The sequence below is a fragment of the Petaurus breviceps genome, unplaced genomic scaffold (assembly GCF_028583685.1).
Source record: "Petaurus breviceps papuanus isolate PSGF00001 unplaced genomic scaffold, PetGlider_PUasm1.0 171, whole genome shotgun sequence".
Taxonomy (NCBI): domain Eukaryota; kingdom Metazoa; phylum Chordata; class Mammalia; order Diprotodontia; family Petauridae; genus Petaurus; species Petaurus breviceps.
This window is the reverse complement of record NW_027185754.1, coordinates 17780351-17848942: the sequence shown is the minus strand read 5'-3', so window position 1 is coordinate 17848942 and position 68592 is coordinate 17780351. Positions and strand designations below refer to the sequence as shown.

Here is a 68592-nt window from a genome sequence, read left to right as displayed (position 1 = left end):
TCTCTCTCCCCCCCTCTCTCTCCCTTCACCCTATCCCTCCTCAAATGTGTTTTGCTTCTGACTATCCCCTCCTCCCAATCTACCCTCCCTATCTCTCCCATCTCTTATGCCCCTCCCCTCCTCCTTTCCTGTAGGGTAAGATAGATTTCTTTTTCTTTTTTTTTTAAGCAATTGAGGTTAAGTAACTTGCTCAAGGTTACACAGCCAGTTATTTCTGGGTGTGGTGCTAAGTATCAGAGCCCGGATTCGATCCCAGGTCATCCTGACACTGGAGCCAGTGCTCTTACTTGCTGAGCCACCTGGCCGCCCCTAAAACCAACTCTTTCTCATCCCTCAGTTTGTCTTTGAAGATATCATCCCATTATTGTCAACTCACACCCATACCCTCTATCTATGTAAACTCTTTCTAACTTCCCTAATGATGAGAAAGTTCTTAGGAGTTCACGTATCATCTTCCCATATAGGAATGTAAACAGTTTAACCTTATTGAATCCCTTATGATTTCTAATTCATGTTTACCTGTTTTATGCTTCTCTTGAGTCTTGTATCTGAAAGTCAAGTTTTCTGTTCAGCTTTGCTCTTTTCATCAGGAACCCTTGAAGGTCCTCCATTTCATTGAATATCCATCTTTCCCCTGAAAGATTAAACTCAGTTTTTCTGGGTAGGTAATTCTTGGTTGTTAAAGAATGAACTTTTTAAAAATGTATTTTTCTTTTTAAATTTATTTTTAGTTTTCACCATTAATTTCCTAAAGATTTTGATTTACAGATTTTCTTCCCATCTCTCCTCTACCCCCTACCCAAGATGGAAAACATACTGAATACCTCTTCTCCCAATCTGCCCTCTCTTGTATCCCCCCTCCAAATTCCCCCTTACTTTTCTGTAGGGCGAGATGGATTTCTATACCCCATTGCCTGTATATATTATTTCCCGGTTGCATGTAAAAAAACAATTTTTTTTAACATTTGTTTTTAAAACTCTCACTTCCAGATTCTCTCCCTTCTCCCCTCCTCACCCACCCCCACTGAGAAGACAAGCAATTCAATATAGGTTATACATGTGTAGTAATGCAAAATATTTCTGTAGTAGTCATATTGTGAAAGACTAACTATATTTCCCTCCATCCTATCCTGCCCACCCCCACCCCCCCATTTAAAGAATGCACTTTTAAAACAATCAGGGAAGTTTTATAATAGATGAAAGAAGCACAAAAGTAGATGAACTTTTTGGAAGTGAGAACTTGGTTCCAAAGAAGAGTGATCTATTTGAGTAGGTGCTGAAGAGAGTCTATTTTAGCCATGTCCAGTGTTGCAAGAACTAGAAATCAAGGGATGTGTTGGGAGCCAGCTTCCTCCACCTGATTGTGACTCCAAGAGTTCCATATTACAACCCAAAAGTTCAGGATTGCTTCTCTCAACTAATTTGATCCAGACCCTCTGAAAATTGCAGGGTAAAAACTGAACTCACCCAAATTCCCCTTTAAATAACCCTTCAAAGTGAATTCTGAAGTGGCAAAACCAACAAGAGAATGGGGTTAAATAATTTTCCATACAAGGTACCTTAGAAAGTTGGCAGGAAAGGTCTGTCTCACTGGAGTGAAATTAGAGCACAGTCAAGCATAGGCTACAACTGGCAAGCCAGCAGCAGGCCTTGGGGGCAATTGAATTGGCAGTAGCAGTTCCCAGAGCTTACAGCCCAAAGACCATAGTGGTGTGGGACAACTGGTCAAAAGGAGATTCCAGAGGACCCTTTGCTGGCTCTGGGTACAGGACTTTGTTGCATTGTCCATACTTGGTTCTGAGTAACACTGCCAGGGCAAGGAAGAGCACTAAGAGTGTGAGACTACAGGGAAGTAGGGACCCTGGTCACTGTTCCAGGGTGGAAAAGAAAGTGCTTATGGTTGCTCACAGACCAGAGCATAGGCCAGGAGAACAGTGACCATATCTCTCCTTAGATCATACCACCTTGGAAGAACCCCAAACCTACAGATCTACAGGGTTAGTTCACAGTAGCAAGAAAGTCCTGAAGCTTGGGACAGTACCCCCTTGACCCCATGAGAAGAATACAGCTTTAACATAAAGCTAAAATCAAGAATTAATCTGGAAAATAAGCAAACAACAACAACAAAACCTGACTATAATAAGTTATTATAGTGACAGGGAAGATCAAAACACAAACTCTGAAGAAGACAACAATGTTAAAACATCTGTGTCCAAAGCCTTAAAGAAAAAATGTAAATTGGTCTCAGGTCCAAAATGAATTTCTGGAAGAGCTCAAAAAAGAATATTAAAAATCAAGAGAAGTAGAGGGGAAAAAAAAATCAAAGTGATGAAAGAAAATCATGAAAAAAGTTCACAACTTAGTAAATGAGGCACAAAAAATTCTGAAGAAAATAATATTTAAAAAAACAGAATAGGGCCGGAGCCAAGATGGCAGAGTAGAAACAGGACTTCCGCAAAGCTCCTGCTTCTACCTCCTCCGATACATATTAAAAATTACTCTAAACAAACTTTAGAGATACAGAACCCACAAAGTGACAGAGAGAAACTAAACTCCTGCTCAAGACAGCCAGCAGGCTGGCAGGAAGGGGCCATTGCAGCACTCTGGGAGCTGAGCCCAGCCCTGCGTGAGCCCGAAGTTTTAGCCTCAGGGCACCCTAACCAGTCATGGCTAGAGGGATGTTGGGACAGTGGATCACCAGCAGCTGTGGCAATTTCCAGAATTACTAACCCATAATGCCAAAGACAAAGTGAGAGGTCAGTGGGCTTTGGGAACAGGGAGTCCAGGAGTGTGTCCTACCTCTTCCCCCTGAGGGAGAAGTGGCGGAGGCGCGGTGGCTGCTTTAGAGCTCCTCGCCTGCAGATTGTAGGGGGACCAAGCAAGCATTCTGAGGGGTAATATCTCTTGCTTTAACCTGGCTGGGTCTGGATGGCTGTCTAGGGTGGAGGTCCTAGGGTGTGTGACAAAGGAGCCAGAGTGTGTGGAGGCTTCAGAGAGGGCACCCAACCATTAAATAATTCTGGCAGCTGAGAAAACCCCAGCAATTTGGGACAAAGCATTCTTCTCTGGAATCAGAGTGTTACTGTGGCAAAAAGTTCAAAAGTCAAGTAATTGAGTGATAACATGAGCAAGCAAACAAAGCAAAGCAAGCTCAGCAATCCAACTTTAGACTCCTATTTCGGGGACAAAAAGGATCAAAGCATGGAAGAGGAGGAAGACAGTGAAGTCAGAACTCCTGCACCAAAAGCTTACGAGAAAAATATGAATTGGTTGCAGGTCATAGAGGAACTTAAGAAGGATTTTTTTTAAGAAGGATTTTGAAAACCAAAGAAGAGAAGTGGAGGAAAAATTGGGAAGAGAAATGAGAATGATGCAAGAAAATCGTAAAAGAGAATCAACAGCCTGACTGAAGAAAATAATACCTTAAAAAATAGACTAACTCAAATGGCAAAAGAGGCTCAAAAAGCCAATGAGGAGAAGAATGCCTTAAAGAGTCAAATTTGCCAGATGGAAAAAGAATCTCAAAAGCTCACTGAAGACAATCATTCCCTCAGAATTAGATTGGAGCAAATGGAAGCTAGTGACTTTATGAGAAATCATGATACTATTAAATAAATCCAAACAAATGAAAAAAATAGAAGGCAATGTGGAATATCTCATTGTGAAAACCACTGACCTGGAAAATAGATCCAGGAGAGATCATTTATTTGTTTGGATCTGTTTGACAGCATCTTGATTTCTCATAAAGTCATTAGCTTCCATTTGCTCCAATCTAATTCTGAAGCAATGATTCTCCTCAGTGAGCTTTTGAGATTCTTTTTCCATCTGGCAAATTTGACTCTTTAAGGCATTCTTCTCCTCATTGCCTTTTTGAGCCTCCTTTGTCATTTGAGTCAGTCTGTTTTTTAAGGTATTATTTTCTTCAGTCAGGCTGTTGACTCTCATTTCATAATTTTCTTGCATTGTTCTCATTTCTCTTCCCAATTTTTCCTCCACTTCTCTTATCTGCTTCTTAAGGTCCTCTATGGCCTGTAACCAGCTTGTATTTTCCTTTGAAGCTTTTGGTGCAGGAGTACTGACTTCATTGTTTTCCTCCTGTTCCATGCCTTGCTCCTTCTTATCCCCAAAATAGGAGTGTAATGTTGGAATCTTCTGTCTGCTTTGTTTCCTCTGCCTGCTCATTTTGCCACTCAATTATTTGACTTTTGGGCTTTTTGCCACAGTAGGACTCTGCCACCAGACAGGGGAGTTTTCGTCCCAAACGCTGGGGTTTTCTCAGCTGCTGGAGGTATTAGATGGGTGGCCTCTCTGAGGTCTCCACATGCTCTGGCAAGCTGGACACACACCCTAGGACCTCCACCCTAGACTGCAATCCAGATCCAAGCAGGTTAAAGCAAGAGCGATTACCCCTCAGACTGGTGCTTGGTCCCCCTACACTCTGCAGGCCAGGAGCTGAAGCCATCACATGACGCTGGCAGGCTGTGCTGGCGTCTCAGCGGTTTCTCGCCCCGGGGGTAAAAGCCATGCACTCCCACTTACTGGTCCCAAAGTCCAGACTGCACTGGCCTCTCACCTTGTCCTTCGCATCTATGTATTGATAAATCTGGAAACGGCCACAGCTGCTGCTGATCTGGAGTCCCTCTGGCTGGTGGCTGGTCAGGCCTGCCCTGGGGCTAAAGCCTCAGCGTGGGGCTGGGCTCGGCTCCCAGAGCGCTGCGCTGGCCGATTCCTGCCGGCCTGCCGGGCTGTCCTCAGCGGGAGGTTAGCTTCTCTGTGTCATTATGTGGGTTCTGCAGCTCCAAAGTTTGTTTAGAGTCCCCTTTTTACATGGATTGGGGAGGGTGGAAGCCAGAGCGGTGGGAAGGTCTTGCTTCTACTCCGCCATCTTGGCTCCGCCCCCCCCCCCAGGAGAGATCATTTAAAAATTAGTTGACTAGGGGCAGCTAGGTGGTGCAGTGAGTAAGATCGCTGGCCCCGGAGTTAGGAGACCTGGGATTGGTTCCAGCCTCAGATACTTAAAACACACACACACACACACACACACACACACACACACACACACACACAGTGTAACCTTGAGCAAGTTACTTAACCCCAATTGCTTAAAAAAAATTAATGGACTACCTGAAAGCCATGATCAAAAAAAGAACCTAGAAATCATCCTTCAAGAAATTCTCAAGGAAAATTGCCCTGATATTTTAGAATCAGAGGGCAAAATAGAGGTTGAAAGAATCCACTTATCACTTCCTGAAAAAGATCCCAAAAGAAAACTCCTAGGAATATTATAGCCAGGTTCTGGAATTCCCAGATCAAGGAGAGAATATTACAAACAGCCAGGAAGAAACAATTTGAATATTGTGGAAACACAGTCAGGATAACACAGGATCTGGCAGCTTCTACACTGAGGGATCTGGAATATGATATTCCAGAGGTCAATGGAGCTGGGATTAAGACCAAGAATCACCTACCCAGCAAAACTGAGTATCATGTTTCAGAGGAAAATATGGTCATTCAGTGGAATAGAGGACTTTCAAGCATTCATGATGAAAAAACCAGAGTTGAATAGAAAATTTGACATTTAGATTCAAGAAGCATGAGAAGGTAAACAGGGAAAAGAAATCATAAGGAACTTATCAAAGTTGGACTATTTACTTTCCTACATGGAAAAATGATAATTATAACTTATGAAACTTTTCTCAGTTTGAGAATAGTTGAAGGGAATATAAATGTGTATATGTGTGTATATACATATACACACACATATATAAATATATGTATACATACATATATATCTATGTAGGAGGGCATATGGGCATATAAATACATATGTGAGTGTGTGTATATATGTGTACAAGTATACATAGAGGGCATAGGACCAATTGAATAGGAAGGGATGATACTTGAAAGGTGAAATTGAGAGGTGAGAGAGGAATATAATGAGAGGAGATGGGGAGAGACAGAATGGGGTAAATTATCTCATATAGAAGAGGCAAGGGAAAACTGTTACAATGGAGGGGAAGAACAGGAAGGCAAAAGGGAATGTCAACCTTACTTGTTGAATTTGGCTTAGGGAGGGAATGACATATACACTAAATAGAGTATTCACCCTACAGGAGAGTAGGGGGGAAGGGGATGAGAGGAGGGATAATGGAGGGGAGGGCAGGTTGGCGGGGAGGGAAGCTGTAAGCATACACTTTTGAAAAGGGACAGGGTCAAAGTAGAGAATAGAACAGGGGGGGGGGGGGATAGGATGGAGGGAAATATAGTAAATCTTTCACAATATATCCACTATGGAAATGTTTTGCATAGCTACACATATACAACCTATATTGAATTGCTTATCTTCCCAGTAAGGGTGGGTGAGGAGGGAGGAAGGGAATGAATCTGGAATTCAAAGTTTTAAAATCAAATGTTTAAAAAAAAAAACCAACCAGAATAGGATAAATGGTAAAAGAGGAACAAAAATCCACTGAAGAACTCCTTAAAAAGTAGAATTGGCCAAATGGAAAAGAAGGCAAAAAAGCTCAGTGAAGAAAATAGTTCCTTAAAAATTAGAACTGGGGGGCGGCCAGGTAGCACAGCGAGTAAGAGCACCGGCTCCAGTGTTGAGAAGACTTGGAGATCGAATCCTGGGCTCAGACACTTAGCACCCACCCAGAAACACCTGGCCGTGTAACCTTGAGCAAGTTACTTAGGGGTGGCCAGGTGGCTCAGCGAGTAAGAGCACTGGCTCCAGTGTCGGGATGACCTGGATCAAATCTGGGCTCAGATACTTAGCACCACACCCAGAAATAATAACTGGCCGCGTAACCTTGAGCAAGTTACTTAACCCCAATTGCTTAAAAAAAAAAATTAGAACTGGGCAAGCGGAAGCTAATGACTCCATGAGACAACAATAAAACAAAGAAATAATAACAATATGTAATACAATATAATAATACATAATACTAATAATAAAAACAAATAAGAAAAAAACAAAATATCAAGAAACAATAAAATAAAATCAACAGAATGAAAGAAATAGAAGAAAACATGAAATATCTCATTGAAAAACAATTGATCTGGAAATCAGATTGAGGAGATATAATTTAAGAATTATTGGACATTGTGAAAGCCATGATAAAAAAGCCTAGATATCGTCTTTTGAAAAATGATCAAAGAAAACTTCCCTGATAGCTTAGAACCAGAGGGTACAATTATCTCCTTAAAGAGATCCCAAAATGAAAGTTCCCAGAAATATTATAACCAAATTCCTGAATTCCCAGGTCAAGGAGAAAAAGATTACAAGCAGCTAGATGGAAACAATTTAAATATCATGGAACCACAGTCAGGATAACACAAGTTTTAGCAGCTTCTACATTGAAAGGATCAGAGGGTTTGGAATATAATATTTTTGTGAGCAAAGTAGCTAGGATTACAACCAAGAATAATATGCCCAGCAAAACTTAGTATAGTCCTTTAAGGGAAAGATGGATATTCAATGAAATAGACTTTCAAGGGTTCCTGATGAAAAGAGCAAAGCTGAATAGAAAACTTGACTTTTAGATACAAGACTCAAGAGAAGCATAAGAAAGTAAACATGAATGAGAGATCATAAGGTTAAACTGTGTACATTCCCACATGGGAAGGTGATGCTTGAACTCCTAAGAACTTTCTCATCATTAGGGAAGTTAGAAGGAATTTACATAAAGAGTATGGGTGTGGGGTGGCTAGGTGGCGCAGTGAGTAAAAGCGCCAGCCCTGGAGTCAGGAGGACCTGGGATCAGTTCCGGCCTCAGATACTTAACACCCACACAAAAAAGAACTGGCCATGTAACCTTGGGCAAGTTACTTACCCCCAATTGCTTTAAAAAAAAAAAAGAGTATGGGTGTGAGTTGACAATAATGGGATGATATGTACAAAAACAAATTGAGGGATGAGAAAGAGGAATGTATTGGGAGAATGAGAAAAGGAGAGGTAGAATGGGGTAAATTATTTCACATAAAAGAGGTGTGAAAGAGCTTTTATAGTGGAAGGGAAAATGGGCTGGGGAGGTGGTGAACTACACTTGAACCTCACTCTCATCAGAATTGGCTCAAAGAGGGAATAACATACACACTCAGTTGGGTATAGAAATATATCTATTCCCCTACAGGGAAGTAGTAGGGAAAGGGGATAAGAGAAAGGAAGGGACTGATAGAAAGGAGGGTGGATTGGGAGAGGTGGTAGTCAAAAACAAAACACTTTTGAGGATGAAAAGGATGAAAGGATAGAGAGAGAAAGGGAAAGAGGAATATGCAGTGCCAACATGATATGCATAGTGCCTACAGCAGCTATGAATATGCCAGCATAATTCTGAATCACAAAACATAACAGACTTCCCACATAGAAGACAGAACCAAAACATTTATTCAAATGCCAGAATGTTGAAAGTCAAATCCATCATAACAACAAAGAAATCTATACACAATGGAAATTCAGATGGCACTGCCCACCCAAAGCCTTCCCTCTGCTAGGGCCTTCCCAGAAATGAACACTCACAGCTCACTGCCTCCTTCCTCTCTCTCCCTCAGCTCTGATGGCTTTGACCATCTTCCTCTCAGCTCTGGTCTGCCCTTCCTTTTCTTCTCACTCAGCAAACTCTTCCCACCACAGACTCATGTGACTCAGGCTTCCATGTGACTCAAGCAGGTCATGTGTGCCTATTAACAGATGGGAAAGATCTTCCCATTTAGCAAAAATACATGAACAATAAAGGGTGAAATAGGATGGGAATACACAGCAATCATAACTGAAAAAAATTTTCTAGCAAGTTTCTCTGATAAACATCTCATTTCTCAAATATATAGAGGATTGAGTCAAATTTATAAAAATAAGAGCCATTCCCCAATTGTTAGATAATCAAAGGACTGAACAGGTAGTTTTCAGAGGAAGTCATCAAAGCTATCTATAGGCATATAAAAAATGTTCTACTTCAGTATTGATTAGAAAAATGCAAACTAAAATAACTCTGAGATACCACCTCATACCTATTAGATTGGCTAATATGACAGAAAAGGAAAATGACAAATGTTGCAGGGTGTATGGGAAAATTGGGACACTAAAGCATTATTGGTGGAGTTGTGAACTGATCCAACCATACTGGAGAGCCATTTGGAACTATGTTCAAACGGTTATGCATACCCTTTGACCCAGAAATATCACTACTAGGTCTGTATTATGATAAGATTTTAAAAAAAGAAAGAAAAGAGGAGGACCTATATGGCCAAAAATATTTATAGCATCTCTTTTTGTGGTGGCAAAGAATTGGAAATTGAGAGGATGCTCATCAATTGGAGAATGGATAAACAAGTTGTGGTATTTGATTGTGCTGTAAGAAATGATGAGCAGGATTAAAAACTAGAAAACCTGAAAGGCTTAAATGGACTGATGCAAAGTGAAGTGAGCAGAGAACACTGCACCTAGTAACACCAATATTGTATGATGATCAATTGTGAACTAGTATCAGCAATACAATGAACCAAGACAGTTCTGAAGGACTTACAATGAAAAATACCAAACTCTCCTCTTGTTCTCTACAAAAGTTTAAATCAGTCTCCTTAGAAAGAGGTGGGTTAAATCCTAGATCAGATTCATGACTCATGAGTTATATTTATGTTAACCCACACCACCTATATTTTAAATATATATTACATATTTTGTTGTAAGGAATGATCAGAAAGCCAGTTTGGCTGGATCTTATAGTGCAAGGAGAATTCCATAATAAAGATAGAAAGATAGATTGGAAGCAGGTTGTGACATGCTTTAAATGCCAAACAGAAAATTATCTTTGATCCTAGGGTCAACAGGGAGACAATGCAGTTTATTGAGTAAGGCAATGGTATGGTCAGACCTTGCTTTAGAAAAATCACTTTGAATGAGGAGTGATTTGAGTAAAGAGGATCAAGTTAGGTCATTTGAATAATCCAGGTTAGAGGTGTTGAAGGTCTGAACTAGGATGGTGATGGTCTGGAGAGGATAGATGCCAGATGCAGATACAGACAACTGATTAGATATTGAGGTGAGGGAGAATAAGGGGTTAAGGATGACACAAGGGTTGGGAATCTGGGTGACTGGAAGGATGGTAGCACCTTTGGCAGAAATAAGGAAGTGGAAGATGAGAAGGTTGGGGTGAAAAGATAAAGTAATATCTCTAATGAAAATCACAACTGATCCGTGCTAGCTAATCCTGTGTGACTCTTTTCTACCCAAAATAGAAAAAAGGTTCTGGCTTATTTTTACTCACCACTGCCTAGGAATGCAGAGCCCACTTTCTGAAGGGCATCCCCCCTTCCCCACCCTCACAACCAGAAGGTGGTCTGGAAAGCAAAGTGTAGGTGTTCTGAAGTTAGGTTATTGTCCCAACCACATGTATGTAGCTACTGCTGGTCTCAGGTTATTTACTGACTGGTGGGACTTGAGCCTGGCTCAGAAAAGTTAGGAGACAGCATAGAAGTAGGGGGTAAAGTGGCACAGTTAAGTAATAATTAGTGACGGATAAGTGTGGTTATGTTAGAGACAAAGTCCATTATTGGTTATTGGGTTGCAGTGGGGCTAGATGCCTCTGATTGATCACACCCTCCCTTAAGATCAGGGGACTGGGAATACTCCCACTTCGGAGACTACTAGGATAGTGCCTTAATTAGGGATGATTTCAAGAATTGTGTTCTTGCAACAGACGTGATTAACTAACGTGTAATGAACTAGGTCAACACAGTTGTGCAACTTCCACTCTGTTCAGAAGCATGTAGCCATGGGGAAGGCAGATGTTGACAGCAATCCATTGTTAGATTTGGGTAAGGGATATTGAATTGAAAAAAGTGTTAATACTTAACTGGTTTGTTACAGGATTAAGAAGGGAGAAAATCAAAGCCAAAGGAATGTTTGCCTAGGACAGCCGTTCTCAAAGTATGATCTAGGGACTCCGGGGGTGCCCAAGACTCTTTCAGGTTATCTTGGAAGTCAAAATTATTTTTTATTATAAGAGAAATTTTAATTTAAAATTTAGTATATATTGATAGACTCTGGATAAAGAAAAGCTCTTTGGGAGACCAATAATTTTTTGAGTAAAAGGGTCCCGAGGCCAAAAAGTTTGGTAATTGCTGGGCTAGGGCAGTACTGAGATATGAAGTAGAGGTCATGGTAAGGATGAAAAATTTTGGGATTGAAGCATCAGATGTGTGAATGCTAGGGTCTTGGTAGAATAGATATTTCAGAGTTCTTAATCATGGAAAGGGAACATTTGTGACAGTAAGACCAAGAATATGACCTTTTCTTTTGTGTGGATGAGGTAAAGGAGTAGGTTATAGGAATTAAGTTTGGGTAACAAGGAAGCTAAGATGCTTAAGGAAACACACCCTGGGGCAGAGTTGCAGTGAGGAGGAATACTATAAGCTAATTTACTGTAATTCATTGAGAAAGATGGCCAAAGCCCTGAGCTCTAGTAGGTAAATGCTACCAGGAACTAGATAGTGAACTTTAAATGGGAGGTTACTAATCCATGGTTGTACTGGGAAAGTCTAAGTGTGGAGAATACCCTTTTGCAAAGTTAAAAAGCACTATAGAAATACCATGTAGGAAGTCAATTATTTGTGGAAGAAAAATTATAAAATTATGACTTGAAAAGCTGAAATGCTTTTTGTCAGGTGAATTCATATGTTCAGTATACTAGAGTTTAATATAGTTAGTTTAATGAATAGTGATGAGCCTCTGACCACTTAATCTTTATTAAGTGTTTCACAACTTTGTAAATAATGGTCCCAATTTAACATTTCCTAGTGAAGATTAACCCAATAAAGACAAGTATTTTTAACAAAAAATTTATTACCAAAATACAATATTAAAGTCAATACAAGACAAACTCCTGTAAAGCAAAATAAATTATTCTAACATCGTACAGTATTTCAGAAGGTAGTTAAGGAAGCATTGTTGAATTTGCTTCATTGTTCTGTTCCATCATGAACACAATCCTAGAATTTTAGGCTTTAAGGCATGCAGCTTAATGTGCTGGATAATTTTATAAAATGCAGTTCATCCTATTTTATAAGATACAGTGTTAAAATTAACTGTAGTCTTTACATGTCAGTTTTCTAAAGATTTTAATGCTTTGGCTATAAAAGCAGTGCCATAGTGTTATACAACGTTTATTTCTTAAAAAAATACATATATCCATGTCCATGAATATTAAACTCAAATTTCTATTAAATATATTTTACATAACATTACTTTGAGCACCTGCTGTACATTTTAAGGATTAATGATTAAATAAGTGCTTGTGAAAATTGAAAAAATCTATGAATCTTCAGACAGGAGTTTGCTCTTCCTTGTCAATCCAAGTACATCATAGGATGATGAAATGTAAACATAGGGACCCACTGTTTTGCTTCACTAGTACAGACAACTCTTAAGTGGTTTTGGAATGACTTTTTTTCTGTCTCAAACAGGATTAAAGTATCCAGAACAAAGGTTACAGTGAGTGTCACTAAATTAAATTGGCTGGCCAGAGAACTGAAAACATATAAGGCTCAAGTATAGTGTGGTATAGTAAGTAATTTTCTGGTTATTGATGCACTGACACAAGAGACTCTGAACCATCAGACAAATAACGTAACTGTTGTTTATAGAATTATCTCATCTCACTCAAGAAACTTTTTTTAAAAAAGTGGCTTTCAGGATCAATTCTGGAAATCTTAAATGTGTAAAGTTCTTAAAAGTTGTACTAATGAAATCACTAATCTCTTCCTTTGTTATAAAAGGGGTTTCCTACTTATGTTATTTTGATGTTTAATTCTGTTGAAATTACAGTCATTTGAATGTTTAGAATACTTTTTCATTTTTTAAAGTATTCTATTATTTGGTTTGACAGTGTTAACCTCAGATATATCACAAAATAATGTAAAAGTAAAACTCTGTGGATTCAAACCATAGGCCTTGATACAAGTTTAATGACGATTTTTGTGGCTTTCACTTTCTTTCCATTACCTGTAACAATTTTAAAATTCATGATTCCATGTGGAAAATGTAAGGAACAATCAATGAAACTGGTTTGAGGGCACCAAAAATAGGCAAAAAATATATTTTATATATACATACACATATACATATTTTTATAGAGAGGGGATAGAGGCATTACTAGGGTTTCCCCCCAAAAATAATTATATAAAATGGGAACCATGAAAATGAATTTCTATGTTGCATATTTAACACAGGAATTCCTCAAGGTTGTCCATTTTCAGCATTACTACTTTCTACACCTGAAAAAACTAAGCTCCATAGTCTCTAACTTTACAGAAGTGAAAATCTGGCCCACAATATCAGTGCTGACCGCTGTGATGACAATAGTAACCATTTAAAATGTGACTTTGATTCAAAATTTATTACGTTCCATTTTGATTCTGAAAAGATGAGACTATGAAAATGTAAAGTTCTCTTGTTATTCCACACACATTGGGTTCAGTGATATTTATTACATACAAATGTTTTGAAATTTGTTTAAAGAAATCTCATAAGTGGATTTAAATTCAACAAAAGGGTAAAAGGTAATTTTAATTAATGAGCTGTCTGACATTGCTGCAAAATCTTAATTTCATTTAACATACTTATGCATGTGTAACCTAAGTCACTGTCAAATTATAATGTAAGAAACAAATCAGACAGTGTTATAATTCAAAGTATTCCATAAGGATACCTTAAAAATTGAATTCTATTCTGTAGACTTTGGAGCTTATTCTGCTACCTCAAGTAAGAAGTGTATATACAACACCCCCAACAAACTCTAAGTTGCCTGGCATCACAGTCTTGATAAGGAGGATATTAGAAAATAAACTCAGAAATAGCACCATGAACATGGTGCACTGGGTGTACACCAGCCTTTCAGATCTGAAAAAAAAAAGCTGCAGTTACAGCTTATTTCTGCAACAGTAATTATGCATAAATACGTGATAATAAATACAGAAGAAACATTGTTCTTAGTATCACCCTTTGAAATACATTATAATAAAGTTTTTAACACAAAACTTGTAATATGTGAAAAACTAAAAGGGAGAATTGCACCTATGTGATAGGTTTCAAGGCAATTTCCTTTAAAAAAAATCTGCTCCTCATAGCACTCTTTCAGAACACCCTAAGCTTTTCTAGATTTTTCTTAGGCAAGACATCTCCTTGAAGACTATTAAACCCTGTTTGTTATTTAAATTTTTATAGGCAACCCGGATTTTTCAGGATACAGCACTGATGCTTATTATCCCACTTTTGCAGGTAAATATAAAAAAATCAGATTCATAAACTTTATAAATTAAAAAAAAGCCCTCATTTTAAGTGCCATCAATCTTCGCCTTCTGTCTTCTTAAATGATTTAAAGAGAAACCACTTATCAAGGAAAAACTATCACACACTTTCTCACTCAATTAAAGATGGTGACAGCTGTGAGAAATATGGTTTAGTGATCAATAAATGAAACTCTCCATATTTAAAGTTTTAGTAAGCCTCTGGTAGCTTGCTTGCTTTTACTTGGGAGATGGGGTTGAATGGTCTTCATTTTACTCAGAAAACTACAGTGCTCTGAATATCACTCAGAGATAAACTTTGAGTGGCAACATGAATATTGTACTTTTATAGTTACCATTTCCTTGAAATTGGATTTCTAATTTTTTTGTCGTTTTCCTGATAATGTCTCCCTTATACCCTTAAAAATGAAGCCCTACATGAAAAGATAATTTTAAAATGTCTATTTGCAACCCACACTTGAATACGGTGGCTGGTTTCATGTTTGTAAAAAACAGGGTCGAATCCTATTTATGCCAAGCCTGACTGGATGACTATTTCCTTTCCGTTCAGTATGGGATTCAAAATACACTCTCCAAAGAAAGTCACTAAGACTCTATGAAAACACTCTCTTGTCCCAAAGTCCACTTGTCCTTTGCTTCCCTTCTGATCCTGCCCTCCTTGTCAGTAATACTGAACAGACCTAGTTTTCTTAGGTAAAATTTCCTCTCCACCCCAAGATTTGTTATGCCATCAGTTGGAAAGGAGGACAAATAACCTTTACCTAAAATAAAGATTATTTTTACTATAATGGTTCTTGAAAACACTTTCTATTAACTCCTTTGTTAGGGTGTACAATAGGCATTTGGAAATGCAAATATTTGGCACAAGATGGCGGAACCCGGGATCGATATGAACTTCTTGGTTTCTTTACCATTTGCTCCCCCTAACTAGGACTGCTTATTCTTTATGGAGTATTGCCCATTAGAGTTCCCCCTCTTCCTGCAATAGGTAGGTATTTAGTTCACCAGAGTCACGCTTGCCGTCTAGGCAAACATCACACAAGTGATCTCCTCTTTGGGACCTGAGCTGCTGCCGGGAAGTTATTCCAACTGATCTGCGCCCAGAGCCGAGCTGTGGCCCTTATTTAGGATGATGTTTATGATTTCACCCTCATGCTCTTTCATATGATCTAAGAGGTTTTCCTTGCTAGTAGATTCAAAGCCACAAATGCAACAACAGAAGAGCAAAACATAGCATTCCATGTTGAGAGAGCTCTGTCTGGGGCTCCTTTCTGAACCTTGTGAGGGGTTATGCTTTGCTGGGCTAAGTTTTTTATTCTCACTGGGACCTGTAACTTCACTGGGAGTCTGGTTAACCGTTTCTGAAAACGACACCAAATTCTCTGAAATCCCCACAACAGAATTAGCTTTCTCATCAGTGCTGTCTGATACAATCTTTCCAGGGGACTGTCCTTGAACCCTAAAAACAAAAGCAAGAAATACATAAATTTTAAATAAAAAATAATTGGCTTGGAGACAATCTTACAATTCAAACATGTGAGATGACTGAGGAGAGGGAGGAAGGGTATAGGGTAGTTAGGATCACTCACCTGCCACTTTGTGAAATTGCATCATTGATAGCCTTATTTACTTGTTCATAGTTATAATTTTGGTCACTTGCATGTTTCCACATATGGGATTTCAAAGAAGGAGGATGGCTACATACATATCCACACAGAGAACATCTGAAAGATAGGTTGAGGAAAAATAAAAATGCCTTTTCAGTGTAATTTAAATAATAAAGAACTTAAAGTCTCTTAAAAGTCCAGATCTAGCTATAACTTTGAAGAATCGAGTTAACAATTTCCTACTACTCTAGCGAAACAAAACTATGTTTAGCATTTCTAAAGAGTTACCTATTCAGAATACTGACTGAGTCACTAATTAGAGGAAACATCCCTCTGCCCCTAAACAAAGGAAAGAAATGCTCCTCAAAAAGGATTTCAGTTAGATTTAAAATAGCCAAATACAACTAAAACAGCATCTAATCCTGTACACATTTTGAAAATTTTTTATTTCATAAAATTTGGCATTTAACAACCTAATATTCTAAAGTGTCAGTCCAAAACATTTTAGTCTCAGGACTTCTTTATACTCTTAAAAATTATGAAAAAAAAATTATATAGGACTCCAGAGAGCTTTTGTCTATGAGGTTATAGCTACCAATGTCTACTGTATTACAAAATAAAACTGATAATTTTAAAATGTTAATTTAAAGTAAATCTATTACATGTTAACATAAAATTTTTAAAAATTAAAAAGAACTATCAAAAAAACTTTAGTGAGAAGAGCGGCACTGTTTCATATGTTTATGCAAATCTCTTTAATATGGCTTAACTGAAGAAAGGATTCTTTTATCTGCTTCTGTATCAATCTGTTTCAGTACACTTTTGTTGAAATATGTGAAGAAAATCCATATGTAGCTGGAAAAGAGAGATGAGTATTTAAGTAAATAATGTTTCAGTATTATGAAAATGAATTTAAACTTGTGGACTCCCAGAAAGGGTCTTGGTGATCCCCAGTGGTCTCAAGAACTGCTGTTCTAAAGCTTTCTAAAAATTCATCTATTTTCTCTTTAGTGTTGCACAAATCAATAAGCCTTGAATTTACCACTAAATATTTGAGAAAGCTACTTTAATAATACTTTTCTATTCAGTACTTAATACAAATTTGTTTACTGATTGGTACTCATCCCTAAGTAACAATACAAACTGTCAGTAATAATGATGCAGAGAGAAATGTATGCAAAATAAAAAAATGAGGCAGGGAGGGGCAGAACTTATTTTCTTTTCAGCATTTACAACAGTATGCTAAAACTATAAGATGACATGGCTCTACATAGGTGGCTTCTATAATAACATCCAGTAACAGATACATTTCCAGGTCCAAACACTTCTAGTATTTGAGAAATATTATCCCATAGTTGTTTTTTTCTAAATGAACTACCCACTTTAAGTTTTCGTTAGCCTTAATAAGAAAAGTAAAATGTATAAAACTAATATTCTAAATTCTTGGCCCCCCAAACTCATTGTTGGCTCAAGAGACTGTGATCACCTTTATTTCTGTTAATTGTAAACAATTTTATTTTGAGATATAGTATTACACAGAGAGATCTAGCCAATAAATCTGTAGGCTAGTATGTTGTATGAAACACACTTCATTGTATTTATGGTAGGATTGAAATGCCCATGGCCTCATATACTAAGCCCCTGTATGTACCAAGTTTGGAAAATTACTGAATTCTTCCTGAACTTGTACGTGCTCAGCCAGGAGTCCCTCTCTTCTGAGAAACAGACCTGGCCGTACTTCCTGGTAAGATGTCAGAATGATCCTGGACATCTAGGTCTCACAATAAATCAGGGCAAAGACTATAGAACTGTCCAGATCAAGGCCTGGCTACAACAGATGTACTTATCTACCATTGTCAGACTAACTTTACTTCCCACAAGACTAACTTTGTTTCCCACACCTATTTTTGGCGGTTTTTGACTTTAAATAGTCCCCCTTTCCCTATGGTCGGGGCAGTTCTCCTAAGGTTTCCTTGGGAGACTGTTGCTGGCCAGCTCAATAAACTGATGCTCAGAATAATTGACTAGCCTTGGGTTTTTATCTCTACGTGTCCATTACACTGTCCATTACAGGATCACAGTAGTATATGCTGCTCGACTGAAATAAAAGTGCATTGTAAAATGCCCTTTTACCACCAAAAACTCTTTTGTAATTATAAGGTGGAGAGCTTTTAGAAATTAAATTCATTCATTCATCTATCATAATGGGAATCTGAAGATCTTCCTCTGCCCCCTGATACACTGAATGTAATCACATGGAGCCTGTGGTGGGAGGAGTTTGCTGAAAGGTGGAGCAGAACCCACAGAAAGCTGGGAGTGAGAGCAGCTAGATGGTGGGAGAGAGAGGACACTGGCAAGCAGGCAGCTAGGCTTGTGAATATTTGTTTGTGGGAAGGCTAAAGGATGGTGTGACTCCCTGCTGTGTTATGGTATATTAACTTCTTTATTGCTATGATGGATTTGACTTTCTGGTTTTGGGATTTGGTTTTCTGGTGTCTGAATAAATGTTTTACTTCTGTCTTCTATATGGAAAGTATGTTGTATTTTCAGATTTAGAACTGTGCTGGCATATTTGTAGTTTCCATTGATGCTGTGAATATTGTGTTGGCGCCATACTATATTAGTGCACAAAGAAAGCTGGCTTGAGAGAAGAGAGTCAGCATGCCCCTAGCAACTGGTGAGAGCAGCAGGAAACCATTAATAAATAGATAGGATGAATAACCAGATATTGATAGCCTTTTGTTCCTGTCTAAGAATTTCCATTCCATGCAGAAATGTACATATAAAAGCTAGACAGCACAACACTATAGTGGAATTAGAAGGCTTTCAGGCCTATGTCTCAGCACCATGAACTGGTTCTATGGCAATGTGGTAAAAATGTCGACATCAAGACACTTGGATTCTAGTCTCATTTCTCTTAATAATTCTCTATCTTAGGCAAATCACAATCTCTGAGGGTATTGGGCTATCTAAAGTTTATTCCAACCTCTGACTCTTTATTGCTGTGAGTTATGTTCTGAGAAGAATTACATACTAAGAAACCTACTTTTCAAAACAAAATGTTAGTTAGAAGAGGTATAAAATTAATATACAACACAAATATAATTGTTTAAAAATATTCTTTTTCTTAAATGCATTCAATAATGTTCATTCATTTACAAAATCTTTCTTTCGATTGTAACAAAAGAGTGTGAGAGGGTGTGTGTATTTATACACACACACACACACACACCCCCCTACCCACTGAGCTATTAAAACTGGAGCAAAGGGTTCTTCCTAAAAAGTACAAACCACACTTCTGGAAGGTGACAAATCAGTTAGTTGGTGGAAGTGGGTGTAGAGAAAATGCTGGGTATACCCAGAAGTGTGTCCACTACAGACTCAGGAATTGCCTTTTAAACTAGAGAAGGAAACCAACCATTTAGCTTATTGTTTTAGGTCTTATCAAAAAAAATGGAGTACTTTGCTTGCTATTCAGTTTGAGTAAAGCACTAATAAAGAAGACCTTTTCAGAAACCACAATACATTTTTAAAAGGAAAAGTAGAAGTTACTTGTTTAAAATACTTCATCACTCATAATAAATACTCTTTCCCAACATTCATTTATTCATCTGCCTTGAAGCAGATTGTTATAATGTACAGAGTACTGAATTTCTACTCAGAGAACCTTAGTTCAAATCATGGTTCTGCTACTTAAAACCTGAATGACCTTGAACAAATCATTTAACCTCTGAAGGTCTATTTCCTTCAGCATAAAAGGATGTTGGACAAGATGATAACACCAAAGGTCCCTTTCTAGCTCTAAATCTATGAGCCTCTGAAACCTCTAACAATATCCACATTTTAGGAATTACCCTATATATGAGTCAGACACTGCACTGAGTGCTAGGGATAAAAATTTGAGAAAAAGGAAAGACAATCTTTTCCTCCAAGGAGCATATAAGGGTTTAGATTTTAGGTGAAATGAGCAGACAAATTCCAATCAAAGTGATTATCTGCAAGATCAATAAATTATGTGTTCAAGGTCTATAATTTTCACTTAAAATTTTTACATTAGTCTGGTGAGAACACTTAATACTTTAAAGAATTTTTAAAGCTGGGGAGGCCAGGTAGCACAGTAAGAGCACCGGCCCCAGAGTCGGGATGACCTGGGATCAAATCCGGGCTCAGACACTTAGCACCCACCCAGAAACACCTGGCTGTGTAACCTTGAGCAAGTTACTTAACCCCAATTGCTTAAAAAAAAAAAAAGAATTTTTAAAGTTAAACTTTACAGTTTAAATTAATTTGTTCTCAGAGATATTCCAATTCTAAGCAATTCAAAGAGAGATAACCATGGCATAGGAAGTTGACCTAGCATCTATTACTTTCCCTTGTAAACAACTTGTTAAGATAAAGATAAAGACTTTTTATCTTTTGACTTTAATGTCCCCACATTACACTCCCCTCCCTCACTAGAAAATGATTTATTTCTGTGGAATATGCTAGTTACAACAAACATTCTTTAATGCACAGAAGTTCCCTAATTCCTTTAAGGGCAGTGGGAACAGAGATAAATCTTATTGGAATTAATGAGCAAACTTTACTGCTCTGCAAAACTCCTAGTATTGCATCTTTTAGAGAAATAGGTAATTTTGAAGGCATACTGTGCCTCAAGATAGGAAAGTTCCTAAAGTCCAAGCAAGATACAAACTGATAAAAGTTAATAATTTACCAACATGGCTTTTAATTTTTAGACAAAAAGTGATAACCTGTAGATACTTTGTTTTAAAGTGAAAAGTTTACATGTAAATCTGTCCCCAGTTACCTTTATTAAAAGTATCAAACTGAATGGAAACCTACCTATGAGGAGAGAAAGCATAGAGAGAAGTAAAGGAAGATAATGGAACTGCTACAACAACCAAGTCCATGTCCATCTGTCAGGTTATTTCCTACTTTCCCATTAAGTAACAACAGGCTTTAGCAATCTCAATTTCTCTGTAAAGTCACACTAAATAGGGATTGTTTCATTCTTTGTACTTGTATCTCAGAGCACAGCACAGAGTCTGGCATAGAGCAGGTGCTAAATAAATATGGTATTGATTGATTTCCCCTGAACTTCTGCCTGCTTCACAAAACCTCCACTAAGAAGGCATACCACTTGAAATAGCAATGCCAGGATTTTTAACATTATGTACTTGTACTAGTATTTCAGTGTGGTGCTTCTGAGGCTGAAGACTCATATGGCATTTCAAACAGTGTTTGTTCTGGTAAAAATCATATATTTCACTGAAAAAAGCACCATGTGAGCAATCCTAACTGCCTGAAAGTTGGATTCCTGATGTATTTTACAAATTATACTTTTATTCTAAGACTAATGTGTTGATGTCAGACTGCACCAGCTAAAATAAAATAAATAAATCTCCCCTCTACAAAAAAATCCCACCCAAAAGAAAAAAGCACAAGACCATTTTAGTAAACAACAAATAGGGAGCTAGATAGCTCCAGGAAGCAGGGGAAAAGGCTATTCTGACAATACTGAAACTTGGACTGGCATTACTGCTCAGTAAGCACAGAAGTTCAATATCAATCTGAGACCTTGTAATGGGAATGTAAATTTTTAAGATCTTCCCTGCCCCTAGGCTAAAGTGCACCTGGAGCCTGGAGTGGGAGGCTTGTTTTTCAGTAGATCTTTTTGATTGGCCAGTGGGTCCAGAAGGTTGTTACTTTCTCTGAGCCAGGAGGCTATATGAGCCCTGATTTGAGGCTTTGTTTTGGGGTTCACTTTGAGAAGTGTTCTGTGATTTGATTAGATGAGACTCTGGAAAGCTGTTGTTGAGAGCCCCCGGGCTTTGAAAAACCCAGATGTTGATTTGGTATGTATGTAATAGTTGGACATTTTGGAAACCTGTCTACTTGATCTGTTTCTCTGTCTTGACAATTCTGTCTGTATACTCTGGAGTTTGGGGTGCTGACCTTTTTCCCCTGAACTAGGTAAACGATATATATTTGACTGATTAAAGCAAGCTTGCTAACCAATTTTGAGTTGCTTTCCTTTAGCAAAGCACATCTAAGAACCTGTGTTGGCAGCTACCCTGGGGACACTGGGGTGTTTGCTGCTACAGACCTCCAAAACCACTTTTGAGAATCTAATTCAAAACCCTGAAATCAACTGAAGGCTAAAGAGGAAATCATGTCTCAGTGATTTTAAAATTTTGCTACTTTGGAAATTGGTAAATTATCCTGTGAGTTGTGTTTAGTCTTAGGCTCTGCAAATGAAGAATGTATAGAGTAAATCAGTGTTAAGAGGAAAATCACACTAATTAGTTAGGAAAATAAGATCTATGTGAAGAGTTTGAAAAGAACTAATATTATTTAAGCATGAGGATAAGGAAACTAAAATGTATAATTTTATTCAAGGTTATTAACACAGCACACTAACTTTTAAAACAGTTATACTTGGGAACTTTATGATATTAACTGATTAGACAACTGAAAGGACTGACACAGGATACTGGAGAATGCTACTTTTAGAAGGCTGTGATGATCTGTTAGTGACCTTGTTTGAAGGAAGATATAGGAAGAAACAGAAAAGTTTCTTTCAGTCCTATTAAAATTACAAGAATTAAAGGAACTCTCCCCTCCCCAAATATTGAAGGATGTGGGCAATGATTCTAACCAGGACGTTAAAAAATTAAACGTTTTTGGGGATGGGGGCAGAAGAACTGATTAAGATTCACATAGTGATTAGGATACAGTTTCAACTACATGAGGGTGGTTAGGTGGCGCAGTGAGTAAAGCGCCAGCCCCTGAGTCAGGAGGACCCGAGTTCCATTCTGGCCTCAGACACTTAACACCCACACAAAAAAACTAGCTGTGTAACCTTGGGCAAGTTACTTAACCCCAATTGCCCTCCAAAAAAATTTTTTTTTTCAACTACACAAAAAACTGTTCAAAGGGCTTCATATGAACAAAAAAACTAGAGAAACCATAAATAGGAATGTTATGGATAAGACTACTGAATAAATAAAAAGATATTCACTTAAAGGCAGGAACTAATTAGTGGCTTTTATTCTTTAATATGTGAATTCATGCTTTCTTCCTTTGTCAGAATACAAAAAAACTTTTTGTAATCTAAGAACAAGGTACATGAAAAATTCAGGACTATATAAAAGATGAGCCCTCTTTCTTAAGAATCAGTCAATTAACCTATTATTAAGTTCTTACTAATGTGTGTGGCACTGTGCTAAGAGCTGGGATTCAAAGACAAAAACATCAAACAATCTCTGCTCTCAGGGAGTTTATGTTCTATGAGAAGAGACACCACTACTTTCAAAACTAATTCAGACATTCAAAAGGGCTTCTGGGACCAGAAAGAACAGCTTCAAAATACCTATAATACTCAATGATTATTCAATTGCAAAGTAACTACAACTAAATTTGCTTCAGGCAAATCAAACATCTTTATAACAAAACATTTAAATTTAAAAAGCTAAATATAGGAAATGGAAGACCTGACAATATATTAAGAGCTTTTAGGACTATTCTCAGAAGTGAGTGATTTCTCCACATGCATGGGATTTATATTCTTGGAAAATGGTACAAATACAGAACTTGTGAATATAGATAGTAAGAATTTACAAAAACAAAAAAGAAAAATATATTATGCACAACCCTGTACTGAACACAAACAAGGCTTTGATGAGGCCCTTGCTGCTCTTGTCATCATGGCTCTGTCACATCTGGATAAACTGGAATGCCTTTAAAGTCCTTCCCTATAAAATCACAGCACCTTTGCCAAATACAGTAATTAATTTTTTTTTAAACTCTAAACTTCAAGGCTATATAAAACAATAAATTATGATCTCTACAGTTTCAGCTTCTGGAAACACATGCTAAAAGCAACTTTTGTGATCAATAAAGTTTACCCTTCAGGTGTGATATTGCAAATTTGATGACCCTGTTTATGTAAACAACTAGCTCCAATTAGGTATATACTCTCAAAGGTTTTCTGAATTAGGAATATTTGCTATTATAACTGGAATTTGGGTGATTGAGTCAGAGTAAGTTAAATAATTACCCCCTCAAATGAAAACTGCTGATAAAATTTTATGCAAATAATTACTGTATACATGAGCCCAGCAAATGAGATTACAATTAAGTCATACAAAATATATACTGCTTTAAGACCCAAGCTTAAAGTTTCTATTCCCCAAGTAAGACTATGAAACATCTTTGTGAGCCTCCTTTCGGTTATTAACTCTATCAAATGGATTTGGGCTCTTTAATAAAAAGATGAAAAAGTCATAGGAGGATAAAGATGAAAGTATAGAATCCCACAGTGTATTGAGTGTGTGAATTTCTGCTTATTTTCATAACTGATTCTTTTTTATTATTATTACATAAAATATATTGCATGCACTAAAACTCTAGGATCGCTCACACTTACCTGTATGGCTTATCAGAGCTATGGATTCGCCTGTGATTCCGGACACCAACGTAAGTTGTACTTGTATAATCACACACGTCACATTTATATAGTCTCTGGATCGAAGATCTATTACCTAGAGTGAGTATTCCAGACATTTATAAGCATAATTTCTTTGAAAAAAAATTACATTTGATTTCTGTGACAATATAAATGGATTTCTTCTCTTTTCCCTCTATACTATCTTGCTTTGTGATCTCATAGAAAACTCAAATAGGTTCAATTATCCTCTCTATGCAGATGATTCCCAGATTGCAGCTCTAATTTCTCCCCTGAGCTCCAGTCTCCTATCAACAACTGCCTTTTGGTTATCTTGAATTGGATGCCCCAAACAGAAGTAATTATCTTTCCACTCAAATCCTTTCTTCCCAATTTTCCTGTTAGTGTCATGGGTACCACCATCTTTCCTAGTCATTCAAGCTTGAAATCTCGATGTCATCCTTGACTCTTCATCTACTGGACACGTTCAATACACTGTTAAGTCTTGTAGTTTTTTCCTTCATGACATCTCTTAAATGCTGGCTTCTGTTCACTAACATTGCTGGCTCTTTAGCACAGGGTCTCATTACTCCAAACCTGGGCTATACTGAACTGCATTCCAACTGGTCCTCTGCTTCAAGCCTCTCCTCACTGCACACCATCCTCCACTCAATTGCCAAAATGATTTTCCTAAAGCGTGAGTCTGACCATTTCACTCCCCTCAGCCCTCACTCACTAGGCTCCAGTTACTCCACATTTAGCATTTAAAATTCTTTATAACCTGGCTCCTTTCTACTCTTCCAGTTTTCTTACACAACACCTTCTTCCCTGCTTTCTATAAGCTAGCTCCACTGGCCTGCTTGGAGCTCCCTGAGCACACCCCCCAATCTTGTTTTCCTGTCTTTGCAATGACTTCCCACAACTAGTTTGCACTGATGTCTCCTGTTTCCCAGGTTCCTTTCAAGACTTAGCTCAAATATACCCCTTTGCAGGAAGTTTTTCCTGGTCTTCCCCACTACTAGTGCCTTTTCTCTGAAATTACTTCCCATTTGCCCTATGTATATCTTGAATGTCCATTGTTATTTGCATGTTGTCTCCCCCAACAGACTATGAACTCTCTGAAGGTAGAAACCAGGTTTTTGCCTTTCTGTTTATCTGTAGTACTTAGTACAGTGCCTGGCACATTGAGTCTAATAAATATCTGCTGATTGACTGACCTGGTCTGTGATTTCAATGGTATAGGAAAACCTTTGGTGTGACCCCACCAATACAGATAAGAAGTTGTTTATGATATACAGTCTTAGAGAGCTGCCTGGTAGTGTTGAGAAATTAAGGGATTTGTCAACAGTCACACAACTTATTATATCCTGCTATCCCTTATGAATATATTAAATGAAAAGTCATACCTTCCAATATTAATAGGTTTAACTCTATACTCTTTCTTAGATTCAATTTTAGAATGAATATTCAAACAAATTCCAAAGTCAGGTTACCCATCCTCTTGTACTCAAACAATCAGAACAAAGGCTGGAAAATAATTTTCTGAACCTCAGCAGTTAAATTTCTCTATGCCTGTGTGGTTCACTCAAGTTATCATAATGAATATGGGGTACCTTACTACTGTTAAGAAAATCCAAGTAAGGGCAGAGCCAAGATGGTGGAATAAGAGCAGGGACTTAGCTTAAGCCCCCCCCCCCAATACCAAATGACTCTAAACAAATTCTAGAGCTACAGAACCCACAAAATGATAGAGCGAAGTAAATCTCCAGCCCAGGACACTGTGGAAAGCCAACAGGAAGGGTATAATGCACTGGGCTAGGAGCAGTGCACAGTCAAGTGTGGACTGTGCCAGCCAGACAGGGTTAGAGCAGGCTTCATGGGACTGAATCACTGGCAGCTGCGGCAGTTTCCAGACTTTTCAACCCGCAAACACCAAAGACAGCATAGAAGGTCAGTGGGAAAAGTCTGTGGGACCCAACTGAAAGAAGTGTGGTCCAGCTGGGGTCTGGCCCCAGTCCCGGGGCAGTGGGGAAGGTTGTGTTGGCAGCAGTAGCAGTGGCTGCTTCTGCAACCCTGAGTCCACAGATGGTGGGGGATCAAGAAGCTGATACAAAACCCCTGAAGCCTGGGAAAGTATAACCTAATACACCCCCAGTGGAAGCAGAGTCTTACCTTGACAGAGAGTTAGAAAGTTAAATATTTGGCTGGGAAGATGAGCAAACAGCATAAAAATACTCAGACTATAGAATCTTACTTTGATGACAAGGAAGATCAAAACGTACAACTAGAAGATGACAAAGTTAAAGCTCCTGCATCAAAAGCCTCCAAGAAAAATATGAATTGGTTTCAGGTCATGGAAGAGTTCAAAAAGAATTTTGAAAATCAAGTAAGAGTAGAGGAAAAATTGGGAAGAGAAATGAGTGTGATGCAAAAAAATCGTGAAAAACGTCAACAGCTTGCTAAAGGAAATCCCCCCCAAAATACTGAAGAAAATAACAGCTTAAAAAATAGACTAACCCAAATGGCAAAAGATGTCTAAAAAGCCAGTGAGGAGAAGAATGCTTTAAAAAGAAGAATTGGCCAAATGGAAAAAGGAGGTCCAAAAGCCCACTGAAGAAAATAATTCTTTCAAAATTAGAATAGAGCAAATGGAAGCTAATAATTTTATGAGAAATCAAGAAATTTAAAAGAACCAAAAGAATTTAAAAATAGAGGGGTGGAGCCAAGATGGCGGAGTATAAGCAGGACCTCCCCACTGCTCCTGCTTCCACCTTCCCTAATTCATGTAAAAAGGGGACTCTGAAAAAACTTTGAAGCTGCAGAACCCACAAAATGACACAGAGAAGCTAACCTCCCACTGAGGATAGCCCGGTAGGCCAGCAGGAATCGTCCAGCACAGTGCTCTGGGAGCTGAGCCCAGCCCTACACCAGCTTTAGCCCCAGGGTGGACCTGACCAGCCGCAGCAGGAGGGACTCCAGATCAGCAGCAGCTGTGGCCGTTTCCAGATTTATCAACACACAGATGTGAAGGACAAAGTGAGAGGTCGGTGCAGTCTGGACTTTGGGACCAGCAACTGGGAGTGTGTGGGTTTTGCCCTCGGGACGAGAAGCTGCTGAGGAACCGGCACAGCCAGCCAGTGCCACATGGCAGCTTCAGCTCCTGGCCTGCAGAGTGTAGGGGGACCAAGCACCAGCATCTGAGAGGTAATTGCTCTTGCTTTAACCTGCTTGGATCTGGATTGCAGTCCAGGGGTGTATGTCCAGATTGTCAGAGTTTGTGGAGACCTCAGAGAAGGTACCCATCTAATACCTCCAGCAACTGAGAAAACCCCAGTGTTTGGGACGAAAGCTCCCCTGTCTGGTGGCAGAGTCCTACTGTGGCAAAAAGCCCAGGGGTCAAGTGACTGAGGGGCGACATGACCAGGCAAAGGAAACAAAGCAGACAAAAGATTGCAACATTACACTCCTATTTTGGGGACAAAAAGGAGCAAAGCATGGAACAGGAGGAAGACAGTGAAGTCAGAACTCCTGCACCAAAAGCTTCAAAGGAAAATATGAGCTGGTTACAGGCCATAGAGGACCTTAAGAAGCAGATAAGAGAAGTGGAGGAAAAATTGGTAAGAGAAATGAGAACAATGCAAGAAAATTATGAAATGAGAGTCAACAGCCTGACTGAAGAAAATCACACTTTAAAAAACAGACTGATTCAAATAAAAGAGGCTCAAAAAGGCAATGAGGAGAAGAATGCCTTAAAAAGTAGAATTTGCCAGATGGAAAAAGAATCTCAAAAGCTCAATGAGGAGAATTATGGCTTCAGAATTAGACTGGAGCAAATGGAAGCTAATGACTTTATGAGAAATCAAGATGATGTTAAACAGATCCAAACAAATGAAAGAATAGAAGGCAATGTGAAATATCTCATGAGAAAAACCACTGACCTGGAAAATAGATCCAGGAAAGATAATTTTAAAATTATTGGACTACCTGAAAGCCATGATCAAAGTAAGAACCTAGAAATCATCCTCCAGGAAGTTCTCAAAGAAAACTGCCCTGATGTTTTAGAATCAGAGAGCAAAACAGAGGTTGAAAGGATCCACCCATCACCTCCTGAAAAAGATCCCAAAAAGAAAACTCCTAGGAGTATTATAGCCAGGTTCTGGAATTCCCAGATGAAGGAGAGAATATTACAAGCAGCCAGGAAGAAACAATTTGAATATTGTGGACACACAATCAGGATAACCCAGGATCTGGCAGCTTCTACACTGAGGGATCGAAGGGATTGGAATATGATATTCTGGAGGTCAGAGGAGCTGGGATTAAAACCAAGAGTCACCTACCCAGCAAAACCGAGTATCATGTTCCAGGGGAAAATATGGTCATTCAGTGGAATAGAAGACTTTGAAGCATTCTTGATGAAAAAAACAGAGTTGAACAGAAAATTTGACATTCAGATACAAGAAGCAAGAGAAGCATGAGATGGTAAATAGGGAAAAGAAATCATAAGGAACTTATCAAAGTTGAACTATTAACATTCCTACATGGAAAAACAATAATTGTAACTTATGAAACTTTTCTCAGTAATTGAAGGGAATAGAAATGTATATATATGTCTATATAATGAGGGTATATGGGCATATGAATACATATGTGAATGCGTATATATATGTTTATAGGTATACATAGACAGAGGGCACAGGACCAATTTAACAAGAAGGGATGATATTTAAAAAGTGAAATTAAGAGTTGAGAGAGGAATATAATGAGAGGAGATGGGGAGAGACAGAATGGGGTAAACTATCTCACATAGAAGAGGCAAGGGGAAATGGTTACAATGGAGGGGAAGAATAGGAAGGCAAAAGGGAATGGGTCAACCTTACTCCCATTGAATCTGGCTTGAGGAGGGAATGAAATATACACTAAATAGGGTATCTCACCCTTCAGGAGTGTAGGGGGGGAAGGGGATGAGAGGAGGTATGATGGAAGGGAGGACAGGCTGGGGGGAAGGGAAGTTGGAAGCACCCACTTTTGAAAAGGGACGGAATCAAAGTAGAGAATAGAACAAGTGGGAGGTGGGATAGGAGGGAGGGAAATATAGTCAGTCTTTTACAATATATCTACTATGTTATTGTTTTGCATTAGCTACACATGTACACCCTATACTGAACTGCTTATCTTCCCAGTAAGGGTGGGTGACAAGGGAGGAAGGGAATGAATCTGGAATTCAAAGTTTTAAAATCAAATATTCAAATATATATACTATTATCAATACTATTTTACATGTAATTGGGAAATAAGATATACAGGCACTGGGGCATAGAGATCCACTGGTAAAGTCGAAAGGGGTATGGGAGAAAATATGGGAGAGAGCAGATTGGAGGAGGGGATATCCTGTGGGACTGCTATTATTGGGGGGGGGTGGGTTGGGGAAAAACGGGGAGAAAATTTGTAACTCAAAATCTGGCAGAAATGAATGATGTAAATCAGAAGTTAATAAAGCATTTGAAAAAAAAAAAGAATTAAAAAATAGAAGACAATGCGAAATATCTCCTTGGAAAAAACCAATGATCTGGAAAATAGATCCAGGGGAGGAATTTAAAAATTATTGGACTACCTGAAAGCCATGATCAAAAAAAGAGTCTAGACATCATCTTTCAAGAAATCAAGGAAAACTGCCCTGATAGTCTAGAACCAAAGGGTAAAACAGAAATAAAATGAATCCACTGACCACCTCCTGAAAGAGATCACAAAAGGAAAACTCCTAGTAATATTATAGACAAACTTCAGAGTTCCCAAGTCAAGGAGAAAATATTGCAAGCAGTCAGGAACATTTGAGTATTGTGGAAATGCAATCAGGATAACACAAGATTTAGCAGCTTCTACATTAAGGGACTGAAGGGCTTGGAATATGATATTCCGGAAGTCAGAGGACACAGCATTAACATCAAGAAACACCTACCCAGCAAAACTGAGTATAATACTTCAGGGGAAAAAATGGGCATTCAATGAAATAGAGGATTTTCAAGCATTCTTGATGAAAAGACCAGAGCTAAATAGAAAATCTGACTTTTAAATATAAGAATCAAGAGAATAATTTTGAAAAGGTAAAAAGGAATGAGAAATCATAAGGGACTTATTAAAGTTGAACTGTTTACATTCCTACATGGAAAGATGATATTTGTAACTCATGAGACCCTTCTCAGTATTAGGGTAGTGTATTGTTAATGAAATAGGAAGATCTTTCCCACCTATTAATAGGCCTATGTGATCTTCTGATACAGCCTAAGTCACATGGAGCTCAGTGTAGGAGGAATTTGCCCAGCAGAGCTGAGAGTAGAGAGAGAAGTAGGTTCAGTGGGCAGAGGGAGGAACTTGCTTAGGGGAATTTGTTTATGTGAAGGGCCTAAGGGAAAGAAGGTCTAAGATATAGGTGCTCCCTGGATTAATGAGAAGTACCCTGTTAAATCTTACTTCCTGGTATTCTAATAAATATTTTGGTTTTGCCTTTGAGGAAGAGTTTATTGTATTTTGCAAATCTACCCTGGAAATACACATGGCATATTCATAGCAGCTGCTATGGATACTGCATTGGCACTACAGGTAGTTGAAGGAAATATATACATTATATGTAGATAAATATAGAGGGCACAGAGGGAGCTGAATATGAAAGGATGATAACTAAAAAATAAAATTAAGGGGGGAGAGAGGAATATATTGAGAGAAGGAGAAAGGGAGAGATAGAACAGGGCAAATTATCTCACATAAAAGAGACAAGAAAAAGGTTTCACAATTGAGGGGAGGAGGGGGGAGGTAAGAGGGAATGAATGAACCTTACTCTCATTGGATTTGGCTTAAGGAGGGAATAATGTACACACTTAATTGGGTATCTTACCCCACAGGCAAGTAAGGGAGAAGAGGATGGGGGTGGGTGGGGTGGATGACAGGAGAACAGATTTGGGGAGGGGGTAGTCAGAAGCAAATACTTTTGAAAAGGGACACTGTCAAAGGAGAAAACAGAATAAGCAGGGGGCAGGATAAAATGGAGGGAAATACAGTTAGTCTTTCACAACATGACTATTATGAAAGTGTTTTGCATGACTACACATGACATGTATAACCTATATTGAATTCCTTACTTTCTCAATGAAGATGGATGGGGAGGGAGAAAGCGAGAGAATTTAGAACTCAGTTTTAAAAACAAATGTTAAAAACTGTTTTTACATGCAACTGGGAAATAAGATATACAGGCAATGGGGTATAGAAATCTATCTTGCCCTACAAGAAAGTAAGGGGAAATGGGATGGGGGGGGTGGTGGTGGTAGAAAGGAGGGCAGACTGGGGGAAGGGGTAATCAGAATGCATGCCATCTCAGTGTGGGGGGGGAGGGGAAAAATGGGGAGAAAATTTGGAACTCAAAATCTTGTGGAAATGAATGTTGAAAACTAAAATAAATTAATTAAAAAAAAAGAAAATTAAAGTAAGAGCATGAAGGAAATATTGAATGGCTAAAATCCAAGACCTGTAGTATCATGAAGGGTGGTTACAAAGGATTTGTGAGAAATTCTGTGCAAAAGGCTTAAAAAAAAAAAAACTCTTTATCTCTTTTGTATAATAATGTACATGGGTATAAACCCTGTGTATTTCCTTTGTACAGAACTTATTTTCCTAATTTTATACAAGATCCTATTCTATATATTTAGTGATGAATGGACTTAAAGGAACTTTATAAATTGCAAAATAAAATTATGAGCTTTATAAAATAATAGATAACATGGATAAAAATCACATTTAATGAAAATGTACAGCCCTCTGGAATTCAGGAAATTTGTCAAGAAAAATGTATCACCAATATAGCTCAGTGCCTAGTTACTTAAAAGTAGGTTTAGCCAATGGCAATAAAAGGTCTTTACCAAAAGAAAGCAGTTGGGGCCCAGCTGAATAGCCTGGTCTCATTTTAGTCCCCTACACATAGTATAAAGTTTTCCGAACATAATCTGCATTTCTGTTGGCAACTACAACATGGAGAACAGACTATACAGAGGACTGAGTGTTTCTATTCCAGAGCCAATCTGAGTTCTGAAGCACGGTGTTAAGGTAAAGCAGAGAAGGGTACATTATTGTGCAACATTTAGAAGAAAAAAGGCTTAGGGAAAAGATTACTGCATGATTTATAAAACTAAAATAACACAAAAGAAAACCCACGCTGAAATTTCAAAGGAACAAATACAAGTTAAAATTAAGCTTTCAAAATCTGAAATTTTCTTTTTACTAATAATTACTACCAAGCTGAGCAGAATGTCCTGATAAAATCCTATAACACTAATATACACACTAATCATAATTATAGTCTATTTAGATATACTGTTAATTGGTAGGTTAAAAACTTGGACATGGTTATGAATGGCATTGTTCCAAACACAGTAAAGGTGAAAAAAATGTGACTGATGATCTTCCTGTAAGAAATGCTACAGAGTTATGACAATAAAATGACACCCCAGAAAGAAAAAAAAGTTACCATAGCAAAGAATAAGAAATCCCACGCCATTTCAAATAATTGTTTCCGATGAAAATAACTGAGTGAAATCTTGTCATTTTCATGTGCCTCTGCCAAAAAGTCTTCCACCTTTAGAATGAGGGCATGATGATGCACATTTGTACTGGGTGGGTGTTATACAGAATATAAGGACAGTGGCCTGGGATTTTATTAATATTGGGAAACTGCCAGGTTAGAAATATCCCTCTACCAATACAGGCTGATACCTTCTCAGCAACTGTGAGTCATAGCACTAACTAGAGCATTAACAGCTTAAGTGCTTTTCCAGTTTTTAGAAAAATATTTGCTCCAATATCTATCCCTTTAAACAAAGCTCCATTTGCAAAAAAGCTGCTTCCTTTACTTATGTTGCTACTATAGGATTACTTAAGCATTTAAGTACAGAAAACATTTGTAGCCCTCTGTGTTTTGGGCAGAATGCCACCAATTAGATTTATCTTGTCATATTAGGCAGCAAGTTCATGTACAGAGAAATGTATTATTTCCACACTAAAATTTCATGAAAGTGTGACAAAAATTCATGGAAAATTTTCTTTAACAAAAAACACACACACACACACACATATATATATATATATATATATATATATATATATATATATATTTATATGAGAATATTTGTCAACTAAGAAATTATAAAACAAACAAGTTTAGAGGAAAAAAAACAAATTGAGTAGAAAAGTGGTGAGTGCAGTGAAATAGAAACTATTATTAGGCAAAACAAAACATAACAGCATGTTCAACAAGGAAGATACAGAAAAATGGAACATGGCAGAAGTTTTCAAAATAAAGTAGAAGGTCTACAAACAATTAATTAGATATTGAGCCTGCATTTGTGTTTTACCTTTTCAATATTGTTTTGGAAACTATAACATCCTAAGTTTAGTTTTGACAACAGGCGGTGCGGTAGTATGGTAGCCTATTTTATTCTTTCATTAGGCATTTAGAGACCAATCATATCCAACGGCATAATGTTTGCTTGAAAGAGGATGTGCAAACATGATGAATTAAAGCAAGACGAGGCATTTAGGGCTATTTCATAAACAAGAAACAGAACTGTTTTATCTCCGACATCTATCGCAGAAACAGATGCTCCATCATAAACGCTTTTGTTCTGGTTAGGTTTTATAGGGATGACATCTGTTTGACAAGAGGATTCTGGTGCTACAGTGGTGTCACAATCTGATTCTAAAATGTTTTTGAAACAACTATTATGCATTCAAGGGTATAATTTAATGGAACATTATTGTAGCACATTTTACTTGGAAGCAGTGTTTTTTAACTTCAATTCTTAGGAAGTTAAAAAAAAGGAGTTTGCCCTAATATGCTTTATCTCAAATAAACCCTATTTACCATGCTGCTAGAGACATTTAGAGTATATCAATTAAAATGATCTGATGAGAAGCAGCCCTGCTTATTAGAGTTTATTCTAATGTTCTTGGGTATGGTGCCTGCCTTTTTATGGAATTCTAATTAGGTTTTTTACTTCTAACATAGGATATTAGCAAAAACACAGCCCATTAGTAACTATTACAATACAGCTAGAAATTTCTAACTTGATCTTCTACAAACAATACATATGAAACCTGGCAGTTATACTAGGGTTTATAGTTTGAGTAAGAGCACAGCAGGAAGATGCTGCTAAAGCTTGAGGTGTGGGACCACCATCTGCAATGTAATCTTCTAAACAGGGGCATTTGGCATCATGCTGACAAAAAAAAGAAGGTACAGAAAAAACTTCAGGCTTCCTATTTCTGAATTTACAATGCTGAATGTGATACATAAGGAAAGTGTCTTATGGAAAGGAGGCATTTTGAAGCCAGTCACCTTTTTGAGTTTGCTTTGTGCATAGGATCTTAATTGAGAATAAGCACATTCAATGCCAAGACACTGATTGTTTTGGCAGTGACATACAACCTAGCTACACCTAAGAATCTATTTGGATTTCCTTTCAGTCAAAGGCAAGAGGCCCAAGATTTTCCTTTGAAGAAATATACCTAATAGGCCATTTTTCTTCACATACCAGTAAAAGATTTAATTTTGTATGCAACACATGCAAAAAAAAAAATTTCTGAGTACCTTCCCGAACACATTTTCCTTCAGCTGCCTCATTTGAAACTATTGGTTCATTTGGATTTACTTTTGACAAATTATCTGGAATACTATGTCGCTCTCTCTCATGGTTCCTCAGCTGGCTCTGGAAAGTTGAGAGAAATATGTTACTTAAACACACACACACACACAACAAAGCACTTCAACTATTCTTATAAAATACAATTCTTATGTTAATCACAGACAATGAAATTCAGGGGAAAAACTGGAGAACCTATAAGAACAAAAACTATTTTGTTTTTTGCTGTCTTTTAAAAATAATACTACCACTACTTTTTGTGCATGTGTACAGTCAGATATAAAATCACTGGTAGATTTTTCACAAGGAAGAAGAAACCCCTCTGACTTCCATATTGCAACTTTCTGACTAAGAATAATGCTCTCACCATGAAAGCTAGCTAGAAATTTGTGAATGTATCTAACTTTTTCCTTTGGTATTTTTAGAGATCCCTAGTGTGAGTACCTTCTTCTATCAAGGCAGATCACAACCCTTCTATATTTTAAATGAGCTGCCCTGGCTGAAATATTCATCCCAAGAGCCAACCTTCTGGTGATGAATCTCTCTAAAGTTAGTTGGCATCATGCTGACAAAAGTTGGTTGGTCCTAGGCTGACAGACATGCAGTCTGTCACCAGCCCAGCCCTGAATCCTTCTTCCCTGCTGGGTGGATTGTACTCTGCTGGCATAAGCTTTCATGTCCTCAAGAGACATCCAAAGAAGATTTAAGTAGATGGATATTTTTTTCCCTTAAAATTTTTTTTTAAAAAGGTATCAATTTGAATCTTTTATTTTGCTGCTCCACAATAGGTAGAACAAAACTGACAACGGTTAAGCTGAATAACAAAAGAAATGAAGTGCAGACATGTTCTAAGAAGAATAAATCAACTTGTTTGAGTGAGTTGCCTGTCCAGAGGTCCTAACTACTTCACAAGTGTCTTGAGGAAAATCTGTATTTTAAAAGTTTTACCCTTGTTCAAGCTCTCAATTTAAATATCATTTGCCTTCTCAATACCGAGGGTTTGAGGTCCACTCCAAGGCAAACTGGTTGAGAAAGTTTGCATTGCAACTACCCCCCTTTGAAGCTAAATTGAATTTTTAGAGTAATCACCTATGTCTATGTCTGGTTCCAAACCATGAAATGATTTGTCCCAGGTCATAGAGATGATATCACACTTGAAATTCAAACCTAGGTCCTAGATTCCAAACCCAACTCTCTAGAAGCTGTCTAACCTACACACTTTCCTCACTCCATGATGGCCAAGTAACTTAAAAGGAAGAGGCTAGGAAACAGCCATTAGACCTTTGAGCTCTAACCTGAGAGAGTAAATAAATTTTGAGCATGTAGGAACTCATGTTCATGTTCACTGGTAAACTGAAAATAATTCTACTTCAATACCAGCTGATAATGCAATGGATTTTTAAATGTTTTTCTCTCCCCACCCCAAATCCTCTTCCTAAAAAGCAGAGGTCAGGCCTAAATAGGAGAAATTGCAGGCGCTTTTAAACATCAACATACTTAAGTGAAGTACCTTGAAGACAGTAAGTATTCAACAATGTTTGCTTAATTAAACTAGTGGGAAAAAAATCCAATTTTAAGGATGAGAAAACTAGAGAGCAGGGAGTTTATGTATCCTGATCATGTTCTGCTGACGAGTTATTTGTAATAACGTTCAATGCACTGCTAGTTCTTAGCTTTTTGAATGGCTACTGATGGCCCCATGGGATCCAATATTAGTTGATCATCAAGCTATTTATTGTTTGTCATCCTTGGTATATGAATGAACTTGTAGACTGTGGAAAGATTTGCCTCTATCCAAATAAGTAACATGCAGAAGCTGTTAAGAAAGCAGCTTCTAAGAATGCTGGACTAGCAATCAGAAACCCCGGGTTCTAGTCTCAGTCTTGCCACTAAATAGTGATGTGACCTTGGATAAGAAGTCTCTTAATCTGTACAGGCTCAGTTTCCTTTTCTATCTGTAAAATTAGTGGGGTGCGCTAAATGAGGTCTCTTCTAGTTCTGACATTCTGATCTTATGAAATGATTTCACAAGGAAAAATGTTTACCTTATAATGAAAAGATTCTTCACACTGTTTGCATTGGTACATCCTGGTCTTACAGTGGTGGATCATGTGGCTCTCGAGATCTTTGCTGTTGTCAGCTATGTGCTCACAAATAGGACACTGGTAAGGCTGTCTCTGCCGGTGGACTCGCAAGTGCTGTTTAATGTAGCCCTTGTTACCACTAGTATAGTGACATAACCTGCAACGGTACGGTCGATCCGTATTAGGGATAAACTCTACCAAGTTGCTTCCAGGCAAGCTTGCATCACCAGGAGGCTGACACTGGGCATTGTCCTGCAATTCTTTCAAAATGTCATCATCTGAAGCGTTCTGGTCTGTCCTTTCCCTCAATTTTTCAATTACAGTGAGCAGGGACATGCTGATACCCATTTTAACAGGAACTTCGGATAATTCCTGTTTGTCCTCTGTAAGTTCTACCAATGCAGAGTCACTTTGGTTAAAGCTAGTTAACACTTCTGAAGAGTTAAGCGGAGACATCAATTTAGAATATGCTGCTATAGTACTTTCAACTTGTCTCTGCCCAGTATCTGGATCTAAAAGGTTTACATCCCCATAGTGCCCAAAACTGGCTCGTGTTAATTCTGCAGCCCTTATAGGCATTGTGACTAGAGCTTCTGCGGCCAAAGAGTGCAGCCTCAGGGACTCAGAATTCGTCCTTCTCCGGCCTGGAGGGGCATTCTCATCAGCAGCCAAGACTTTACTTGAGATTATCTCATTATCTTTCTTCTCAGGACTGCTCCATCCTATGATCACCTCTTCAATTTCAACAGTGCTTTTATCACTGTGATAAACTTCTTCTGTTTCTTCATGCACAATCTGGGTTTTTGTGGAGATCAGATTTTTTTCCCGTTCCACGTCAGTATTCATCAGAAAAGGTTTCTGTAATACCGTTTCTTCAGCACTAGGCAAACGTTCCACTATTACATTAACGTGACCTTTTTTATTTGGGCTGCAGTTAATGATTTTCTGTGCTGATGAAAGTAGGCTATCAGTCATCAGACTGTCCTCTGTATCAGACATCACCTCCAACATTTCTTCTCCATTAGGGTCAAGTGTAGCTGACTGTCTTAGGTTTTTACTTACTTTTCTATTTTGTTCAGTAGATCTGCATGACAGCTGCTCTGAACTACAGATCTGTACCTGGACAGACTGCCCACTATGAACGCCCAGCTCTTCATCCTCTAGAGCAAGCACTGTTGCAACCCTTTGAGCTGTAGTAGCTGAGGAGTCTGACAAGCCCAGAGTCTCATTTTCCCCTTCAAAAATTGGATAGGAACAATCCACTTCCCCTGCGTGCTTCCAGGCATGTGTCTTCAACATTCTCTGCTGACCACAAGTATAACTGCAAATCAAGCATCGGTACATGCCGTACTGCTCACATGTGTACCATTTCCTCCTCCCCATTTCTGCCACAGAAGCAGCTTGGATTGTCTGCATGTCGTTATTATCCAAGTTCACAGTGAGGTCTGCAACTGTTCTGAGATTCCCTTCTATTGTTCCCTGAAGCGAGGGGATGGAGAGGCCAGTGCACTGCTGACCTCTGGACTCAATAGGAGTTTTGGCATCATTTCCATGGTAATTTACAACATGAGCTTCCAGTTCTTCTTGGCTCTTGGATACAAAATGGCACTCAGAGCACATTAAGATCACTTCATTCTGCTGACCATGCTGTTTGACATGCTTCTTTAACACAGACAAAGAAGACGACAGGAACTTACAAAGACTGCACTGGTAACACATAGTCTTTCTATCACTCTGTGGGAAATAGTCAGTGATATAATAATCTGCTTGTAGCTCCTCAGTCCTTTTGGTGCCAGTAGCAGGTAGTTCAATTGTTTTGGCTGGAATTTCACAAAGGTCTTGTGCTTCAAGAGAAAGCACTGAAGCATTTGGATGAGAGCGTTTTTTCCCAATTAAAAGGCATCTTTGTGACTTTTCACTTTCTACAATTTTGCTTAATTTCTGGATAACATCGATAAGTGAATCTGTTTTATATTTTCTTTGTTCATCACCTATTTCCAATGATGGACTGATGACAGTTTCAGAAATCAATACAGCTTCTTGTTCACCAATACCTGGTACCAATACTGCAACACTGCTGGTATCTTCCATGATACCTAAGAGGTAATATTGTGCAATAGAAGAAAATGTCAGGTTACAAAAAAATTACTGTTATGTTTTAAATTTTTATTATTAAAAATATTTAACAAGAGCAAGAGACCAGAATGTTAAACTATTTAAAATTAGAGTGCCCATACTTTAACTATCCACCATGTACCTGGCTGTTGTCCTAATTACTTCATGCAGTTTTAAATTTTATAGGTCCTCTCAAAAATAAGAATTTCTAGTTCTGTTTCCTAAATTAGCTTTAACCCCTCCACCTTTCCTTCCTAATAATGTGACTCCACAGGATTCTTGTTGTCTTTATCCCCCTACTCTTCAATGATCACTGATCCCTGCTAATTTTTCACTCACATTTTGTCTCATTTTCATAGCTCCCAAAGAAGTAGTTCTGACCTTCTGGATCAAAAAATTAAACTGCCACAAAGTTATGCACATGGAATCCCTATATCAGAGGCAGGGAACCTGTGGCCACATGTGGCCCTTTAGGTCCTCAAGTGTGGCCCTTTGACTGAATCCAAACTTCACAGAACAAATTCCCTTAACCAAAGGATTTGTTCTATAAAACTTGGACTCAGTCAAAAGACCAGACCCAAGGACCTAGGAGGCCATAGATTCCCCACGCCTGCCATATACTATTAGTTCATCTGAAAGCATTTTGAAATAGCACCATAAATAGCCAGTACGGGACTGGCAACAAATAGTTCTCAAACTACTCAGTATAGCCATGTCATTTTGGCTTTATTAATAAGAAAAATAAATACAGAAACTTCTAGCATAAATTTCTGCTAGTTTCCTAATATAAAATTCTTTATGGGACTATAAAAGCACAGAAATATATTATAAACTACTGTATTTTTACTATACAAATGCAACTAATGAAAAAAACAAAGAGTCTAGTTCCTGTTTTTACTTCCTTTGAAATAACCCAAGGATAAACCACAAACACTGCTGTGGTTTTTTTCAGAGGTCAAACAGTTGAGTAGTGAAACTGTTGAATGGGTTTGTGGGAATACACATGGAATTTTGCTCTCTCTGAAAAAGAAGGTGAGGAAATAAAAGCACTGTATCCTACCACTGTACAGGTATAGACATGTGTGGGGGCCTAAATAGGAATTAACTGTGGTTTCTAACCTGTACTTTACAATGTATTGTGAACAAGCAGTCACTTCACCAGTTTGGAAATTCTTATGGACTTGATTATTAGAAGTGGTCTAGACTGTATTTCCTCGAAATATTTCCCCTTCAAACATCTCAACTGACTTGCATTGGAATTAAATTGTTAATTTGGATTTCAATTTTAGGTGCATTCCCCATCCCTGGCCTTGCTCATCTCTTACCCTTATTTCTATGAATCTAGTTATAAATCAAAAATTGATTAGACAGTGAGTTTAATCCTTTGGAACTTAAAAAAAAAATTTAAACAAGAAATTCAAAAGTCCCTTGAGATTCTAATGATCATAAATTTGAGAAGATAAATTACCACAAAAAGTTACATCCTTGAAAGTTGATGTACAACATGTAGGCAGACAAATAAGAATTGGCTTATACTCTACCCACCCACAAGGTTACAAAGATGACTTATATTATTCTTCCTCTACTTGATGATGTAAGAGAAGGGAGACAAAGCAATGTAAATTATTCCTAGTGGATGTTTCTTTGTATATTACTAAGGAAGTGAAAGGGCAAAGATAAGGGAATTTACCTTATGTCAAGAAAAATTAATACAGAAAAATATGACAAAAAAACTGGGGTTTAAAATCTGCTGTAGTTTAAGTAGAAATGGGAATTAGGAGTTAATAGAATTTTAGAGCAGTTGCTTCAGATGTGAATATCAATTTTAAGGCTACATAAGTTTTGGATATAGGAATGACAGCCATAAAACTGGCATGACAACGTAAAGGATAACAAGAAACACCGGAATAACCAGTTTGGATTCACACATAAAGGTTTTTAAAAAGTCAAATTACATTAGAACAAAAGTTACTGGGGGAAAAGGCAAAAGGCTGATGATCACTCTTTAACAATCAGTAAACTACAACAGCAGCAGTTGATATGTACTCTCCAAGTTAACTGCTCTAATAGGCAGTTTTGCTTAACTGTTTTTGGAGTCTGTACTTTGTAGGGTTATGCTGTGTTGGTACTGCAGTTTGTTAAATAAAAACACAAATAAAAATATTTTTTATAATTAAAATATGCTGAACCAGGGGTTTATATCTAAAAGGGGAGGGGGAGAGGGAAGAAAGGAGAATGGAAAAAAGGAGTGATAGTACCTTAAGGTCTGCTCTTTTGAATTTTCCAAGTTATGTCACTTTACTTGGATAATGTGGGTCTGTCTCAGGCACTGGAGCTGTGGATCTTTACAAGTCCAGGGAAGGACAATAATACATCTGAAAGGTAAGGTTATAGAATAAACAGGTTTAAACACTCAATTCTCAGTTATAGCAAGAAAAATACATTTATACATGAAAACTTCCCTATACACAAGGTGGTATATGAAAATGTCAGACAAATTATATAGACTATAAATGCCAAACAATTTCAATGATAGATAAGATTGCTCCTGGCTGAAATCACAACAAAATGATTTCCAAAGAAGGTAGGTTATAAGCTGACCTTTGAAGGATGAGTAGGATGTGATATAAGTGAAAAAAGTCAACTAATGAGCCAATATTTATCAAGTACCTAATTTGTGTAACACACTGCATTAGATCCGGAAAGGGATACAAAGCAATGTATGACACAGTCCTTGCCCTCAAAGAGCTAATAATTAGTTTACAGCAAGGGCTAAGCAACCAATATAAGACAACAACATAAGAGACCACAAGGCGTTGGGTCAGAGGAAGGGTATCACTTCGGACTGAGTTAATATGTCCTGAGAGGAGGTGTGATTTAAGTTACACAGAGAGATGGGGCCTGAATAGGTAGAATAAAGGTGCTGGGTAGTAGTGATGCCATGTGGGTAATCTTACAAAGGTGATAATAAACATAATGTGCTTGGAGAAAAGCAAAGTGTCGAGGTAGATATTTGGGAGGCATGGTAGATAAGGCTGTAAATGTAGGTTGTGGCCAAACTGCGGAGGGACTTAAATACCAGGCTAAGAAAGTTAAAATTATTTTTGTTGTAACACACAGCAAAGTACCTAACAGTTCTTAGCAGGGATGCTTTGTTTACAATATGTACTCAGATGAATATATATTGAACAAATGACTATGAAGGTATGAAAACCTTTACTCAAAACATGTAAAGCTGCAAAAATGTGAATCTTGAAGTAACCATGGATGCTATACAATTTTCCTAACCAAAATTCTTAATTTTCCATAATGGTCAGGGGCTTATAATTAAACTCCTTATTAAGTTAAGCGAAAACCAATCTATTCCAATTGTCTTAATTTTCTTACAATTTGCTCTCCAGTTTATATTAGCATTTAATTAATTTCCTTACAGCGCTGTATTATGGCAATCCCTAAAAAATAAAGGAGAATTGTAGTGTTAATGTAATAGGAAGATCTTCCCTGCCCTATAGGCCTATGTGGCCTTCTGATACAGCGTGAATCACATGGAGTCTGAGTTACTCAGAGCCTGGGTTACATGGATTAGTATTCTAATGATGGTCCAAATAAATATTTTGGTTTTGCCTTTGAGGAAGAGAGCTTATTATATTTTGCCAATCTAACCTGGAAATATGCATGCACATTCATAGCGGCTGATATGGGTATTGCATTAGTTTTACAACAATTCATGTGTTATTGGATGAGTTGGATAAATATCATAATTTTCTGTGTAGATGCATGAAGGTATAGTTTAAAATACTAAAAGGAATGCCTCTGATGTTCTCAAAACTTCACAAGCAGCATCTTCCCTATGAATCCTTTCCTGATCCCAGAGATGCTAGTGCCCTTCCCACCAAAAAAAAAAAAAATTACCTTGAACTTATTTTATGCATTATTTATTTACATGTTGTCTCCTTTAATGTGGAGTAGAAGCAATTCCATTTTGTCTCTGTTTCTCTAGTGCCTAGTACAGAGGCTAGCACATAGTAGTTGTTTAATGAATGCTTGGTGACGTTAACTCTCAAGGGTGAAGATCATGTATGGACAATGGGCTGTTATTAAATAGGTCACATATATTTATAAGTTAGTCATACTTATATTTCTATTTTCAACTATAATCATATTTGTCTGAATTAGGGTAACTTCATGCATTATAGAACTTTTCTAGGGAGGTCCCAGACTCAGTATTTTCACAAGACTTCTGTAATCAATGTCCAGTTCTAACTTAACTAACTGGTAAGATCCTTCACAACAGAACCACCATGGATGTAATCTCCTATATTGGTGTCAGAATAATAAATATTTAAAGTGACCAACCTTAAAGTTCACATAGTAATACAGAGTCTTTAACTGAAAAGAAGAGTAAGAGGTCCGGATATTTCAAATCAAATAAATGTTTAAACTAATAAAGTTCCAAGTATGAACCTTCAAAGTCATAGTCATGGCTGAAAATGCAGAGACTCAAAAAAACATTTCTTTCCCAAGATAAATAAAATATTAAGCCTGAACAAAAATATGCGTATAGCATTTTGCTCCAAACTATTTAGAGTTCAGGGAAATATTTACAAAGAACAAACAAATTATATGATATAAACTTATACCTTTAATATAAACAGGCCAAGATTAAAAAAAAATGAATCAATGAAAAACAAAGCAAAAAAAAAAAATCCCCAAACTGATATAAACTTCTCCATCTATTCGTAGAAGAGAATATGCACGCACTCTGCACCTTATTTCACGGCAGTTTTTGTTCTTAAAGTGTTATCTATTCCTTTTATCTGACTGGCTGAACATACTTTCTAAAAGATTTAAAAATAAATCAAGAGCTTCTCCGAATTTCAAAGAAAAAAAACTATCTGAATATAAAGGTGACACCATGAATCTCACAACTGTTCTTTACCTACAAGTGGTCTGTCCTATATATTTGTTAAACAGAGGCATTAGTTCTTCAAAGCTATAGCTTATAGGCCATCCAGGCCTCTAACATTAAAAAAGATAAGAAAAAGAAAGAACTTCCTTGTTAATGTAACCTGAGAGAAAAAAATTAGCATAGAACCCTTGAAGTTTTACCAAGTTAGCAACTACCCCCTCCCTTCCGGTTAAGTAAACAGTTCACAGAGGGGAAAGTGAATATTATAATCTTTGAAGATTAACATTAACCTTTAGGTGAACTGGGGAAGTAAAAGCCTGTGGTATAGATTTTCATTTCTAAATTACTGGGAGCATCCGGTAAAAAGAGATAGGCACCAAAGATTGAAGTCAGGATAAAGACTAATCTATTAATTGTTGGCTAGATCAATAGCTTCTTATCCTCTGAAACAAAGACTAAAAAGATGCCCCCACAGGGTGAAACAGAGAACACAACCGGAGTCATCCAGACCTCTCCTACTTTTATACACTCACACTGGCCCCAGGGGCTGGGAAGGGCCCCAAACCAAAGAGAGAAGGGTAGGCCGGGAGACTTGGGAAACTCATTCCAGTGAGAGTGCAAAAAGGATATGGGCTTCATCCCCAATCTACAAAACAAGGGAACTGGGCAAGTCCATCTCTTAAGTGCCTTCCAGCTCTGGAACTCAAAGAAGCTATGAAATTTAAGAGAAGCAAACCCCGGTGATTTCAGTCACAGATTTTCAAATAGCATACGCGGAGTCATGAATAAGAAGCCAAACTTTGTTCATCACAGTAGTTTAATAAACAGTTATCAAATGAACAATTAGGCAATTCAATTCAACAGGCATTTATTAAGAGCTAGTTGGTGGTCTTCAGGGGAAATGGTGTTAAAAAGACAAGGACGACTGAGCACAGTAAGTCCCAAGGAGAATAAGTGGAAGGTAATTTCCCACTTTAAGGTTGGTAGAATGGTGGATTTCCTGGCATTAGACATAAAGATGTTGCTCAGTTTCCCATCCTTATCTCCCTGGACTATTTACTTAAAGTTTCTGGGGCCTCGATTCTGCTATCAGCAAAATGGGGACTTCCTACAGTTTAACTATGAGGTTCAAATGATTAGTAACTTAATGATAGTATATAAAGTGGTCATGCTATAGATATGGTGTATGGAGGCCTTGATTAGGGTACTTCATCGGATATCTCTGAACTTGTTAAAAATATTTAATAACTGTAGTCCTCTGAAATCCACCCATAGGCTTCAACAGACTGCCCAAGGGGTCCACGACAAAAATGTTTACCAACACCTGCCTTAGCTCAAATCTCAGCTCTGACTCTTTCTAGTAGCATGACCCTGAGCACCTGTCTTCATCTCCCTACGTTGAAAGCTGATGTGGCTCGAGACTGCTCGAGTCAGGGAGCCCTGGGGTCAGCTGTAGCCTCCAAATACACACTGGCTGGGAGACCGTGGGCAAACCCTTAAAGCTTTTCCAGCTCGCTGGGAAACAACGCTACAAAGGTGCAGATCTGCATTAGTGGAGGGGTTTTCCACGATGGGAACAAGCAGACAACCCTCCAGGTGACACCCGACCTCTCGGGGGACGGGATAATTACAGTTAGTCACCTTTACGGGTCGAGGCTCAGGAGTTTTCCGCAGCTGCCGGGATGCAGGGCGGAGCATCCGCCTCCCCCTCCCCCCACACTCCCCGGAGCCCGCGCGGTTCCATCCTCGGAGCTGGGAAGGAGAAGCTGAGGGGCTGCACGCGGGCAGCGGCACGCAGGGGGGAGGGGGCACGCTGGGGGACGCACGCGGCTGGGAGGCGGCACAAGGGTAGGGGGACGCGGGCGGGGGGGGGGAATGCCGGCACGAACCGGAGGGGGGGGGGGGGGAGGGGCGCTGCCTCGTTCGGCGGGATCCTGGAGGCGGGGGGCGCGAGGCCCGGGTCCCCGCGGGGCGCGCGGGAGGCCCGAGGCGTTGGAGGAGGGAAGGATGCAGGGCAGCCCCCCGGAGGGCGCGGACGAGCCGAGCCATGGCGGGACAGGGAGCCTGGGCCGCCAGAAGTGGAGGACTGGAATGCCTGGGGCGAGGGGGTGGTGCTTTGGGGAAGTGGGTCGCGATACCTGCGGGTCCAGCGGCTTCGATAGCGGCAGTTGCCCCTTCCCCGGCGGGTTCCTCCTTCCCAGCCGCTCGAGAAATTTTCCCCCAAGAAACACACACTTCCCTCCTTCCACGTCGCACCCTCCCTTTTCTTGGAAAAAAAAATTAAAATAAAAAAAATTTTTTTTCCTTACCCCCTACTACTTTCTCCCCCCTCCCCAACTTGAGCTTCAAAATGGCGGCGATGGAGACGAGATCACGTGACCAGAGGGCCGAGTCAGGTGACCTCCTGAGGGTGTGCGCTTCGGGGCTCGGGCGGGGGGAGCGGCGAAGGAGGGATGTTGAGGAAAGGGTTGGGCGGGGTCTGCGGGAGGTCGGGGTGGGGATCCGGGGAGCGACTTCTTTCGCTGCTCCTCCAGTTGGGGAGACGTGGGAGCCTAGCCTCAGGTTCACGCTACTTGTAACCCTGCCATCTTCTCCCATCTTTCTCCGTCCCCCCCGTTTCCCAAATCCAGGAGGGAGTCGAGCTCGAATCTCCCTCTGAGGCTTTCAGGCGGGCCCACATCCAGGCCGTCTCCGGACGGGACGACACTTTTTCTTTGAATGCTTCTCAGATGTGGGCCCCACACAACCTCTTTTGGCAGTCCTAGGATGCACTGCTCCCAACCTGTCTGAACGAAGTAGCCTGTAGGTGACCACGGCGCAGGGTGGCGTGATTTACATACAGCTGTGCATCATTTGCTTCTGTTCATGTTTTCTGCCCCTTCAGACTGTGAGTGCTCCTTCAGGGAGATGAGAGCATCTTCTATTACTTCCTTTGAATTTCCCCTCATCTCCTTGAATCGTAGACTTTATAGTTGAGAAGGGCCCTTGGGATGCATGCAGTACGAAGAGAACTGCTTTTGGAACCTGGTTTCACAAATTCTGATTCTGATTACTACATTTGTGACTGGGAAAAACTGGTCACAATACCTTTCAAAGCCTCAATTTCCTTTTTAAAAGGAGAGGGATGAACGAGGATCATAGGATTTAAAGCTGGGAGGTACTTTAGAGATCATCTAGCTTCATAGATGTTAAATGACATCCAAAATTACACAGGTAGTAGAGGAATCCAAATCCAAATTGATATCCTCCAATTCCAAATTCAGCTCTCTTTATTGCTTATAAGTATGGTCAGTCAACAATCATTTATTAAACATCCTTCTATAGATCAGACAGTGCAGTGGTAACTGGGGATACAACACAAAAAGGAAACAGTCCCTGGTACCTTTTACTTTTAAACTCTATGATAAATTGGAAACTTCCTCTTTTCCAGCAGTCTCAATAAAGGTGAAAAACAGCAGGACTTCCAAGGCTACTCTAGATTAGAATGTCACCTCTTTAAGATTCCTCCTTTTCATGCTTGTGCATTCGGTTACTATTCATGCCACCTTAAAGTAGTTACTGGGTAGTTTTTGATTTCAGTTGTTTGGGTTTTTTGGTAATTGGTAATAAAAAATGGGGGGGGGGATTGTACCAGACCCACTTTCCTTACAGGATAACTGAGGTTCAAATGATTAGTAACTTGATAATAACATTAAAAGTGGCCATGCTCTGGACCTGGAGTAAGGAAGCCTTAGTTCAGGGGGTACTTAACCTGGGGTCTGTGGTTAAGTCATCTCCCTTCAGGGCCAGATTTTAACCTGTTTGTGAGTCTGAGGAGCAGTAGAATTGAAAAGCTGCCATTATTACACTCAAATCCTGTCTCTGGTGATTCCTACTGGTATAACCTTGGGGAAGTCATTTAATGCCTCCTGAACTTCAGTTCTCTAATGGGTAAAATCAAAGGGTTAGAAGATGGTCTGTTTCCTTCCCAACTCTAAAAATATGACCCTTTCATCATACTTTGGATCACAATAAGACATTGTTTCTTTTGAGTTGGTTATAATTTGAATAGCTCCTGACAATGTGGGACCAAAACTCTTCAGTTGAGGAGCATTGCCATGTTAGGTGGTATTAAAACTTCATTACTTCAAGGATCCATGATTAAGTATGAGTGTTCATGAATTGCTCTAGAAAAAACAGCCGCCACCACTGCCCTATTCTGGTAGGTAGTCTTTTGGTGATGAATTCTTTCAGACTTAGCTAGACTGGTTGCAATTGTAGATACGCTTGGTTAGACCTACCTGTGCTCCGCTAGCACAGTCTTAGTGAAATCCCAGGGTTGCTTCCGTACTACAAAGAGGCATCTTAATAGGATTTTTTAAATAGACAACTCCAGGAATCACTTTTTGGCATAGAGATTCCTTAAAAAAATTAAAAAAAAAATTAATGAAAAAGAGCATTTCCACACATATGCAGCGGCACACAAAACAATGATTGTATATGAAACTATGACTTTCATAACACCTTTTTTAGAAGTAATAAGTTCCGCACACTACTTTTTAAATTGTCCTGCATGTCTGTGCTTCCTACTTAACATCCTTCTGTGCATTTAAAAAAATATTTCAACAGCTCCCTTTTGGGGGGAGCCATGGTATTGCTAAAAGAAAAAATCCCCTTGCAAATATAAGCACAGTCAAACAAAATGAATCCACACAGTGATCATATAAAAAAAGTCTCTGTCAAGAGGTGGGTAACATGTCCAAGAAGCCATCTAAGGCACCCCTTTAGATTCTATTTAGATATTATTTTCTTTCACTTCTCCTGCTTTTGATCCTTCTTTCAGGATCAGGAAGTTTGTTTTGCTTGTTTCTGTTTCCTTCTTTATATTAACCTGTCTCTGTATTACCCTCTATTTCCATTTGTTTCCCAATTGAGTTAGCTGTTTTGTTTTTTTTTTCCTTTTTGAGGCAACCAGGGTTAAGTGACTTGCTCATGGTCTGAGGTCTGATTTGAAATCGCATAGGTCGTCTTGACTTCAGGGTTGGTGCTGTATCCCCTGCGCCACCTAGCTGCCCCTGTTTGCTGTGTTTCTACATCAAAGTGTTTGGGGGAGGGGGAGGGGAGAAGACAGAGACAGACAAACCAAAACATGGTAGAAAGAAAAAGAAGTCAAGGTAAACTTAGAGAAGGAGGGGGGTAGAGCGGGGAAGCAGCCCTTTTTGTTTGTTTTTTGGAGGGGCAGTTGGTGTTAAGTGACTTGCCCAAAGCCACACAGCTAGTTCAGTGTTAAGTGTCTGAGGCTGAACTTGAACTCAGGTCCTCCTGACTTCAAGGCTGATGCTCTACTCACTGGGCTACCTAGTTGCCCTTGGGAAAACAGTTTTTTTAAGGGGAAGGAAGTTCCTGAAGACCTGAGAGTTTAGTCAAATAATACACAAAACATAGCAATACTGTACGTGTCCCTCCTATAATGTTGTATTAGTTCCTAATTTGTAGTAGTCTTAGTTGAGGCTTTAATTTTTTTTTAAACAATTTAAACATATTTTTAAAACAAATTCTACATGGGATCTGGATGTAAACTGAACAGAGTTTTTTTGGTTGGGGAAGAATGAAGCTACAGTGTTTTTGAGCTGGGTTCTTTTTTTTTTTTTGCATTTGGGTTGTGTCTTGCCCAGGGTTACACAGATACTAAGTGTCATAAGTACGATTTGAATTCAGGTCCTCCTGAATCCAGGGCTGGTGCTGTATCCACCACTGCATCACCTAGCTGCCTCTGAAGTTACATCATTTTGAATGCTAAATTAAGGAAATACATTAAAATGAAGACTATTACAATCATGTAAATAGTGAGGGGAGATAAATTTTTAAAGACAACTGGAACTTTAAGGGGAGAAAGATTTCCAATGTCAAAGGGAGAGATAAAATGAATAGGAAGAACATTTTATTGCAGATAGAGAGTATGGTAATGAAAGATGAAGCAGTAACTTGATTTATAAGGTTGTTTACTTGAGACACTATAAAATGTGAGCTATTATTAAAAATAATAATTTCCTAAGACAGAGAAGATAGGATAGGGATTTATTCATTTAACAAAAATTTATTGATCAGGCACTAACTTGCTTGACAATCCAGACCAACAATTTCAGAGGGCCAATATATGCGAATCCCAGTTTTATTTTTTGTCTTTCAGAAATGGGAGCGGCAGCACATCTGGGTCAATTTTGTTATTTGTTTAATCTGTTTTCTTATGGGGTATAGAGAGAATGGAGCTCAACATGAACAGAAAAACTTTTCTGGAAAACAGACCTCTAAGGTTCAGAAAACTTAAATAACTTACCTAAGCCTTATGCAAATAGAGGTTGAATTTGAATGCAGGTCTTTTGCTCTTTTCAGTATGTTAGGACTCAAGGATTTTAATTTGGAGAATACATGGAAACCTTGAAATTCAGTTCCAGTAGCTTATGGGTTTCTCACTTAACTTTCTCTCATCACCTTTCACCTACCTTGGAACTATATTTATCATTATTTAATTAACCCATCATCTCAAGGGATTTGTTCTAAAGATATGAAACTTGCTTACTCTGTTATCTAACCTGTGTACAGTGAAATCCGATACTGTGTCTAGATGAAAGGTACTCTAGATAATCAAATCATTATCTTAACATATTATTCTTTTTTGGGGTAATTAATAAGTTGATGAAGGAAAAAAGTTTCACTTGGTTTGCAAATATCTTGGCTATACATCTTGCACGGGAATGAGGGAAGCTTGACAAGTGACAGTATTTTATGGTTTAAATAAGTTTTTTTCTTCACTTTTGTAAGAAAAAATTTTACCAGTAAAGTTGGGATGAAACAACCTAGGTGATGCTTATTTACATGTGAAGGAGACATTTAAATAGGTAAAATGAATAGAAGCAAATTATTTAACTGCCATGCATATGATAAAGACAAACACTTTATCTTAACATTAAATAAGAATTATTTTTAAGGGATAAGTTATGCATGCCTTCTATAGGTGGGGGATAAAATTATTGTTTTTAAGCTTATAATTGAATGTTTCTGGTATTTTTTTATGTATGTCATCTCAACCCTGTGGGTATTTTTCCATTAATACCAATCACAGTTCCTTTTCACTTTTTTATGCTGTGTGATTCTTGCCCACATTTTCTAAAAACAAATTTTCATCTACTAATGTGTTATGATCAATCAGCAAACATTTGTTACTACGAATTACTATGCTTACTGTGTCAGGCATTCTTCTAGGCAATAGGGGTTCAAATACAAAAATGAAATAGTTCCTGCCTTCAAGGATCTTACATTCTATTGGGAAAGACAATGTATACATAAAGAAGTACAAAATAAATACAAGGTAATATTTTGAGAGGGGAAGGAATTGGAAGCTAGTGGAGGGATCAGAAATCAGCATAGGTTTCATGAAGAAAGTGTGTTTCTTGTGAAGAGTTTTGAGGGAAAGGGATTCTAAAGTGTGGAGGAAGTTGAGGTGGGAGTATATACCAAGCTTGGAGGACAGTTAGTGCAAAGGCACTCAGGAAGGGAGATGGAGTATTAAAGTGGAGAGTTTATCTAGTGTGAGCATCAGCAAGAAGGACAATTTGGCTGGGCTACAGAGTGCATACAAGGGAATAATGTAATAAGGTTGGAAAAGTAGGCCGGGGCCAGGTTGTAGAACAGCTTTAAAGCTAAACAGAGGAGTTTATATTTAATCCTAAAGGCAATAGGGAGCCATTGGAGTTTATTGAGTAGGGAAGTGACATACTCAGACTTGCACTTTAGGAAAATCACTGTGGCAGGTTATATGGAGGATGGATAAGAGGGGATAGACTTAAGGCAGAGAAAACAATTAGGGGGCTATTGAAACAGTCCAGGAAAAAGGTAATGAGAACCTGAACTAGGGTGGTAGCCATGGGACAGATGTTAGAGATATTATGGAAGTAGAATCCACAAGAACTGACACCTAATTGGAATCATAGAGCTCAAGAGAGAGGAGTCAAGGATAATGGTTTTTCTTAATATTGAACTGGCCTTGCATGCCTCATATAACCACTGACTGGTCTTGATGAAAAGTATTTCTGTATTCTATTTACTGCTATTTTATTTAACATTTTTGCATTTATACTTGTTAGGGAAATTGTTCTATACTTTTCTTTCCAGTGCTATCCCTATGTTAAAATTATAATATTTTACTCATAAAGGTTATTAGGTAATGTTTCATTTTTTCTATGTTTATGAATATTTTATGTAATATATATTCTTTTCTTAAATTTTGACAGAATTATTTTGTGACTTTGTTGGGGGCATGTTTTTCTGAGTGATTTATTTGTTTGAAATTCCCCATTATATCACTTTAAGAATTTATGTTTTTTGTAGATATTGATAAATTCTTTTAAATTCTTTGATTTTCAAAAATACACCTGTATGTAATATTCAAATAAGAAAATGCATATAATGGACTTTGAAAACCTTAAAGCACAATATAAATAAAAGTTGTTATTATTATTCCTTAACGATATTATTTATTTCTTTGGTGTTTGCTGCAATCTTTCCTCTTCCATTTGCAGTTTTAGTGATGTATGTTTTTCTCTCCTTTTAAAAATTAAAGTTCTAATGGTTTCCTAACTTTATTGACAGTCAAAAAAATAATTCCTAATTTTATTTATTGATTCAATTGTGCTTTGATTTTCAATTCTATTTATAGAGGCAGCTATCTGGTAGAGTAGACCTGAAATTGGGAAGTCATGAGCTCAAATATGGCTTCAGACACTTACTAGCTGTGTAATCCTGGGAAAGTCACTTAACTTTTGTCTGCTTCAATTTTGCTCATGTGTAAAATTGAGATAATAATAGCCCATCTTTCCAATGTTCTTGTAAGAATAAAAATAAGACAGTATTTGCAAAGAGCTTTGTGAATCTTAAAGTGTTACATAAAATACTAATTATTATTATTATTTTACTCTTATTTTGTAATGTCTCAACTTTTCTTTGGGTTATTGTTTGATATTTGATCTTAGAAGTAATGGTGAGCCTTTGGACTTTATTGAGTGGAGGAGTTTCATGGTCTGATTTGTACCTTAGCAATATCCCTTTGATAGTTAGAGATTAGAAAGGTAGAAAGACTTGAGGCAGAAAGCCCAATTAGGAATCTTTTTCAGTTAGAGATGTGATGACCTTGTGTAGAATGCAAGAGATTGTGGATACAGAAACAATAAGATTTGCCAACTGATTGGACACATGAGGCGAAAGAGAGTAAAGAATGAAGGATACTGCCAACGTTGCAAATTGGAAGGATGGTGGCACCCTTAACACTAAGAGGAAAGATCCTGAGGGAGTTTGGTTTTAGAGAAAAGACAATGAGTTTAGTTCTGGATACATTGAGATTGAGATGTTTATGGGCTGTCTATTTAATAGGCAACTAGAGATGTCCAATTGGAGCTCATGAGAGAGACTAAGGCTGGATATGAATCCGTGAAAATACAAAGAAGTGAAAACATCCAGGAGGAGAGAGTGGTCAATATTGTTAGATGCTAGAGAGGTTGAGAAGGATGATGAGTGAGAAGTCATTGGGTTTGACATTTAAAAAATCATCAGTGACCTTGGAGAGAGAAGTTTCAGTTGAGTTGATAAGGTGAGAGCTCTTGCTCTTTTTTTTTTTTAACTTTCTCTGAGTTACTAATGCATCTCTTAGTATGTTGTGTTATTCTTGCTATGTGACCGCTCCTCCTCTCAGGAAAGTCATGGTTGGTAATAAGCAGCAGAATGTGAATGTTCATTGTGCATCTTTTCATTGCTCTTTGGGTTATTAGTAATTTTAATTCTCCTGAGATAGTAAGCTGCTTAGAAGCTGCTAACAAACCCCAGCTTTTAGAAAGAAATCAAGGAATTTTAAAAGTAATTTTAAAAGATATAATACATTCAAAAGGGAAAGTGACAGAAAGGAAGAGAATCTGTGTGGAAGTTACAAGAAAAGCTCAGACTTTTTTTCCTTTGACCTTACTATTTGTCCTGTGACTTTGTTTGCTGCTTGATCTCTTTGACATTTTTGCCCTGCTGGTAATATTGGAAGCTCAAATCATCCCTTTTTACATCTTCACTTGTGTGGTATTATGGAAGTGCAAAATATAATTATAGGTGTCCTCCAGGTTCAAAACATGTTTCAGTCATTAAGATGAATGGCAAGCCTTGATTTTATTAATGAATGAAGAGATTGCTTGATGTAAGTAGTCAAGAAATGTAAGATTAACAGACATGATATATTATTATATATACAGCTGTCAGTAATAAATTAATCTTAGCTGTGGGTTTCTTAGACTTTTGAATCCTGAATATTCACCTAGAAATACTTCATAATTATAGTGCAGGTCTCCCAAATTACCATAAATTAGCTGTCTGTCATTCAGTCAATGCTAAAAGCCATAAGACCTACATTATTTCAGCAGCATACTGCCATTGAAAATCCCTGGTGTTACTGTCACCTCTCCTTAATTAATTTATTTTTAACAGGGGCTGAAGTGAGCTAGGAGCTATCGAGCCACCACAGTGACCAATTGAGTGTTGGGACAAAATGTAGAATCAGGTGAAGTTCTAGGCTGACAGTCTGTGGTTTTTCTGGGTAGGCTTTTCCTTAACTAGTTGGATTTACTGGTATTGTGACCATTTTCCCCAATAGTGGCAGGTACCAATGTGTGGTGAAAAAGTTATTTGGTGAGCACAGTCCTTGAGGCACAGAATTTCTCATGAAATCAAACTTAAGACCATATTATAAGAACTGGTAAAATTTTGCCCACAATTTTTTCTGAGGGCTTATTCCATACAATGGACTTCTGCTGTCATTAAGTACATACAGTAATAAGTATTGGCGACATCTAGTGGTTTGCGTGAAATCTTCAGCCCTATCCCCCTGACACTGGAACAGGCAGGTAGGAAATTTGAATTGCCCCACTATCATAGACTAGACCCCTTTGTCACTGTATTATCTAAGAAACTTATTTCTGCCAGAGATTCTCAGAATTAATTTTGATTTATGATTTGGATCCAGGAAACATACAAGTAGCATAGAAGCTAGGTGGAGAGGGGCTGATTTTTGAGGATGACAGAAGGCTCCATTGAGTCTGGGTTTAGAAATACCACAGAGTGATTGTAGAGGCTAAGCATGACCCAGTGGAGTTATTCAGGGGAGCAATGAGTTTGCCTCAGCCAGACTGTCTCTCTGCTTTGAGGCAGACTTATTATTTTAATACTCTGAGCAATTTTCAGTCGTCTTTGTCAATAAAACCAGTCTCTTCTCTACCAGAGAGATGAAAATATGATTTAGAGCCTTCCAAAGTTTCCAAGTTAAGTCTGATAGCCTTTTTCCACTTCATCTACAGAGAAGTCATGGAGACATGAAAGTGATGTAGTTCAACCTATGTGAGCAATAGCAAATGCTATATTTGCAACCATTGGGTGACAGCTGACATTACTTGGTTTTGGAAGAAGAAAAGATGGATTAGTCATTTATCTAAAGTAGTTTGCATTTATCTAATGTTTTAAGTCTTGAAATGCATTTTCCTTACATGTTATCATCCCCACTAACAGATAAGGAAACTGAGGTGCAGAAGGATTTAGTGACATACTTAAGAGTTGTACCAACTACTAAGTATTTGAATGGGAACTTGAATCCAGGTCTACTTTTGACTTTAGTTGGTGTATCCATTAATATTGGGAAAAGGAGCAAGATGGAGAAGAAGGGAAGATAGGCAGAGAAGCAATTGTCAAGCAAAACACAGGGACCCTGAAGCAAGGAGTAACTGTGAGCCTTAAAAATTGGGCTGAGGCACTGTTTTATAGTGTGATAGCTGCCTTTCAAGAGATGGGTTAGAAATAGTCATCCTCATTACCACAAAGTCAGATATTGAATACCTACTTCATGTACTCTAAGTACATTAAGAAACTAATGGAAATTGTAGACCTGCCTTAAAATAACAGAACCTCCTCATTGAAAGGTACTTTAGGGCAGAGGAATCAAATGTGGGGCCCTCAGGTCACAGAGTCTGCAGTTCTCCTGAGTGTAGCCTGAACCAATTTAAAATCTAATTGGGAAGAATTTAACAAGATAAAAATCCACAAAAACATAGAAAATATTATATTTTGAAACCAAGTCAATATCTGGCTCTCAGGGATCCTTCTGTACAGGTCAGTGGCCCTCATTTCTATTTGAGTTTGATACTACTGCTTTAGGTGATTATCTATTCCAATCCCATTAATTAACAGGAGAAAACCGACTGGAGGGAGTTGAAGCAACCTGCTTAAAGTCCTGCTGCTGGTGAGAGTCAGAGAGAAGACTAGAACCCAGGCCTCTAGATGTCTCCTCCTAGGATATTTCTACTTGTCCCAGTTGTCTTTGAAAGCTCACTTAGCCCCGTTGATAGAGATGCAGAACTGAGCAAACATCAATAATTAGCAATATAAAATGTCTGTATGCTTAGGGGATTGTTTTCCTTATGAGAAAGAGAACAAATGGAAGATGAGTAAATTAAAGAAAAAAAGAATGCTATTGACTCCATGATGTCATTTGCATGTCTCTTTTTGGTCTCTAAGGGCCACAGAAGATCTTTGAAGGCAAGGGATGGTGATGGGTTCCAGGGCCAAATCTGCTTTCACCACACATTGCCAGGTATATTAGTCATTCATTGCTCAGTGGAATTCTTTTAATGATGTATTTTGGTTAGAAAAACTTTGGCAGGATGTCAGAGTGTTAATGTTACAGTTTGTTTTTCAGGGTTCTCTGGAAGCTAAAGTGTACACACCAACAACAAAAGCTTATAATGCAAATAATGTATATGAATGGTCAATCTGTATATGTATGATAATACAGATCGGTTACTAAAAGAAAAATCTCTGGTTGTAGTAATTTCTAATCAATCCTATTAAGTAATTGTAACTTCCAAGTTCTGTTGATAGCTTTTATTGTACTTATATATTATTATGTATATGTTCATGTTGTCTTTCCCAGTAGAATGTAAGTTCCTTGAGAGCAGAGGCTATTTAATTTTTTTAATGCCTGGCATATAGTAGGCACTTAAATATTTGTTGATTAATTGATTCTGGTTCTCTGCTGAAGGGCTGAAGGTCAACTAATCCCTGCTATGGTACTAATTGCTAATTAAAATGTTAGCTAATAGTGCTTAAGGCATGTTACCATGTCAGGCAGATTTGCATTTTAATATAGGACTGTAGGATCTGTAGTGACAATGGTCTAAAGAACCATTCAAATCTCCCTTCTCTGATTCAAATACAAGAATTGCCATCCCCTGTCCTCCTTATTTTCCTGTGGAAATATGGGCTCAGCAAGTTCCATTTGAAAAGTTGTTGACTCCTGATCTGTTTAGTCTTCCATCATACCTCAGAGCTCAGAGTCTTAGTAGTTTTATTTGGTAACAGCATGAATTTCCTTAGGTTGATAACCAACTATCTGACACCACAGCTAACTTCACACTACTCTTCCTCTTCTCATGTTAGCTTTGAGTGTACTACTGTGAAACATCTTACATACTATAGAGTTAGTTACCTTGTAGGCCTAATGATGGGGTTTGGATTTCTGGACCAAACACAGGAACAATGTTTTTTTGGATAGAGTGAATCTAAAATATATTTTATTGGAGTCTTCTAAGATTAAAGAGTTTTTAATGGAAAAGGAAGGGGGAAGTCATATAAAAAAGAAATTAGGAGGCATAACACAGCTAAAAGAACATCAATAAAAAGAACCAGTCATTTATAGGAGGCTCTCTCATCAAGAGAGACAGCAAAAAAACCCCCAAAACATGAATGGTATTAGATATCCATATACAAAATATGTATAATAAACAAAGTGAACTATAGTTTCTAATTCTAGGAGGCAAATTCAACTTCATAGATGTTTTAGTATACTGGTTGATTATTAATGTACTCCCACTGATGGGGGCTTGTGACCTATAGTGTTAGGAGTAATTTGGAGCAAGCCAGCAGCAGGACTTGGTGGTGCCTGAAGCAGGGGCAATAGGGGCAATTGTTGGTGTCCCTTTGCTGGCATTGGATGCAGGACTCTGTTGCATTGCCCATACAGGTTTTTGGGTTGCAGTCCCAGGATGAGCAGGAGGATTAGCTGGAGCATGGACCATGGTCCCACTTCCAGGAAGAGTACTCATGGTTGCTCTCAGACCATAGCACAGGCCAGGAGGGCAGTGATCACACCTCTCCTTAGGTTATACCACGTTGAAAGAACTGAAACTGACAGATTTCCAGAACCATCTCTGAATACAGCAGCACAAAAAACCTGAAACTTGAAATAGTGCACCCTCCACCTTAGTAGCAAAGTCCAACTTTAATATGAAGTTACAAGTCAAGAAAAAGGCTGGGGAAAAAAAAAATATATATATATATATATATATATATATATGAACCTGATCATAGAAAGTTACTGTGGTGACAGGGAAGATCAAAACAGAAACTTAGAAGACAGCAAGATCAAAAATCTGTGTCAAAATAGTTACATTTAAAGCCTCAAAAGTATGTAAATTGGTCTCAGGTCCTGGAAGAGCTCAAAAAGGACTTAAAAAATCAAATAAGAGGCAGAGGAAAAATTGGGAAAATAAATTAAAACGATGCAAGAAAGAGTCAACAGCTTGATAAAAGAAGGACAAAAAAATAACATCTTAAAATCCAGAATAGACCAAATGTTAAAAAAGGCTGAGGAGAAAAATTCCTTAAAAAGTAGAATTGACCAAATGGAAAAGGAGGTACCAAAACTCATTAAAGAAAATAGTTCCTTAAAAATTAGAATTGGACAAGTGGAAGCTAATGACTACATGAGACATCAAGAAACAATAAAACAAAATCATCAGAATGAAAAAAAGGAAGAAAATGTAAAATACGTCATTAGAAAGACAACTGACTTAGAAAATAGATATAGGAGAGATAATTTAAGAATTATTGGACTTACGGAAAGCTATGATTAAAAAAAAGGCTAGACATCACATTTAAAAAAATTATCAAAGAAAACCCCCCTGATATCTTAGAACCAGAGGGTAAACTAGGAATAGAAAGAATTGACCAATTACCTCCTGAAAGAGATTCCAAAATGAAAACTCCCAGGAATATTATAGCCAAATTCCAGAGCTCCCAAATTTCCTCAAGGAGGAAAAATTGCAAGCAGCCAGAAAGAAATAATTCGAATATCATGGAGCCACAGGATAACACAAAATTCATTAGCTTCTACATTAAAGTATCATAGGGCTTAGAATATAATATTCTGGAGAGTAAAGGAGCTAGGATTGCAACCAAGAATCATATGCCCAGCAAAACTGAGTTTAACTCTTCAGGGGAAAAATGGGTATCTAATAAAATAGAGGACTTTCAAACATTCCTGATAAAAGACCAGAACTGAACAGAAAATTTGACAAACACAAGAGTCAAGAGAATCATAAAATGGTAAAATAGGAGAGAGAAATTGTAAGGGATTCAATAAGGTTAAACTGTCTACATAGTACATGGGAACATGATACTTGTAACTCCTAAGAACTTTTTCTTTATTAGGGCAGTTAGAAGGAGTGCACATAGAGGGCACAGGTATGAGTTGACTATGATGGGATGACATAAAAAAAACAAAATTAAGGAATGAGAAAAAGGGACACAGTGGGAAAAGGGGAATGGGAGGGGTAGAATGGGGTAAATTATCTGACATTAAGAAGTGCAAAAGAGCTTTTACAGAGGAGAGTAAGATGGGGGTGGTGTTGGCAGGCAATGTTTGAAACTTACTCTCATTGGAATTGACTCAAAAATGGAATAACATACCTACTCAGTGGGGGTATAGGAATCTATCTTACCCTACAGGGAAGTAGGAGGGGAGGGGGATCAGAGAAATGGGAGATGCTGATAGAAGGGAGGGCAGATTGGGGGAGGTGGTGGTCAATAGCAAAACATTTTTGAGTAGGTACAGGGTGAAAGTAGAGAGAGAGAAGGATAAACAGGGCTAAAAGCAGGATGGAGGGAAATACACAGTAATCATAACTGTGAATGCGAATGGGATGAACTCATCCATAAGATGGAGATAAGCAGGACAGTTGGGTGACACAGTGAATAGAGCATTGGGCTTGGAATCAGGCCTCAGACACTTAATAGCTGTATGACTGTCGAACAAGTCATTTGCCCCCTTTTTCCTCAGTTTCCTCATATGTAAAATTAGCTGGAGAAGGAAAGGGCAAACCACTTTAGAATCTTTGCCAAGAAAACCCCAAATGGGTTATGAAGAGTCAAGCATGACTGAAACAACTCAATAGCAACAACAGCAAAGCAGAGAAACTACATTTTGGTAAAAGATGTCATAGACAATGAAGTATTATTAGTACTGAACATATATGCACCAAATCGTATAGCATCAAAATTTTTAAGGGAAAAGTTAAATGAGTTATAGGAAGAAATAGATCTAAGTGAAATGGATGGATAGTTACAAAAATACAAATTGCACAGATGAAGAGGAAAAAGAATACTTAAATAATCTTATCTTAGAAAAAGAAATTGAACAAGCAATCAATGAGCTGCCTAAGAAAAAATCCCCAGGGCCAGATGGATTCACAAGTGATTTCTACCAAACATTTAAAGAATAATTAATTCCCATAAACTATTTGGAAAAATAGACAAAGAAGGAGTCATACCAAATTCCTTTTAAGACACAAATATAGTGCTAATACCTAAACCAGGAAGAACAAAAAGAGAAAGAAATCTATTGACCAATTTCCCTAATGAATATTGATGTAAAAATTTTAAACATAATATTAGCAGAGTATTTTATTTTTAGCAAAAAAAAAAAACCCCAGCAATATATTACAAAGATCATACACTATGACCAGGTGGGATTTATACCAGGAATTCAGGGCTGGTTCAAAATCAGGAAAACTATCAGCATAATTGACCATATCAATAACAAAAACAAAAATCTTATGATTATCTTAATTGATGCAGAAAAAGCTTTTTAACAAAACACCACACCCATTCCCATTGGAAAAAAAAAACCAAACTACAACAACATTAGAAAGTGTAGGAATACAGGGAGCTTTCCTTAAAATGGTAAGTAGCATATATCTAAAGCCATTATCAAACATTATCTGTAATGGGGATAAGCCAGAAGCCTTCGAATAAGATCAGGGGTGAAGCAAGGGTGCCCATTATCACCATTATTATTCAATATTGTATTAGAAGTGTTAGTTATTGTAGAAGAAAAAGAAATTGAAGGAATTAGAATGGGCAATGAAGAAGCAAAACTATCATTCTTTGCAGACGATATGATGGTAGACTTAGAGAATCCTAGATAATCAACTAAAAATCTAGTTGAAATAATTAACTTGAACAACTTTATGAAAATTGCAGGATATAAAACAAACCCACATAAATCATCTGTATTTCTATGTATTACCTACAAAGTCTAACATGAAGAGATAGAGAAAAACTATTTTAAAATAATTGTAGACAATATAAAATATTTGGGAGGCTACCTGCTAAGACAAACCCAGGAACTGTATGAACACAATTACAAAACACTTTTCACACAAAAAAGTCAGATTTGAACAACTGGAAAAATATTAATTGCTCATGGGTAAACTGAGTCAATATAATAAAAATCACAACTCTACCTAAATTAAATTACCATGCCAATCAAACTACCAAAATTATTCCTTAGAGCTAAAAAAAAAAAAACAATAAAATTCATCTGGAGGAGCAAAAGGTCAGTACTATCAAGGGAATCAATAAAAAAAAATGTGGGGGCAGCTAGGTGGTGGAGTGAATAGAGTACCAGCTCTGGAGTCAGGAGGACCTGAGTTCAAATCTGACCTCATACACTTAACACAAAAACTAGCCCTGTGACCTTGGGCAAGTCACTTAACTCCAATTGCCCTCCAAAAAAAAAAAAAGAAATGATAAGCAGGATACTTTCAGAAAGACCTGAACTTACATGAACTGATGCAGAATAAAGTGAGCAGAACCAGGAGAATATTTTATACAGTAACAACAATATTGTATGATAATCAACTGAATGACCTAGCTATTCTCAGCAATATAATGATCCGAGACAATTCTGAAGGAATCATGATGCAAAAAGCTATCCACTTTGAGAGAAAAAACTGATGGGAGTCTGAATTCAAGTTGAAGCATGTTATTTTTCACATTCTTTTTTTCTTGTGTGTTGTTTTTTTTTTGTATCTGTGTTTTCTTTCATAATGACTAATATGGACAATATGATTAATATGAAAATATGTTTTGCATGATTGCTCATGTACAATCTATATCAAATTACTTGTTCTCCCATGGAGTAGGATTTGGAGGGAGAGGAGGGAGAGAATTTGGAACCCAAAGTAAAAAAAGAACAAATGTTAAAAATTGTTTTCCATGTAATTGGAAAAAAATAATAAAATGTTATTATTGTTTTTTTCTTTTTGGACGGGGGACACTGACCAATTAGGGTTAAGTGACTTGCCCAAGGTCACATTGCTTGCAAGTATTAAGTGCCTGAGGCCGAATATAAACTCAGGTCCTCCTGACTGCAGGGCTGGTGCTTTATTCACTGCGCCACCTATCCGCCCCCAACAAAATATTATTAAAAAAAATAATTCTTAGAATTACTCCTAGAACCCTGAGAGTAGCAGCTGACTCTCTAGGGCATTTGAATACGAATTGGGGTTGTATCCCTAAAGAAGGTTTTACATACAAACATCAGCAAACAGTTTGTAAAAAAAAGCAAGAGAAAAGGGTCAGAATATAATCAGTTTTTTAATAATTGAGTTGGGTCTGCTTGTTATTCATCCATCACATGTTTAAGTGTGTGTTTTCAACTTATTTTTGTTAAGATCCCATTTGGTTGTCAACCAAAAGTATGCTAGCATTCTAATATTTAATTACATTTGAAAAGGAATCCAGAAGACTTTGGACTTGGCATTGAAAAGTTTAAAATAAATTGAATTTGTATTATGTAGATGACTTTTTCAGACCAACACTGTGATTTTTTAAGGTTAAAATTTTCAAAGACCAAAGAGTTGATATTTCAGCTGCAACAATGACATCTAGGGGTTGGTTTCTGTGAATTTAATCTTGGATGTGGATCATCTACATTTTGAAAAAGAAACACGTTGATTAAATCCAAATTATCTGCTGAGAAGTTATAAATTCGTTTGTACCCTAATGATGTTATAACAGTGGCCGTGACATTTTTCCTTTTTGTTTTGTTAGGTCTCTCCTACAATAGAGCTTCTTCTGTCATTTAATGATTCTACTTTCTTTTTAAAATTGCAAAACAATGAATCTCTCTGTTTGCTTAATACACTCATTTTTTCCTTGACACTTTAACAAATGATTAGGCATTCTTCTCAGTGAATTGTTCTTCTCAGTCATTCTCTCAACCATTATGTTTGATCTGTTCTACAAACAGGCTTTACTTAGCAGTCCTTCCTTCCTGTCGACTTCAGGGACAAGTACCCTGAACTGAAAAGGTCTATGAGTTCAAGCTCTTGCTCCTTCATGCTTTTTACTCTTTGCCCACCAAGTGGTTCTGTTATTTGACAGCCAATCTCCCCGCTGTCTCCTGTCTTTATTTGATTATTTTAAACCTGGATTTTGCCCAGCTGTGCTGGTCACTTGAATTCATTGCTTTTACTGTCAGACTTCTAGGCAGCCTCTGGTTAGTCAGTCAGATAACAGCATTGATTGAATACCCTCTGTTCAGAGTCTTACATTAGGTCTTTGGGGGCAAGGGTAGGATTAAGGGAGATGAGGGAGGGGCAGGGGATTCAAAGAAAATACAAAATATGAGTTCTGGCCTTGTGGAGTATAGAATCTATTTAGGGAGACTAATTGTCAAAATATGCAGTGAAATATACATTAAAACATGCATAAAAATAAGAATAGTATAACTCTTGTATCATTTGGGCTTTGTCATCTGATGTAACAAGCTGAGGTACAACTTGACAAGGCCTCTCACAAATTACTGTTTTTTTCTGTCGCTGCCAAAGGTAACTGTGGGAGCCTCAATATCTATTGCATTTTGTTTTTAGGTGTCACATGTAAATATCAATGCATGGTACTTTCCCAAAAAGATGATCCACTCCAGCACCCAGGCTAACAAGATATGAAAAATAAAATAGGTTTTACATAATATAGCTACGTCCCCCCCAAAACCCAGAAAGGACTTGTTAACTCAAGGTACCTGTACCCATTGACAGTGAGTAAACTCATCTACCATTTATGGTGGGCCTACTCCTCTCAGGATTCCTAGGGACCCCTATTCACTCCTGATTTATAGTTCTATACTCAGTCAAGGCTCCCCTAATTTGGGAAAGAACTTGAGTTTGCTAGAGAGTCAACTCAAACCCTCACAGTTTACATGACATAGTACCAGTGTGGGGCACAGTTGGACTTGTTCCTCCATGTTGGAATTCTTTGCCTTGTTCCTTCTCTGCTCACTCCTCCTCTGGTCTTCTCTAGTTCCTTCAGTAGTTTCCTGCCATCCTAATTTTACTCTGTCCTCGTTGATCACATAGAACCACAGCCATAAACCCCTTGGCTCCATCACCTCTTTCACACTCTGACCTCATGAGATGATTATGAAAACTTATGACTAAACCTTTTCAGCAAAAGCTCTTTAGTTCTTATTGTGCCTAGATGAATTAGGGTGATGATTTTGTTTACATTTTTCTTGTCATAAGATTGAGGTGGTTTGTACTCCAAATGGTCAGCATCTCCTATTGATCTTTTTGGGGCTGAGGAAAAGCACCTGGGAACTCTTTCAATTACATTTTCCATCTCTCATCCTCCTCCAACTGCCTGGAGTAAGGTACGGCTGATTAACCATGGACTCAGGGAAACTGAGGGAGGGAGGAGTAAAGGTGGCAGCTGCTAGGGCAATCTTGCCACAATGGCAAAGACATATTCTCATGCACTTTGGTAATGTCTAAGGTCCTTTCTGAAAAAGGATTATCCTAGGATATTCGCAGGAGAGTATACAAAGAAATTTTAAAAGCCCAATAGGACTCCATTATTCTGGAATGTGAATCCCTGGCTCCTGTAAAGTAGGAGTTGAATGGTTAGTGACTGTAAACAGGGAGAATTTTATCTTGGGGTAGAAGGAAGCTTATCTTGGGGAAAAAGCATGGTCCAGGTTGCAACCAAAGAGAATAAACCACAAAAAACACAAGATTGTCTTGGGTTAGACCAGAATTCATAACATCACACGATTCAGAAGTGGAAAAGATCATGTAGTCTGGCCCTTTTGTTCTACAGAGGAGGAAACCAAGGCCCAGAGACCTCAAATGACTTCCTGGAGGACCCGTAGGTTCTTATAATTTGAATCCAGTCCCTCTTGACTCCAAATCAGGTGCTTTTTCCATTATACCACACTACATCAGAATATCAAATCTAACGCATGAGGTGGGACCCAGGATAAGAGTTCATTCATAGCAATGATTTCAGAACGGGGAAGCTATCACAGCATCTGTCAGGGTGAATGTGCTGCAATGAGGAGTGAGAGGCACTAGGGAGCTGATGTTTTGTTTCATGTGACTTCCCTGCCCTAGGTAACATTCTTGTAAGATGGTGGTTGGCTAGACACATTCCTGCCCTTATTCTTTTGTGTTGACAATGTCATGGGAACAAATTATAATACTGGTGTTGGAGGAAAAAAAATACACATTATAGATTTCCTATACTATAGAAAAGAGAGGTACTATCCAGTGTTAAATATTTATAGAGTATAATCTTAAAATATTATCAAAATTTTAAAGATACTTTATACTTTGATTCTACATTTCCTATATAGTGTGAGCTACATATAATAAAACCCTGCTCAGCTACAAGATCATGGGAATAATGGGCTGTTTGGATAACTGGATCTTCTGGTTAACCTTGAATTTTTATTTTAGCCCTTGCTGTTGAAGATTTTTCTAAAATATGTTAGTTCATATCTCTTGCTTAATAAGTAAAGTATACTGAATATCATAGATTCTTTGCTTATTGAGGACTTTCTAAGACCTTAGGTAATCATTCTTGTCATCAACTCTTATAGAAAGGCCATGTGGAATAGGAGAAAGAATACTGGATTCAGCGTCAGACAAAGCCCAGTTTTAGATCCTGCTTCCATCACTTTCTAGCCATGTGGTCATGTACAAATCATTTAACCTCTGTGGGTCTCAGTTTCCTCAAATTCAAAATGGGAATATTGTACCTTTTATATTTACCTAAGGTTACAGAAGGATCAAATGAGATAATATATGCCAGACGCTATATAAATGTCAACTATTATTATTGAGGATTGTAAAATGAGTGGGAGATTAGGTAGAATCTGTAATGAATCTGGAAAATACCTAAGAAGTTTGTCTTTCCAATAAAACCCTGTTATCAGCTTGGCTTGTCACTTCTTTCTCTTAAAATTTAAGTGGAGAAAAATTCCAACTAATTGAATGTACCAGTTAGTCTAAGTTGTTCCACATATGAATGCTGAGAGAATTTGGGTGAAAGGAGCACTTTGGTAATTCCAATTTTGCACTGGTACTTAGAGGCAAAATTCATTGAGTTAATTGGAAAAAAAAAACAGAATCCCATAGTTGGAAGAGACTACATAGTGTCATTTATTCCATCCTCATGCCTCTGGGAAGAATCCCACCCAAATCACTCTAGAAAGATAGTGAACCATTATTTTCTTAAAAGTCTGCAGAGTCTCTTAAAAAAAGTTTTCTTAAAAGTCTTCACTGGTCTCAAGTTTAAAATGTTGCATTTCTTCAATGTTAAATTTATGAGCTGAGAGATTATCAAATGGGTTTGGAATTTGGAGGGGGAGATTTGTAATTTGTAATCTTCCTTGAGTCCGTTAAATGAGACTCCCAGCTGGGTAGATAAAAGAAAATCGACACATAAAACACATAAAACTGGAATGAAGGGTCATTGCCTAAATGTCTCCCTTCTTTAGGAGATTTTTTTATCCCCTTTATTTCTATTTTAGTTTGCATACTCAGGAATCCTACAGGAAGAAGTAAAACTGAATGGAAAAGTATGAATGTTTTATCTGTGAGAATATATAGATAAGGGATTCAGATAAACCATGCTATCAACCATTTATTTAATAAACATTTAGAAAGATTTAGTGTAGGGCAGAACTGATCTCAGTTCTGGAGGGTGGGGGAGAATGGTAATAAAAATGTAGACGTTTCTTGCCTTCAGTGAGGTTATGATCTAGTTGGAGAGATATACATGTTATATGTAGAAAAAAATGACTGGAAAATATAGGCGATTTAAATCCAAGTCACTATATATTTACTAAGAAACTGCTACATGGCAGTACTTGCCCATCAGGAATTTATAATCTAATAGGGAAATGCAACACATACACAAAGAAGTACATATGAGGTAAAATGTAATAAGTGCAAAGGAGAGAGGCAGAAAAAAGTAAAGAATTGAGGAGGGAAGACATCATGGAGGAGATGCCACCAGAACTGGATCTTGAAGGATGAGAAAGGTTTTAACAGGTGGAGGTGAGAAGGGAGTGACTTCTAGGCAGGAGGACAGTTTTCATGAATGTGGCAATGTGAGAATGTAGGTTGAAGATGAGATCAGGGAGCAGCATTATGCCAGTTTAATTGTAATATAGACTGCTAAAGCTAGTGTTTAATAAGGCTTAGAAAAGTAGGTTATAGTTAAACTGTGGAGGGCTTTGCATGCCAGGCTAAGGATTTTCTAATTTATTTTATAGGTAATAGGGAGCAATTGAAGGTGCTCTTAACATTTATTATTATTATTAGCAAAAGAATTACATGTTTATACCTATGTCTTAGGAAAATTATTTTGACAGATGGATTGGAAAGGATAGAGACAGGAAACAGGGAAAACAATTAATAGGCTGTTCCAATAGTTAAGGCAAGGGGTAATGAAGTGCTGGTTCATGGTAAGGTGAGCAGAGAGAAAGGGAAGCATATTGAAGATTCTGTGGAGGAAGAATTGTTAGGTCTTGGCAACTGTTTGGTTATTGGAGGTGAGAGAGAGGAAGAGTCAAAGATGGCTTGAAGATTTGAGTCTGAGTGAATGGGAAGATAATAAAATAACTCACATTTATATGGCACCTTACGGTTTATGAAGGAACAGTGCTACCTTTAGTAGAAGTAGAGTATTTCAGAGGAAGAGCAGATTTTGGGGTGAGGATGGTCAGTTTAGTCTTAGATATGTTAAGTTCAAGGTGCTAGAGAGACATCTAGACAAAGACTTTAAGTGTTTGGGCAGCTAGAAATGAAATTGTAGAGTTAAAGGGGAGATTTCAGGGCTAGATTTATATAAAGATATTGACTACTTCTTGTGATAGTAATGGCAATTAAAGATTCCCCTGTATTGGCTTGGTTTTCAAATTGATTGTGTTAAAACCCAGAGTTTGTTAATCCCACCTGTGGGATGGGCTTGTTGATGTGAA

General features: G+C 37.9%; 1 protein-coding gene across 3 annotated transcripts; it reads right to left on the bottom strand.

Annotated features, from left to right (window-relative positions):
* Positions 1-11824: 11824 nt before the first annotated feature.
* On the bottom strand, positions 11825-46558 carry ZNF507 (zinc finger protein 507). 3 transcript variants are annotated; one of them, XM_069082607.1, is made up of 7 exons: positions 46457-46558; positions 41497-41613; positions 37085-39219; positions 34988-35105; positions 24340-24454; positions 15894-16028; positions 11825-15763 (listed from the first exon to the last, which is right to left on the bottom strand). In XM_069082607.1, exons 3-7 carry the CDS (start codon positions 39212-39214, stop codon positions 15385-15387), a joined length of 2877 nt encoding a protein of 958 aa, XP_068938708.1. In that variant the 5' UTR covers positions 39215-39219; positions 41497-41613; positions 46457-46558; the 3' UTR covers positions 11825-15384. The 3 variants fall into 3 exon arrangements, with proteins under 3 accessions (XP_068938708.1, XP_068938707.1, XP_068938709.1); XM_069082606.1 differs by having other exon boundaries at positions 46286-46530; XM_069082608.1 differs by lacking the exon at positions 11825-15763 and having other exon boundaries at positions 15933-16766; positions 46286-46530.
* Between the last annotated feature and the right edge of the window lie 22034 nt (positions 46559-68592).

What these genes read in the sequence shown, in the direction of transcription:
- ZNF507 (XM_069082607.1), bottom strand. Translation starts at nt 39,214, where the DNA reads ATGGAAGATACCAGCAGTGTTGCAGTATTGGTACCAGGTATTGGTGAA. An exon ending in AGGAAAATGTGTTCGGGAAG is followed by an intron (nt 24,455 to 34,987) that starts GTACTCAGAAAT and finishes TACTCACTCTAG; the next exon opens with GTAATAGATCTTCGATCCAG. An exon ending in GCAATTTCACAAAGTGGCAG is followed by an intron (nt 15,764 to 15,893) that starts GTGAGTGATCCT and finishes TTTTGTTTTTAG; the next exon opens with GGTTCAAGGACAGTCCCCTG.